The sequence below is a fragment of the Rattus norvegicus genome, chromosome Y (genome assembly GCF_036323735.1).
Source record: "Rattus norvegicus strain BN/NHsdMcwi chromosome Y, GRCr8, whole genome shotgun sequence".
Taxonomy (NCBI): Eukaryota; Metazoa; Chordata; class Mammalia; order Rodentia; family Muridae; genus Rattus; species Rattus norvegicus.
The window spans coordinates 27,648,915-27,721,003 of record NC_086040.1 but is presented as its reverse complement, the minus strand read 5'-3'; the positions used below and the strand labels follow the sequence as shown (position 1 = coordinate 27,721,003).

General features: G+C 37.0%; 2 long non-coding RNA genes across 8 annotated transcripts; one reads left to right on the top strand and one right to left on the bottom strand.

The window, feature by feature from the left end:
* Nucleotides 1–12,981: 12,981 nt before the first annotated feature.
* LOC134484381 (uncharacterized) lies at nt 12,982–59,931 on the bottom strand. Of its 7 annotated transcripts, none has more exons than XR_010061807.1 (6): nt 59,515–59,927; nt 38,469–38,533; nt 33,816–33,875; nt 32,301–32,431; nt 19,769–19,882; nt 12,982–13,145 (listed from the first exon to the last, which is right to left on the bottom strand). It is a non-coding gene; the product is annotated as an uncharacterized LOC134484381 (long non-coding RNA). The 7 variants fall into 7 exon arrangements; XR_010061804.1 differs by lacking the exon at nt 12,982–13,145 and adding an exon at nt 23,689–23,842 and having other exon boundaries at nt 15,454–19,882; nt 59,515–59,931; XR_010061806.1 differs by lacking the exons at nt 12,982–13,145; nt 59,515–59,927 and adding exons at nt 38,823–38,910; nt 48,200–48,780 and having other exon boundaries at nt 15,454–19,882.
* Nucleotides 32,968–43,520, top strand: LOC134484382 (uncharacterized). Its single transcript, XR_010061808.1, has 3 exons — nt 32,968–33,640; nt 35,563–35,633; nt 43,222–43,520. It is a non-coding gene; the product is annotated as an uncharacterized LOC134484382 (long non-coding RNA).
* Nucleotides 59,932–72,089: the final 12,158 nt, after the last annotated feature.

Below are 72,089 nucleotides of genomic sequence, written 5' to 3'. Positions count from 1 at the left end.
GCCTTCTCCTTTTCTGTGTCCTCTCTGCATTTGTAGATTGTAGATAGAATAACATTTATCTCACAGCTGATACCAATCATAGGTAAATGCCCGCCATGTTTGTGTCTCTAGGTCTCAGTTCACTCTTGGGATGGCTTTTTTTTTTTTTTCTAGTTTCATCTATTTTCCCTGAAGCTTCATGATATCATGATATCATGCCCCTATCCCTATGATATCATGCCCGCACCTCCATTAGGTCATGTCCCACTCTCATAATGTCATGTCCCACCCACACCATGTCATGACCAACACCCATGATGTCACACCCCGTCCCAGTGATGTCATGCCTGTGCCCCCTTGCAAGAATAGTTGCATCTATTCAACAGGTAACATTCTGAATGCTGCCCTGTCACCACACTCCTCCAGGGTCCCACCATTTACAGTCCCTCCTACTAGCCTCTCCCCTTTTTTCTCTGAGAGAGTGGAGGACCCCTCTGGGTACACCCAATCCCCTGGCACATCAAGTCTCTGCAGAACTAGATTCATCGTTTCCCACCAGGTCCTGGAAACGCCCGTGTGGGAAAACAGGATCCACAGACAGGCGACGGGTATAGTGAACCCACGTGAAGACCATTGTGCTCCTCTGCCTCTCTCAGTCCTTCCTTCAGCTCTTTGCTGAGAATCACTGTGCTCCGTCCGATATTTGTCCGTGCGCCTCTGCTTCTGTGTCAGTCGGCTGCTTGGTGGAGCCTTGCAGAGGACAATAACGCTACCATCCCGTCTGCAAACACAAGAAAGGACTATTAATGTCAGTGTTTGTCGTTTGCCATTAGGATAAGGCTCACATCCGGCCACTTATCCTTTGGCCATTCCCTCTTTTCCTGTTCCATTTCTGTCCCTGTGTTTCTTATGGTGGAGGCAATTTCTGGGTCAAAATTTTGGGGGTGGGTTTGGGTCCTTATCCTTCCACCTTGGTTCCTCTCTGGCTACAGAAAGTGACCATTTCAGTATCTGTATCCTCACTTTTAACAGTCTCAGCTAAAGTCACCCTCATGGACGCTGGGGTAGCCTCACACTTTCCAGATTGCAGGAAAATCATAGAGATAGCACCCATTCTGCACAGTCTTTGATTTCAGTTTATTCTCTTGGCCCTCTGTCCCTCTTGCCCGTCTCTCCCAAGAAATGATTCTCAAACCCCATTTCTCTTCCCATCCCCTTAGGCAGACAATCTTTTCCTGCCATCTGCCTCCTCTCATTAGTTTATTCCTCCTTCTGAGTGAAATTCAAGACTTTTTCTTGGCCCTTTCTACTTGTTTATCCTCTTTGGTTCCGTAGATCTTAGTGTGTGAGATCTGTACTTTATGGCTAAAACCCTCTTTTAAGTGAATATCTACATGTTACTTTGGGTCTCAGTAACCTCATTAGGACAATACTTTCTTATTCCATCTACTTGACCGCAGCTTCTCAATGTCCTTATTTTTCATATGTGTGTAGTATTCCATTGTGTAAATGAACCACATTATCTGTAGCCATTGTTTATTTGAGAGGCATCTGGCTTATTTCTATTTTCTGTTCATTGTGAAGAAATCCACTAGTAACATAATGGAGTATATGTCCTTGCCGTATGGCCGAGGTCTTTTCAGATATAAGACCAGGTGTAGTATAGCTGGGTCTTAAGGAAGAATATTCCCCATTTTCTCAGAATCCACTGGATAGATATGGAAAGCATTATAAGGATTTGCTCTTCCCCCAGCAAATGCAATTTGTATCCTGATATTTATCTGCTTCCTCAAAGGACGTTTCCCCCTGACTGGCCCTCTATCAAGAACTCAGGTGATTGTGCTCGCATATGAACCTTCTTCCCATTTTAACTGGTCAGTAGATGCTAGAGCCTATTACTGATAGCCGGAGGGGAAAGATGGTACTGGAGGTTTGACTGTGGGTTTAGGTAGAGAGGCAGAAGAGGGTAAGAGGGGAAGGGAGAGGAGTGAGGAAAAAGAGGATGAAGTAATGATGGAAAGAATCCATATTGCCTGGAGAAAGCACATGTAGCAAGGGGTTTTATGGTTGGGGAATTCATTATGATAGGGTTTGATCTACCCAATACACATTTATAGATTATAATCATACTAACCAGATTGTGTGTTTTCTTTATGGACACATTGGGTTCAGAAATTTCAACAAGCTTTCCTCAACAGTATTTCTGGATCAAATTTTCTGTTAATAGAGATCTCCCCTTGTAGTGGCTCTAACCATTTCTCAATAGTCCAGTAGACACAGCTGTTTCTTCCTCAGTCATGTCTGCTGTATTTTCTATGGATATCTGTCTTCAGTGACCAAGGCCCAGTGTTGCTTTTTCTCGAGGTCTTCAATGATCTCACCCAGAGGAGTTTCAGGTTTCTCAACTCGTTCATTCTAGTTGACCGCAGCTTCAGAATGTCCTTATTTTTCATACCTGCATAGTATTCCACTTCAAATATTTCCTGATAACAGTGAACTGTCGCGAGCAGGCTAAAATTTCCCAAGAAAACATTAAACATTCAGTCTCTAAATCTAGATCTCCTCATCCCATGATACTTGGGCTGACTGGAAGGCGTGGCATGAGCAGTTTGTTCTTACAGATATCAAAGCCATTTCCTTCTCCAGTAATGCCTGCCATCCCTCTGTCAGAGATTTTTACCCTGGTTATTTTTGGTGACTTATGTGATTTAGAAATTGTGACACAATCTGCATGCTAGAAAGCCGGAGATGTTTCAGGTTGACCCTGCTTCCTCAGCCAATGATGTCACATGTGCCCATTGGGCAACCATGTCACACCCAAACAGCAAGATGTCTTCTTTGACTCCACACAAGACTGTAAGATTGCCTTTAGTCCTGCATGCACCTTGGCAACCATGTCACACCTGACTGCAAGATAGCAACTTTGTATCTTCACCCAAAAGTAAGATTGCCTCTTTGATTCTCTTAATTCTACCCATCCGTGAGCAAGGGAGGTCTTTCTGTCTTCTGCTACCTTCCTCAGTTTCTCTCTTCAGAGACTTGGAGTTCACAACAGACATGTTTCTGATGTGCTAGGTTAGAGTTGTTTTATATTTCATATTTTATATTTTATATAAATAAAATATACCCATTGTGATTGGTGTTGCTTCCATAATTTCTTCTCAGCCTCTATGTCATTTGCATGACAGATTATTTTCATTTAATCTGTCCACTTGGCTGAAGGTGTTTTTCATATATAGGTCATTTCTGGTAAAACTTTGGGATCAAATGTGTTCACTATTATATGATGTGTGAATGGCGATACACTGAGTTCTCTATTTCCGATATCATCCCCTCGACTTCCTTTGATTGTCTTTTTGCTCTAGCTGGGAATTTAAGGAATTTACTGAAAGGATGCTGCGAGATTAGAAGTCTGTTCTCATTCTCCAATTTAGTTGAATTGCCTTTTGCTTTTCCCCCCTTATTTTGATATGAACAGTTGCCATGCTATATTGCATTTTGTGTAATATATTTTGGATTTATTTTAGTATTTTATTGCATTAGGTATGTGCCTGACATCCCTGGTCTCCCTGAGACCATAAATAGGGAAGGACGATGGATTCTTTCAAAGGCTTTTCAGCATCTAAAGAGATAGTCTTGCAATTTTTTCCTTGTTTCTTCATTCAGCTCCTTCACACCATTTTGTAATAGTGGATATTAATAATTCATATTAATATATTAATACTTACTATATTAATTTTGACATATTAATGTAATATATCAGTTACAATATTATATCACTATGTATTAATTTAATATAGTAACAATATAATAATATTAATTATATTTAACATATGAATATAATAATTTATGTATAAATACAATATGTTAATATTAATATAATATATTAATATTTGTTATAAATTATGTTAGGATATAACAATTTAATATGTTACTTTACTAAAATATATATGTACAAATTTATATATATACTTGTCATGATAAGCAACTACCACAAAGTTAAATTCAAGGGGCGCTCCCACATAAATGTGAAATGCTGTGGGCAGAATATTTTTTTTCAGTTCAGTTTGTTAATATGGTGGATCACTTTGATGGGTTTTCATAGATTGATCCACTCCTGCATCCTCAGGAAAAAGCCTAGTAGATGGCGCTGGATGGCACATTGATATGTCCTTGGATTTTGTTTTGGTGCATTTTACCTAGTATTTTTTCCACCGATGTTTGTAAGGGAAATTCGTCTGAAATTCTTTCTTTTTTGAGTCGTTTTGTGATATTGGTGTCCGGGCAACTGTGCTGTCATGGAATCAGTTTGGCGATTTTCCTTCTGTTTCTGTGTTTTGGAGTAGGTTGAGAATTCTTTGAAAATCTGGTAGGAGTCTGCACTCAATCAATCTGGTCCTGGGGATTTTTCAGTGAGGAAACTTTTAATTACTGTTTGTGTCTCTCTTGGGGTTGTAGAGCTATTTACATAGTTCATCTTACCTCAGATTACTTGTGGTCAGTGGTATTCATCTACACAATCATCCATTTAGTTCAGAGATTTTAATTTTGTAGACAGCAGGTTTTTGAGACCTAATGATTCTGTGCCTTCCATCAGTGTCAATAGGTTGACTCCCTGTTCATTTCTGATTTTGTTATTTGGATGCTGTCTTACCTTCTATTACATTATCTGTTTAAGGGTTTGTCTGTCTGGTTGATTTTCCCAAGGAATCAGTTATTGTTTTTGTTGATATTTGTATTCTCTTTGTTTCTGATGGATCACTCTCACCCCAAGTCTGATCATTTCTCTCTGTCCCCTCCTTTAATATGTATTTGATTCTTTTTATTCTAGAGCTTTCAGGTGTGCTGGGAAGTTGCTAGTATGGGGTCACTCCGGTTTCTTTATGAAAGTGCTCTCTGCTGCATGTGCACGTTCCTCTTAGCACTGCTTTCCTTATTTGCCTTAAGTTTGGAGACGTTATGCCATCATTTTCACTGAATTCTAAGAACACTTTTTTTTTCAAGTCTTCTCTGAACTGGTGGTGCTTCAGTTTCCAGCTATTGAATTTCCATGAGTTCATTGACTTTTTGTTATTGTTTTAATCCATGGTGTTCTGAGATGATTCAATGGTTAGCACAGTCTTTCTGTATCTGCTGTTGCTTGTTCTGTGAGGGAGAACATGTTCAGTTTAGGATAAGGTTCCGTGCAGTACTGAAAAGAAAGTGTGTACTTTTGTGTTCATGTGAAAAAATCTGTAGAAATCGGTGAGGTCAGATTAATTTAAACCCGTGTCAGTTATATCTTTATTTTTATTGTTTTCTTTTTTAGTTTCTGTCTCAATGACCTGCCCTTGTTGAGATGTCACATTGATGTCCCCCACTATTAATGTGTGAGGTTCGATGTGATATTCAGCTTCAGCAATATTTCTCTCACTAATGTTGCTACTTTTGTCTTTGGGATATAGACACCCAGATTTGAGATGCCATTTTGGTGGATTATTCCTCTGATGAATATGAAGTGTCCTTCCCCTTCTCTTTTGATTACTTTTGGTTGAAAGACTGATTTGCTGGATGTTAGAATGGCTAAACCATCTTGTTTCTTGTTTCAATTTCTTGGAAAACCTTTTCCAACACCTTAGTCTGAGGCTTTGTCTATCACAATTGCTGGAGTGTTTCTTGAATGCAACAGAATGACAGATCCTGTTTTTAAATCCATTGTGTTATCCTCTGTCCTTTTATTGTTTAATAGAGGACATTAATGGTTAAAGGTATTAGTGACGAGTGATGTTTACTTCATGCTATTTTGATGTTGGGGGTGTGGGGTTTTCTTGCTTGCATGTATTTTTGTTTTGTTTTTGTTTTTGTTTTTGTTTTTTTGTGGGATGCTTGAGTGTGTATGTTAGTATAAAATCTGTTCTGTAGGGTGCATGTTTTTTTTTTGTTTACATGCTGTTTTTGCTTTTTTGGGGGGGAGTGGTTTTAGAGTATGCAGGCGAGTATGTGCTCCCTTTCATAGGTTATGCTGTGTAATTTTTAATTTCTAGTGGGATGGTTCAATTTCTGAAAATCCATCAATATAATCTACTATAGAATGAAACTGAAAAAAAATCACATGATAATCTCACTAGATGCTGAAAAAGCAATTGCAATCCCTCTTTATGCTTAAAGCTTGAAAGTGATAAGGGAGACCAGTCCTATGGAGAAACATAGTAGAAGCAATGGACAGCAAGCCAGTAATGAACATCAAGCTAAATATAAAGAAACTTAAAGTAATTCCATTAAAGTGAAGGACAAGTTAAAGCTGCCCACTCTCCCTATTCAGTATATTATTTCAAATTCTATCCATGGTGAAAGCATTGTTTAAATTTGGTTCTGGCATGGAGTATGGCCAAGGCCTTTGAAGGAGGAATGGCACAGTGTTTTAGAAATCCTGGAGTATGGCCCACTGTTTAGCACTGACTCATTGCACCTTGGTGAGTCATATAACCAAGGACCAAGTGTACTGAGAACTTCATGAAGTGTTTCATTCGGTTTTTCCCCTCATATCTCTCTAATTCTAAGAAGTACATAAAAATCGTCCCGTAGCTTCCCACCACTCAGGGAGCAAAATCATTGGCATTTGCAATAATAGTGGTGGAGGTCTTTTAGGAGTTTCCTCTGTGGCAGACCAATGCTTCCACCATCACCCAAGGAAATGTAGAATAATGAGCAATGGCCATCACCCATAAAAAAATTTGGAAAAATAAAATTGTTCGTTAAGCTGGCTAACATGATTTAACTACTGGCTCTGATGTAAAAAAAAAAAAAAGAAAAGAAAAAAAAGAAAAAAAACAATTTAGGGGACAATTTGAAGTTCGGAAAAGCTGGGACTTTTTAAGATCTGGCATCAAGTACAATGGTGGCACCGGCTAATGGTGTGACTATCACAGAGGCTGGACTGCTGAGGACTGATTTCTGTCCCAGTTGTACCCTCAGCTTCCTGATAGGACTTAATAAGGTTTGACATTCACAGGTGTGCATTCTGATCATTTAAAGTAGATATGACATTTTTATAAAGATATTTAGATTTGTGCTTTTTAAAAGATTCTTATTAGAGTATATTTAAAGATAAATAATACAATATTAAACCATTTCTCTCAAAATTCAAATTGCTTACTTATGAAGTTACGCTGGCCTTGGGAGTAATTTGTTTTCTTTACGTGTACTATGTAATATTTGTTCTCATACACTATTGGGTATCACTTTTCTCAGCATCAAGGACAAGAAGAAACTAGAACCTGATCACATTTGCAATTTTACATAGATTTAAAGATATCTCTAGGATATCAAAGCTACTTGTGGTTTGCCATGAAGTTATCTGTATTTTGATGCTAATTCCACTACCCTAATGACAGCTGCCTACTCATGTACTCAGAACTCAGGTGACTTCTCCAGAACCACCTCCCATTGAATTTGTAAAGTACAGGTGAAGGTCAGGTACAGGATAGAAGGAGGCCTGCCATTGAAGGAGAAGGAAGGATGGGTGAGAGAGATGTTTGAAGGAGGAGGAGGAGACTAGAGGAAAAAGGAGATATAGGAAGAGAGGGTGAGAAGCCATGGCAGGTGAGGTTACTATTATGCTCTGTGTATTTACAGGTTGTTATTAATATTCCTAAGGGATGGATGGTAAAGTGCTTTGTATATTTAAGTGGGCAATTATATCTTATCAATTGGGTCAAAATGATTGTGTTATGTGTTCTTCTATGTGAGAGTTTGAATATAGAAAAGTGTGTGGCGGCAAGGGAAACTGGACGGACAGGGAGTAGGGATGTGTTTTCACCAAGATATGTACCAGATATATTGGGACACTCCGGTGCTAGTGATAGCAGGGTAAAAAAAAACAAGTTTTCTTTTTTCTTTTTACAACAACAGATGGCAAACCAAGGTGATGGGCAAGAATCCACTAGTAATCATAAAAATAAAATTTTTATTTTCTAAGTAAGAGGACTCTGGTGCCCTATTAATTCTTGATAACTTAAGAGCAGAAAATCAAACAAAGAAATGGGGAAACATCCTGGGCTGACAGGATGTTGGTACCATTCTGTGTAATAAGTAATGGCAGCTCAGAGAGTTAAGATATTAAAGCTGCTTTTTAAAAAAAGTTGTTTAGAATGTCTTTCAGGATACTCATTTTCTTTTTAACATGGGCTCCACATGGGAATTTTGGGTGGAAATCCTAGTTACACAAGGTATTTCTTCTTTTCAGGTATTATTAACAAGTGATTAAGTTTGTTTTTAGAAAGAAGAGAGTAGAGAGATTACCTGAATTAGGTGGGGATTTTCATCTACTGCTCAGAACTTAGGGAAAAAATTAGGCACTACCAAGTAGAGAGTTGTGATGAAATGTCTGTAACACCAGGGAAAGTGAATGCAGACATATATTGTAGAAGTTATTAAGGGTAAAGAAAAATCTGTGGCTTCCAGTTAGAGAGCTTAACAGATTGAGATATTTTGGGCAAAAGTCCTGGTTTAAAGTGTTCCTTATTGATATTAGAATTGATAGAAGGTATGAAGTACCCCACTATATGGCTCGTTGATGACGTCTAGCGATGGTTTTCGGTTACTTTTGATATTTACGACAATAGCAAGCTCAAATTCTCTTAACATGGGCTCCATGGGAATTTTGGGTTTATTTCCTGATATCACCAAGAACGGATTTATATCAGAATCATTTTTACATAAATTCCTTTTTTAAAAATTGTTTAATCTTTATGATGGGTGTGAATTTGAGTTTTATGCTTATATTATTACTCTGGGAGGGAGTGTAAGATACAAGCTTCTCTTGTTTCAGATTAAGTAACAGATTATTTTGGGAGAAAGATTTTGTCCTTGTGTTTTTAAAAATTTTGCTTAGGATTCTGGAAACCTCACAGAGTCATACTGATCAGGTTTGATAGTGGTAGACCGCCTGAAAAATGTATTCAGGAGAATCAAACAAAAAGATATCTCGATTCTAAACCTTTGTCTTGAGAGTTGTGTTTTGCAGACTGTGACTACTTGGAATCCTGGTCTCAATGACTTTCAGCTGGGACCAGTCAGGACATATCGGCTATTGCATTTGCTTCATTCTTCCTACCCCCTACCCCTAAGGATATCTCAACGCCCATGTACAACTCATTTCCCTGGAATATTTGGGGTGGGGCTGGAAGTGTTTATTCTAAAGTTGTTTTTTATGAAGAATTGAAAAATTGGTTGAAATTTAGCAAGGAGTAATAAGCTAGATTGAGTTATACAGTCATAATCGCCTTTGGTAACTAAGCTTAATCTTTTCTTTGTTTAGGTATAGAAATTATTGGACAGAAAAATTTAAAATTACAAGAGACAGTCCTATTATTGTTTTCATTACAGACTTCTGAGGTGCTTACACCTGTGAGTTAAGATTCAAATAGCGAAGTCATGGCTCTGGCTTTGTAAGAGTACTATCAAAACAAAATTAATATATAAAGACAACAGTCCAGATTGTCTTAGATAGATAGATGCTTTTCAAAAATGTCAGAAATCCACAAAATTTGAGATTTAAAGTTATTACTTATCTTTTGTTATTACTTATCTTCTCCTAACTGTTCCCCTTTGGCAGATTTAATGATGAATTTGAACATCTCTACCTCCAAGTGAGGCAATACTTTGTGGCTAGGCAGTCACTGGAAAAAATGCCTGTTTCATCTGCAGATTAATACTATCCAGAAAAGGACAAATTATCCAGAGGATTTGACTGATAAACCCTGCCAATACAGGATAGTGAGCCCTTCCAAGTCTACATTTCAGTAGGCTGTCAGTTGATCTTGTGTCAGAAGGCTGAAGACTTAAACTCACCTGTTGCTAACAGGGGATTGTGCTAGTGGAGATTTGTCTCTACAACCTCTCAGTTCTAGAAGTCCTCTTAGGCTTCCTATGTGTATAGATATTTGGTCATTCTCAGATTTCTGACAGGGTTGGATACTGATTATAGTCTCATTGTTTATCAGGCTGTATAACTCTGACTATACATATTTTATTGGATAGTTATCAGATAGTATACAAGCTAGCCAAGACATAATATAGATTTTAAGCCTTGATGAACCTGGAATGAAAAACTAAATGTACTTTCTAACTGGTATAGTTTTGGACTGGGTGTTGAGTATATCAAATGCTTTATAAATTGCAGAACGGTAATTATCTTACTCAATTGATATATAAATGAAAAGTCTGTTTAACTGGACAAAAAGGGAGAAACGTTGTTTACAGTGAAGTTATCTGTATTTTGATCCTGATCCACTGCTTCAAGGACAGCTGCCTTGTCCTGTACTCAGAACTCAGGTGAATTCCCCAGAACCACTTTCCCATTAAATTTGTGAAGTACAGGTGAGGGGCAGGTACAGGATAGAAGGAGGCCTATCATTGGAGGAAAAGGAAGGATGGGCAGGAAAGAAGTTTGAAGGAAATAGAAGAGACTAGAGGAAAAAGGAGAGACAGGAGGAGAGGTGAGAAGCCATGGCAGGTGAGGTTAGGATTCTGCTCTGGGTATTTACTGGTTGGAATTAATGTTCCTAAGGTTTGGATGGTACCAGGTTTTGTATGCTTAAGTAGGGTATTAAATCTTATCAATTGGATCAAAGTTTATTGTGTTGTGTGTTCTTTCATGTGAGGTTTTGAGTGTAAGATCATGTGTGGGACTATGAGACACTGGGCAGCTGAGGAGTGGGGATGTATTCAACCAAGATATTTAGCAGAGACTTGGGAAACTACAGTGCCAGAGATAGCGGAATATAAGACAATTTTTTTTATTTTTATATTTTTGCAACAACACATTCATTTCTGTATTTGACATGCTCTTGGTGTGTCCCTTAGGAAAGATCTATATCTGGTTCCTGACAGAATGTGCTTCTTAAGATCATCAATCTTATCTAGTTTTGGTGGCTGATTATGTCTAGCTACAGGAGGCAGACTCTAGTGGTTCTATCTCTTTGCTGCTTGGTATTTCAACTACCATCATCCCATTAGGTTTATCAGAACCTCTTGCATACCTGGCACCTGTGACTTTTCTGGGGATACCCAAGTTCACCCCCAACCACTTATGTTTATTGTCATTTATTCCACTTTTCCTACAGCTATGAGATTAGATGGAATTTAACATGGACTCTGAGCAGGTATATCAAGAATGTAGAATCCACAAATGGCAATGCCAAATAGACTCGCTCCTGTTCTTATGATACTAATAAAGTTGAGGTTTCATTGGAATTCAAATTCTTCCCTCCCTGGCAATCCTCCTGTATCTTATCTTTGGCCTGAAAAAAGAATCATCTTAAAACATCCAAAATCCTGAAATCTCACCCTTGGAACAAGGGAAGGTAGATTTTACAGAAATGATATCTAATGGGACTACATAGTCCACGCTGTCCTTTGATTTACTCAGGCAGTTATTTTTTTGCATAAAATAAAAATTTGGGAGTTTATCATTTTAAGTAGGTACACAATATTTACACTGTTAAATTCACTTCATAGTTTGGCCATGTTTGTTTCCAAAATCATTGCCAAAAAACTGGAATTTGAAAACAGTATATTTGAGTACACATTCAGGAAAATCTATAAAGTCCCCTTTCAAGGAATGAACAATTAGAAAATGAAATAAAAAATTCACTCAATTAAACATCTGTAGAGAAAAAATAGCCTGTGGGAAACAGGGAAAACCTAGGAAATTGAACTGTTTGTCACAGGAATGGACCTGGGAATAGAATTATTATCCAGAAGAATCTCCTACATCCCATGTTTCTAGATCTTTTCTACTCAATACAACCCGTAACTGACTTTCTCCATGTAGATCCTGTAACCACTGATGAAGCCAGAGAAGTTTCCAGCTGTAGAGAGGTGTAGTACATAAATGTTACCACTGTGTCACAGTAGACATTCCTGGAAAAGGCAAACTCGAACCTGGTGAATGTAAAGAAAGCTGTTTAGCAGGTAGGTCATGGCAGTTCTAAATGACATCATCATTTGGCCCTCCCTGAAAAATATCTTGTACCCTGGAGAGCCCTAGCTTTTGTGATGTCACAAAAAAAATGCATAACATATATTCCCGCAGTACCTCTAGGGATTACTAAATGGCCTCTATTTCAGTGCAAACAGCCATTTGGGAAAGAGAACAAAGACGATGTACATAACAAAATGAGTAGAAGAATGTTGGCCTTCTGTTTCAGTTTAAAAAAATGAAGAAATATGTGGAAATATTTGGGAAATACATGGGAAAGCGCAGTGAGTGCTGAGCAGGGTTTGTGAGGGTTCACTGAACACACAACCTTGATTTGAGCCTTTCACATATGGGATTGAGGAAGTGGTAGCCTTTTAGTAACATCTGGATTTCCTTGTTTGTTATGGTTCCTGGAAGTCAGAGATTTTATTATCATTAATTTCATTATTACAAAAGCCAGGTGTTGGGACGGGTACAGTTTTTTTTTTTTTTTTTTGGTTGTTTTTTTTTTTTTTTTGTTTTTGTTTTTGTTTTTTTGTTTTTTTTCTTTCTGAGAGTGCATGGGTTTTATTTTTTCTCCCAGAAGGAAAAAGTCCCAAGGAAAGAGGGAAAGACAAGTATTGTATCCTCAGCTCATAGTAAACTCCTCCATGTTTTTGATTCCTACATCGCAGTTTGTGTCTGACACAGATATCTGGGAGAGAGAAATACTTCTAGTTGAGAGTTCATCATCTCAGTCTTTCCACTAGTGTTATGCTGACTACCATTACCTGACAGTGTCCCTCTAGATTTATGAATCAATATGTCTGATTACCTTGCAGTTTTATTTACTTTTATTTCTTTCATTTTTTTTAATTTTAAGCTAATTTTAATACTTTTTAGATATTTCTATATCTATATTTAAATGTTATTTCCATTCCCAGTTTCCTCTCCGTAAGAGACCTAAATGTTTCCTTTCCTTTACACTTAAACCACCCTTACTACCCGTTGAAATTTCCTTGAACTGGGAGTGAAACCTATGGAGAACCAAAGGACTCTCCTTCCTTTGGTGTCCAACAATGCCATCCTCTGCCACACATGCAGTTGGAGCAATAGGTCTGTCCATGTACAGTCTTTGAATATCTTTATAGTACCAGAAGGTTCTTGTTCATTCGCATTATTCTTCTGATGGGGTTGATAATGTCTTCAGCTCTTGTAATCCTTTCTAAAAATTTAACAACAAGAGGTCCGTTACACTTCTCTGGTTTGCCACTAGCATTCACTTCTGTAATTGACATGCTCTAGCTGTGACTCTCAGGGAAGATATATAACCTGTTACTGGCAGCATGCACTTCTTAGCTTTATTAACCTTAATCGTATCTAGTTTTGGTGTCTGATCTATCTATCTATCTATCTATCTATCTATCTATCTATCTATCTATCTCTGTCTCTGTCTCTGTCTCTGTCTCTAGCTCTATCTCTTCTCTATCTCTATATCGATTTATCTATAATATATATATATATATATATATATATATATATATATATATATATATATATATATTTGGTGGCTTATACATCTATGAATTTAGTTGAAATTTTAACATAGATTCTGAGGTCCTAGGTCAAGAATGGAGAATCCACAAATGACAATATCAATCCTGGTCTTATGTGCCTATTGAAGTTTAGCTTTTACTGGACCGCAAGCCATTCCTTTCCCTTCCCATCATCCTGTATCTTTAGTATGGCTTGAAGAAAGAATCATGGTAAAACATCCAAAAGCTTGAAGTCTCACCCTTGGAACACAGGAAGGTAGATATTACTGAAATGATATCTAATGGGACTACATAACCGCATTGTATAGTCCATGCTGCCCTTTGATTTACTGATATCAGGTAATTTTTGCATAAAATAAAAATTTGGGAGTTTATCATTTGAAGTAGGTACACAATATTTACACTATTACATTCACTTTTTAGCTTGGCCAGCTTTTTTGCAAAAATCATTGCAAAAAACTAGAATTGCAAAACGGAATTTTTGAGGACACATTCAGGAATATCTATAAAGTCCGCTATCAAGGAATGAACAATTAGAAAATGAAATTCAAAATCCACTCAATTAAATATCTGTAGGGAAACAAAGGCCTTTGGGAAACAGATAGAACTTAGGAAATTGAACTGTTTGTCACAGGAATGGAAATGGGAATAAAATTATAATACAGAAGAATCTCCTACGTCCCATGTTCCTAGATATTTTCTACACATGCCATACCCTTTATAGCTTTCTTCATTCAGAGCATGTAACCACTAATAAAGCAAAGAGAACTCTCTAGCTTTAGAGAGATGTTCTACATAAAGTTTTCCACTGTGTCAAAGGACACACCTGGAACATCACCCTAGAATCTGGTCGATATAAAGAAAGCTCTTTAGGAGGTAGGCCATGCCAGTTCTCAGTGACATGATCATTAGGCCATCCCTGAATAATCTCTTGTATACTGGAGAGCCCTAGCTTCTCTTGTGATGTCACTAGTGTTTTCCTGACTGCAACTTCCTCTCAGACATTCATTCAGTACCTCTAGATTTTATTAATAGGCCTTTATTTCAGTGTAAACAGCTATTTGGGAGGGAGAACAAATAGAATGTAGATATCAGAAATGGGGAGAAGGAAGTTGGCCTAGGGTTTTAGTTTAAAAAACGAAAAATATATGGTACATGGAAAAGCACAGTGAGTGCTGTGTAGGGGTTGTGAGGGTTCACTGAACACATAGACTTGATCTGAGCCTTCCACATATGGGATACAGAAGGTGGGACCCTCTCAGTAACATCTGGATTTCCTTGCTTGTTATGGTTCCTGGAAGTCAGAGATTTTTTATCATTAATTTCTTTATTCCAAAAGTCAGGTATTAGGAAGTGTACAGTTGTTTTTCTGATAGCTCATGGCTTTCATTCTTTTTGCCCAGGATAAAAAGGTCCTAAGGAAGGAGGGATGACAAGTATTGTATCCTCAGCTCAATGTAAACTCCGCCTTGATTTGGATTCCTATACTGCACTTTGTTTCTGACACTGATATTTGGGACAGAGATGTGCATCTAGTTAATACATCGTCATCTCAGTCTTTCCACCTGTATTACTCTGATTACCATTCCCTGATACATACCCTATAAATTTCTGCATCAATATGTATGATTCATTGATAGTTTTCTTTTCTTTTACTTCCATCATTTTTTAGGAATTTTTAATGCTTTTTTAATTGGATACTTCTTTAATTACATTTCAAATGTAATTTCCTTGCCCAGTTTCCTGTCCATAAGAGCCCTAACCTGTCCCCTTCCCCTTTTTCTATAACCCATCTTACTGTCTCTTTACATTCCGTTGAACTGGGAATCAAACCTAGGGAGGATCAAGGGCCTCTTCTTTCATTGGTGCTCACGAAGGCCATCTTCTGCTTCATATGCAGTTGAAGCCATTGGTCTGTCCATGTGCAGTCTTTGAATATTGATTTAGTACCAGAAAGGTTTCATTCATCGGCATTGTCCTTGTGGGGATTAAAGCCCCATTCAGATCTTGTAATCATTTCCCAACATTTACCACAAGAAGTCCATTTTCATTCAGTTCATGGGTTTGTCACTATCATTTACCTCTGTATTTCACATATTCTAGCTGTGTCTCTCAGGAAATGTCTATATCCGGTTCCTGGCAGAATGCACTTCTTAGCTTCATCAATTTTATATCATTTTGGTGGCAGATGTATATATATACTTTTTGTGGCTCCTACAGCCAGGTGGTTAGTTGGAATGTTAACATAGAATCTGCCCAACTAGGTCAAGAATGTAGAATTCAGAAATGACAATGTCAAATAGACTCCCTCCTGTATTATGAACATATTGAATTTGAGGTTTGACTGATAACCATGCCGTTTTTCTCCCTGCCTATCCTCCGGTATCTAAGGTTTCTACTTAAGAAAGAATAATGATAAAACATCCAAAACCCTTAAGTCTGGCCATAGGGACACAGGAAGATAGGTAGTGCAGAATTGATATCAAATGGGACTATAGAACCGAATTCTGTACCCCATCTTGCCCTTTGCTTTGCTGATGCCTTGTAATTATTACATAAAAGAAGCATTTAGGAGTTTAATATTAGAAGTGAGTACACAGTATTCATACCGTTATGCTCACTCTAAAGATGGGCACACTTTGTTGTCAAAATCATTGCAGAAAATGGAATTGGAAAACAGAATTTTTGAGTACACCTTCAGGAATAATTATGAATTCCCCTGTCAAGGAATGTACAATAAGAAAGTGAAATACAATATTCATTTAATTAAAGGTCTGCACGGAAAATACTGGCCTTTGTGATACATAGATAACGAAGAAAATTGAACTCTATGTCTCAGGAATGAACCTGGGAATAAAAATATTATCTAGAATTATCTCCTACACTACATGTTCCTAAATCTTCTACCCATGGCAAGCCCCTGACATACTTTCTCCATCTCAAGTAACAGCTAATAAAGCAAAGAGAAGTCTCTACCTTTAGAGAGAGGGAGTACATAAAGGTTTCCCCTGTGTCACAGGAGACATATGTGGAATGGGCACCTTTGAATCTGGTCAATGTAAGGAAAGCTTTTTAACAGGTAACATCTCAATGACATAATCATGAAGCCCTCCCTGAAACATCTATTGTAACCTGGAGAGGACTAGCTTCTTCAGTGATGTCACAAGTGTTGTTGTTACTGCAACTCCATCCAGATATCCCTTCAGTACCTCTAGTATTTACTAATTAAACTCTAATTCAGAGTATCCATTGTGGAGTGAGAAGAAAGAGGATGAAGAGACCAGAGATGGGAAGGAGGAAGCTGGTCTTCTGTCTTGGTATAAAAAAAGGAAGAAATACACGGTCCTTGGGAAAGCTCAGTGAGTCCTTGGTAGGAGTTCAGTAGGATCACTGAAGAGATAGACTTGTTCTGAGCCTTCCACATATGGGAATCAAAAGCTGTGAGCCTCTCACAAACATCTGGACTTCGCAGTTCTTATGGCTCCTGGAAGTGAGAGATTTTATATCATTCATTTCTTTATTCCAAAGTTTTTGGAAGGTCACAGATGTTTTCCTGAGAGCTCATTGCATTTATTCTTTTTGTCAATTATAAAAATGTCCTAAGTAAGAAATGAAAGACAAGTATTGTGTTGTGTGCTCAGAGTAAACTCCTTCATTCTTTGGATACCAATAGTGCAGTTTCACTCTTACACTAATTTCCTGGAGAGAGAAGTGCTTCTAGTTGAAACATCATCATCTCAGACTTTCCACAATTATTTCCACTGAATAAAACTTTAGATTTCTGAGTCAATTGGTGAGATAAGCTTGCAGTTTTCCTTTATTTCTTTTCTTTCCTATTATTTCTTTCTTTTTTTAAATTTTTTAGCAAAACTCTCAAAACTCATCCTTGGTGATGATGTACATTAGACCCATCAGATGAAATGAATTGAAAAACTCTCTAGGGAATGAGAGTGGTAAGGAAATCACATTGATGTATCATAAATGCAGTGCTAAGAGCAATATTCAGACTAGTCTGTGGAGATGCTGCCTTCATCAGAGACCACAGACCTTTAGTGGAGAATGATTCAGAATTAAACTGGGAAGGGAAAATGATGGTTGATATTGTTCTAGTAGATCTCACAACATTAAATAAGTGTTTCTTCCAGATCACTGAATGATTACTGTAAAGCAAATCCCGGAATGAACTTATGAGACCCACCATCAGACTGTGAAATAATTTGTGAAAGAAGAAATCTGTGTCTCTCCAGGGACAAACTGTTGCTTTCAAACCAACAGTAAAGTGTCCATTCTATGAATGATACATAGATATATACATATTATAGCAGGATGGATACAGAGTTTCTTCAGGTCCATGAATGAAGTATTCAGCAATTGTCCTGGCTCAGCAATAAAGGTAATTTTTGCCAACTCTTGAGAACTGAGCTCCTTCACTAGGAGCCCCATGATTGAAGGAAAGAACAAACTTCAGACAACTTGTTTCAGATTTTTATGTAGTTCAGGTTTCCTGGTCTTGGTCCTCAGAAGGAAGGACATCTTGCTTTCCAATTCTTGTTTATCCTATAATCCTTCTCTCTGCTGCACTCATGCAAATAAATTACTGTGCATTTCTTTAATAGGATACAATGCTCTTTTAATTCGGTTGACAAGAACTATAGAATATAAGTAGGACTGTATCAAAGCAGCGTATGAATATCAGACTAAGGGTATGTGGCCATTGGAAATTTGTAACTGAGCTGAAACTCTTGCTAGACTCAAACTGCAGTAAAAGGTCTTCTCTAGATACCTGGTGTAGTAGTTCGTGTTCCCTAAGAGATAGTAAAGGATGAATCTCTCTGTACAGAGCTATCGAACTAGTCACAATTATCACACACTATGGACCACATACTTTAACACTGGCTGACTATTTTTAAAGTCCTAGAATCCATTATTTTATTAGTTCAAAAGGCTAGATGTCACATCTGGTCATTTGTATATGGATACATCTTCAGTATGCAGGTTCTAATGTCTGTGAGTGTTTGGTAGCATTGTTAGTGCAAAAATGAAAAAGTAAATGCTTCTTTCTTCCATGTTTTCTATAGGGATTCAACTAGAATGCATGGTTTAGAATACATTGGGTTTGCCACTCTCAAACAGACCAGTATCTTCAACTGAACATTCTATTCTGGGAAGCTGCACCCTGTCAGCATGACTCACGTGTATGTGAACTGCAAGATCTAGTCTGAGAAAGCGGTCCTGTTCATCGATCCCACCTGCCCCTATGAAAGAAATACCCAAGACTTCCTCAATCAACTCCTTTGCAAACATGGTCTTCTGGGATTTGAAGACATTACATCTACTAACAACACCAATGCGATTCAAAATTACTTTCAACAGCTGCCTGGAGTGAGATTTGTTCCTTGGGTCTTTATATGTAGAGAAAGACTGCATAGGCAGACACAGTGATCTAATCTACCTGCAACAGAATTAAGAGATGATGATGTGGCTGAAGCAGATTGGAGCTCTGCAGTTATAAAAGGGATGTCAGTAAAAGCCCATGCTGACAGCAGACATTCAGACATCCTGAAACCATGCTGAGAGTTGATGTTTGTCACAGATGATTTCAGTATTTTCTTATGATTGGGATTTTCAACAAATTGGCTTTTATTCTATTCCTCAGTGCAAAAAATCTGTTGCTGTTGGCCTCAAACCATGGGTTAGGGAAACTTAAGAGGCAACAGTGGTTTCATTATCCAGTCTTCATGTGCTGACATGTCTCTACCTCTAAGTCCATGTTTCACAATCCAGTGGATTTAAATCTCCAGGGAATCAGTTACTGTTTTTCTACCATGCTGGTCTGCTGAAGTCATTTTACAGAAGTCTACTTCCTAGTAATTATTAAAGTATTGAATATTGTGAAGTTGTTTATGATTTACACACAGGCCTTTCATGATCCAATCATGTACCATCCCACTTCTGCATTTGCAGCTCTCAGCCAGTGTTCTCAACCTATCCATCCAACGACCCACAGAAGTCCACAGTTGCATGAGGATGCTGTTTGAAAAACAGATGAATAGCTTTAGCATAGTTGCTCTTCACTGTAGCCATATTAACACATACCGCAGAGCACTGATTCATTCAGCTCTGTTTGTAGTATTTAATTGCCCATAAAGCCCCAAACAGTTGTGAGTTGATTTTGTCAGAGTACCAGCAAAGTCAAATATGAAATGCAAAATTTCAGAATTCTCCTTCCAAGGCTGTTTGTGAAAGAAGTTGTTTGCAAAACACTGTACTAATAAATTTATTCCATTCTCACTTTGATATTTTGATTTGATATCTTGAAGTGCCATTTAATTATCATTGAAGTGCAGGTTCCGTCTATTGTCTCCTGAGAAGGATTCATTCCTCAAAAGGTAGTATCTGCAGATGCCTGAAAAAATAAATATAAAGACGAGATATTGATGAAGTTCTAGGTTAAAGAAGCAACATCCCACCCCAAAGATCCATATAAGAAATACATTTTACATTGACCTTATATTATGCAGAAATTATTCACATATTCCCTCTATCTATGGGGTTTAATTAATCTCAGATGAATAGTTGACAACCAAGAGTAGCCTTTAGTATCATTTTACCCTCTTCACTAATAATTTTGAGCAAATGGAACACTAAAAGATCACAAAGAAGAAATGGTTATATCAAAAGATACATGTGGGTCAGCTTTAACTCTCATGGTCAAGGTGACTTTGGACACGGTCGTTATGGTCATGGATTGCTCTCATAAGACTCTGCAGAAATTGTTCCTACTGCCTCACTTTAAGCTCAAGGAAGTCCAAGCTCCCAGAGCTGATCAGGTTCCCTTATAATGCACTTGAAAGCCACATACGCTTAAGAACATTTGATGTGCTTTAGCTCTATTTTCAGGATTTTTAAGCCTCTACCAAATAGCAAACTGTCCTTTTTACTCCCTTCTCAACACCTCTAAATCTGCCCTATCTCAATTGCTCAGTTGTCATTAGTCATAGCGCAGCACCCCAAATATGAGCTTATCTTACTGTGTTTCTAACATCCTGCCTGCTACACCAATGGCCACTCCATACTAGATCTCACATGACTGGTAGCTCTTACTCCACCCTTAAATCCTTTCTCCACCCTTGTGTCTACTAGCCTGTTTGCAGGAATACTAGATATCCTCACAACTGGTTGGCCAAGAGCATCTTTATTGAACTATAGAGAATCAATTTGGGAACAGGACCTTCAGTGTTTGCAGGAAGATTCCCGATCTAAGAATCAAAACGTGACCAAACAAGACTCAATCCATGTCTCTGGTTTTGTGTGGGAGATAGAGGAGTTAGAATTTCAGAGTTGAAATTCAAATAATTGTAATATACATGTAGTATTAATTATGCCAGGATAAAAGGATCCAAAAAGTGGAAATGGGCAATATGAAAGGCAAGAGAAAAATCCCTAGTACAGCAAACAATGTGGAACTGTTAGAGAGACTGGGCTCTTTCCAGCCATCTGAATTTGTACTTGAAATTCTTCTGACCACTTCTTGATCTCTGCATGTAGAAAAGAACAAAAAGAAAAAGAAAACATAATAAAACAAAAAAAAATCACCAAAATGAAACTAAAAGCAAAAGCAAAAGCGAATCAACCCCAATCCTAAAAGAAGAGGACCAAGTGAAGATTGCTTGAGGTCCTCATTTTTAACTACAACTACAAGCGACCAATAGCTTTCAATTCAAATTTTTTTTCATTATTTTATTTGAAACTTCTCTGTGGGTCAAAGAAACAAGGTTTATAAGCTGCAAAAACAGGAAACAGAAACAAACCATACTATAGAGCTCACCACTGGTATTACTATGGTGACTGTGGGCAATGCGGAGAATACTGCTGTTTGACAATGGGTCTTTTGGTTTTATATATGCTGGCAATATCTATGATTCTGAAATGAATTAGAGTCATCACCGAATCATGACTAAATCAACTGTTCCTTTTCTTTGGATAACAAGATATGGCAAACTGTTGACTGACTATCATTTGTATTTTGGACCTAGCCTCTGTGGTAAAGCTAAGGTTTTTGATGGAAAATCCTCCACCAAAACACTGTTTTGTCAATGGTGCTGCCAGCCAAAAACCATTTCCTGAGGCTAATCTGCAATCTCCAGAAGAGGAGATTTTATTTCTAATAATAATCTTCTACCAGAGAAGCTTTCTTCAAATCCCAGACATACAAGAGAGAAAAATTTAAAGCAGGTCCACTACAAGCAGCAAGAAGACAAGAATATACACTGGTTTCACAACTATGTATTACAGTATTTGGAATTTTAGCTAGAGGAATATGACAACCGAAGATGATCCAGGGAATACAAATGAAAAATTAAGAAATCAAAATGTTCTCGTTTGCAGATGTCATGACACCATTTTAAAAACTCTAAAAATGTATCAGTCTCTTAAGACTGAAAAAATACGGTCATAAAATCAGAATATCATACGAACACACAAAATTCCTTAGCCTTCCTTTATTAATTAATCAAAAATTGACATTATTATACTATCTACTTATTCTTAAAACTATAAAAGTTTGATTTATTCAAGTCTTTAAGGTCCTTCAGAACATCAGCTGGAATGTTCTTATATGTTTTCTGGATGGATCATTGTTACTTCGTATGTCTTCTCATAGTATGCTTTATATCTATGCGAATTCAGGGTATTTTGTTATATATTTTAAGAGTGTTTCAAGTGGAATACTTCCCTTGTTTCTCTCCCATGGTTTGAAATTGGAAAACAAAAACGATAACGTGTTTTGAGTTTTCACTTTGAATTGTGAATATATTTTCAGCTTTAAGAAACTTAAACTTTTAAATAACAATTGTCTCTATTCAGGATCACGTCTAGCTAATTCATAGTGGTCTTTGCATTTTTAATATTTTCATCCACAATATTATATTTTATATATTCAGATTATTGTGAGGGGAATTTGACCCATATTTCCTCAAAGTATGGTTTGGATTGGCATAAAGGAAGGCTAAGGAATTTTGTGTGTTCGTATGATATTCTGCTTTTATGACCGTATTTTTCAGTCTTACGAGACTGATACATTTTTAGAGTTTTTAAAATGGTGTCATGACATCTGCAAACGAGAACATTTTGATTTCTTAATTTTTCATTTGTATTCCCTGGATCTTCTTCGGTTGTCATATTCCTCCAGCTAAAATTCCAAATACTGTAATACATAGTTGTGAAACGAGTGTATATTCTTGTCTTCTTGTTGCTTGTAGTGGACCTGTTTAAATTTTTCTCTCTTGTATGTCTGGGATTTGAAGAAAGCTTATCTGGTAGAAGATTATTTTTAATGTTGACTTGAATCTGTTCACAAGTATTTTATTGAGAATATGTGTGTATAGGTTTAAATTAGTGTGTAAAATACTCCCTCTTCCTCTCTTTGTGTCAGTGGTCCGTACCTCTTTCTCCGTCTCTCATTACCTTCCCTTTTGCCAGATTGTCCCCCTGTCTCACTCTCTCTCCTTATTTTCTCTATCATTGTTAGATAATACCAGATTCAAAATAGAATTTTAATGTATTAAATCCTTTTGTCTACTTTATGAAATAGTCCTAAAAACTTTAAATGCTATTTAAATGTATATTCATTTCTTTTCAACTGAATACATGTGAATCTATGATATTTGAGGTGGAAGAAATTAAATACCTGATTCTATGTAATTATTTAGTATAGAGCTGTTTTAATTATGCAAAGTGAGCTGATTTAATATTGCTATACCCAATACATCTAGTATATACTCTCACTTCCAACCCCGACCAGCAGGAAAGGAGCAACACCACACGTTCTTCTCAAAGCAGTTTATTCAGGAACCCTTTTGTCTGCAAGCAGGAACAATGCCTCCATCCAGCCCCCGAGGCCACTCCCTTATATCCTCCCTCAACCACCTCACCAGTCTGTGTAACCTCTGTTCATAGGTCCACGTCATATAATGTTATGGTGTGCCTGCGCAGTTCTCACAATGGGGCATGGGCTTAATTTCAGGTGCTATTCGTGAGACGTGGCAGCAGTCCCGGAATCCATCTTGGGATTGCCACTACGCCAGCTCCCCACAGTAAATCACGAATGCTTTAAAAAATATTCTAGATTTGGGACTGTAAATCTAAATAATCTGTGTTTTCTCCATGTTTCCTATATTCTCTATCATTTTATTAATTCAACCCTTTCATTACCTAACATGGCCAGAGGTTATGACGATCTTCTTAATACTTTCCAAGAGTGACCCCTTCCTTTCATTCATTATATAGTTGTCTACATTTTACTGATTTCAGCCATGATGAGTTGGATATACATGTTATACACCTTCCGCAAGGCCAAAAAGCCATTCTGAAACAAGGTGAAAAGAGACTTTAGGTGTAGAAAATTGTGGGAGGGATCAGACATAAAGCGTGTCTTCTGGATACAAGAAGTATTGCCCTCATGTCACATAGCAGCTGTTGTTTCCTGCACAGCTTCAAACCAGTCAACAGGGAAGAATGCAGGGAAAAGGCCTGAAAACTGCTATACCTATCTGACATACTATGGACAGTTAGTATCTTCAGTTGGAGGATTGAAAATTATTTGTAAGGGTTTATCATAGAGTTATTAAACAGTACTTTAATGTAGAAGATATACACAGGAAGGATTCAAAGAAATAGAGTGATGTGGAAAAAATAAATGGAAAATTATCATCAACATTCATTGGTGGAAATTCTCAAAGAGGAAAATATATAAACTATATTCCTCAGTATAATGTATGTAGAAATTGTTTTATTATATAGGGATATTTCATAAAGCGACCTTATGATTTCAGTTGGTTAAAACAGATCTGCCAATTCTGTGAGTTTAATGAGTGCATTATGTAATTTGATCTTAATGATTTTAAAGTGGCTATTTTCAAAAATAGTAAGCATTATTTCCATGTACATGTTCAAAAACGTGCTTCTATAAATAATATTAGAAAAACTAAAACACTATATATCAAGAAACTAAATTAAATTAGGCTACATATCTAAACAAAATATTCAAAAGTGAAGAAACTCAAGTGACTAAGAATCGAAAGTGAAATATTTATCATACTTATACAATACAGAAATGCAAAACAAAATTATTCTGAGAATTTTTTCCTCCCTTTCAGAAATTTTAGTTTTATAACACATGAGTCAACTTATGTTTGCTGTGTTATGGAGAGAGGGGAACATTACTATTCTCCTGGTTGGAATGCAAACTTCTACAGCACCTTTGGAAATCAGTATGATGTTTCTTCAGGAATCCGGAAATGGATGCGCCTAAAGATATAACTCGAGGAAAATATATCCAAATTTTGATTCATCCTAGTATAGAGACCCTTGAATAATTAGAAATATTCAAGTTGTTCCTTTACAAATGAATGCATAAAGAAAATGTGGTTCTTTTACAGATTGAAAAAGGAAAGCATGTAATTTTCAGGACAATGAATGGATCTTGTGAAAGTCATCATAGATGAGATAATCCAGATCAAAAAAGAAAAATGGGAGACATTTTCACTTTAATCTGAATATTAATTCTCCACACTATTTCGGTTTGATTAGTTTAGTGTAAATTCAAGGGATGCGGTCCAGACTGTCCTCACTTTGGGACGTACAAATGAACTTATGGATTGCAGAGGAACACTGTCAAGAACAGGAATGTCAAACGTGAAGAAAGAGGGAAGAGGATGACAATGGAGGGAATATAGAGATGTACAGTTCAGTTGGGAAACATTTGAGGCATGGAAAGGAATCCCAATGCAACAGAAATAAAAAATATTTTTTTTGTAGTGGTAACTAAAGATTTATAGCTATAAGGACAGGAGATAAAACATTGATTGGGTGTATCTATGTGATTTTCAGTAGTAAGAAACTCACGAAAATTATGGATTTCAACTCTCAACAAACCTATAGTACAGAAAATGAAATATATAGTCCTTAAGGAGACAGATGTGAATATCTCTGTTGTAAACATAAATGTGTTATATTATACACATTATATGTATAAAATAATATATTTATTTGTTTACATTTCAAATGTCATTTCCCAAACTGGTTTTTCTTTCTTAAATTCCCTAAGCTATTCCGATCCTCATTTTTCTAATATGGTGCTCCCCACTTCGACTTTTGCCCTCTAACATCCCCCTTCTCTTTGATATGACATCTCCACAGGACCAATTGCTTCCCTTCCCAGATATGGCAGTTGAGGCAGTTGTCTTCCCCATATGCTCTGGTATCTATGTAGCAGAAGTCTTGGACTGGCCAAAGCATATACTAGAAGGTGGAAAATTTCCTGAACCTCTGAAGGGTAAGCTTAATTGATACTGTTGTTCTTCATATTGGGTTCCAAATCCCTCCAGATCCTTAAGTCATTCCCCTATCTCTTCCTTTGTGGCTGTCAGGTGCTGTCAAATGCTTAGGTGTTTTTGCATCTGTCACGGTCAGGTGATGGCAGAGCCCCACGGAGGACAGACGTATTAGGCTCTTATCTGCGAGCACATCTTGACCTCAGGAATAGTCTGAGGATTTGGAGTCTCTGGAGGAAATTGTTATTCTGGTCGGGTGGTCTCTGGATTGCCTTTCCTTCAGTCTCTGCTCCATTTTTGTATTTACATTTTTTAGATTGGAGATTTATAGGTAAAAAAAAATGTGAGCTGTGTGGGCAGCACCACCCCTTCACTGGGGGGCATGTCTAGCTACAGGAGGAAGTCTCTAGTTGTTCTATCTATTTTCCTGCTCGGTATTTAAACTACCACCATCACAGTAAGTTTCTGGGATACACTTGCATCCCTGGCATCTGGGATTTTCCTGGGGATACCCAAGTTCACCACCCACCACTGACGCTTATTGTTATTTACTCCACGTTTCCTCTGAATTTCTCTCCTGTCTCTTTTAATTGGTGCAACTCTCACCACTTTATCCATCATTTTCCACATCTAGCTAGATTCTTCCACTCCACTGCATTCCATGATTATTTTGTTCTCCCTTCTAAGTGGGTTCCAAGTATCCGCCATTTGGCCTTCTCACATGTTACCCTTCATGTTATAAAAGATTTGTATAGTGGGTATTCTGTTAGCAGGGCTAACATCTACTAGTCACTAAGTCCATCCCATGTTATGTCCTTTTCGATTTCTGTTACTTCACTATTTTCATGTTCCATCATTTGTCTACAGAGTTCTTGGTGTCCTCATATTTAATACCTAAGTAATGTTCCATTGTTTACATATAGCAAACTTTCTGTATTTATTCCTGAGTGGAGATGAGGTATATCATGGTTCTTTCCAGCATTCGACTGTTATAAGTAAGACTGCTGTGAATATCTTCAACCACATGTCCACGTTATGTGTGGATCAAGTTTGAGTATATGTGTTGAAGTGAGTGGTAAAGCTGGGTTTTCAAGTAAAGCTATTTGCAATTTTCTCTGGACCTCCACACTGATGATATCCAAAGTGGCTATCAGCTACTAATCCCGCAAGCAGTGGAGGAGTATTCCACTTTCCCTACATCCTAGCCCACTCTGCTACTGCATTAGTTTTTTTGTCTTAGCCAATCTGATTGTTTTAAGGAAGACTCTTATGTTCATTTTGATTTGCCTTTATGTGAACTAAGGATGTTAAACATTTCTCGATATGTTTTTCACCTATTGAGATACCTCAGTTGAGAATTCTTGGTTAGCTCTCTAATCCAGTTTAAAAGTTGGGTTCTTTGTTGTGTGGGAGTTTACCTTTCTGAGTTCTTATATTTTTAATTTTGGCACTCTCTCAAATGTAGGGTTCGTAAAACTCTTTTCCAAATGTGTAGGTTGTTGTTTTCCTATTGGTAGTGTACTTGGCTTTAAAGAAAGTTTTCAGAATGATGGGATTTTGTAAATTGACTGGTGATCTTAGAGCCTTTGGTGTACTGTTCTGAAAATTTTCTCCTGTGCAAATGTGTTCTAGGCACTTTCTGACACTGCCCCTTCTATTGGCTTCTGCATATGTGATTGTGTGTGGATTTCCTTGATGTGATTTGACTTGAACTTTGAAGAAGGAGATAGAAATTGTTCAATTGGCACACAGCTATATACAGAACAACAGTTAGGGTAACATCATATCTTAGAACGATTTGGTTTATGTATAACCTACTTAGTCATAAAGGAAATGCAAATCAAAACAACCCTGTGATTCTATCTCACATCAGTCAGAATGGCTAAGATCAAAGACTCAGGTGACAGCAGAGGCTGGAAAGGATGTGGAGAAAGAGGAACACTCCTCCATTGTTGTTGGGATTGCAAACTGGTACAACCTCCCTGAAAATCAGACCTGAGTCTCCTCAAAAATTGGTCATTGCACTTGCTGAAGACCCAACTATACCTCCCCTGGGCATATACCCAAAAGATGCTCCAACATACAACAAAGACAAATGTTAAACTATGTTCATAGCAGCCTTATTCATAATATCCAGAAGCTGGAATTAACCCAGATGTGCTACACGAGAAGAATGGATACAGAAAATGGCCTATATTTACACAATGGACTAGTACTCATTTATCAAAAATAATGAGTTCATGAAATTCATAGGCAAATGGATGCACCTAGAAAATATCATCCAGAGGGTGGTTACTCAATTACAGAAAAACAAAGTATGCACTCATTTTTAATTGGATATCAGTGCAAATGCTCAAGTTAACTATGATACAAGGCACACACCACATGAAACTCAAGAAGGAGGACCAAAATGCAGATGATTTACTCCTTCCTTGAAAGAGTAAATAAAATATCCATAAGAGGGGTAGGGAGATATTGTTCTTTGGAGACTGAAGGAATGACCATTCAGAGTCTGCTGGACATGTGACACACACACACACACACACACACACACACACACACACACATATGCACCACAACTATTTTGGATAAAATAAGGCTTTCAGAGTTTATCATTTGAAGGAGGTACACAATATTTACACAGGGAACTAGGAGAATTCAGCTGAAGGACTTTTTTGTTTTCTGGCTGTACTGAGAGCTGAAAACCAGTTGGTAAGAGTGCCTACACACTTGAAGGCAGAGATAAGACCATCTTTTCTGCTCCAAGTTACCTGTTGTTTGGACTCAAGGACACAATGAGAAGATCGAGTGTTAGAATAAGAAGTATAAAAGAGAGTGAAGAATCCCAACTTATAGGGCCAGTAAATATCTTCAAAAAAATTTGAAGAAATCTTCCCCAACCTAAAGACAGAGATGCCGAAAAACATGCCAGAAGCCAAAAGAGCTCTAAGTAGATCTTACCAGAAAAGAAATTCCTCACATCGCATGATAGTCAAAACACTAAATGCACAAAATAAAGAAAGAAGTTTAAAGGCAATAAGGGAAAAAGGTCAAGTAACATATAAAGTCAGACCTATGAGAATTACACAATGTTTCTCACCAGATACTATGAAAGTCAGAAGATCCTGCAATGATATACTCTAGACCATAAAAGAACACAAAAGCCATTCCAGTCTACTATTGCCAGGAAAATTCTCAATTAACACATATGGAATAACGAAGATATTCCATGACAGAACGAAATTTATACAGTATCTTTCTACAAATCCAGCCCTACGAAAGATAATAGGTAGAAAACTCTAACACAAGGAGGGAGACTACACACTATAAAAAGCAACAAACTAATCTTGCTATGAAACCAAAAGAAAAGAGACACACAAACATGATTCTACCTCTAACAACAAAAATGACAGAAGCAACAATCACTATTCCTTAATATATTTTAACAACAATGGAGTGAATTCCCCAATAGAAAGACGTAGACTAAATGAATGGATACATAAAGAGTACCCAGCATTTTGTTGCATGTAAAAAGCACAACTTAGAGACAAAGACAGACACTACCTGAGAGTATTAGGCTAGAAAACAAATTTTGAAGCAAATGGTCTGATATTTGCCATTCTACCATGGAATATAATCGATTATCAACCAAAAGTTTTCCAAACAGGTGAGGAAGGAAATTTCATATTTATCAAAAGATTATCACAGCAATAGGAACTCTCACTCCTAAATATTTTTGCTCCAAATACATGGGCAACTGCATTCCTAAAGGATACCTTACTAAAGCTCAAAGCACCCAATGTTCCTCACATAATAAGAGTGGGAGATTCCAACACCACGTTCTCTTCAATGGACAGATCATGGAAATAGAAATTAAACAAAGATCTAGACAAACTAACAGAAGTTGTGAACAAAATGGACATTACAGATATTTATAGAATATTTCATCCTAAAACAAAATAATATGCCTTCTTCCCAGCATCTCATAGTATTTTTTCCAAAACTAATCATATAACAAGTCACAAAACAGGCCTCAACAGATCTAAGAAAACTGAAATATGTCCATTTATCCAATCAAACCGTGACAAACAAAGGCTGATCTTCAATATCCACAAAACATCAGCGAGCCCACACATACCTGTAAGTTGAACAGTGCTCCACTCAAAGATAACTTGTCAAGCAAGAAATAAAGAAAGATTAAAGACTTTTTAGAATTTAATAAAAGTGATGGCACAACATACATATGCTGTACTCAACAATAAAAGAACCTCTGGGAGAATCACCATTCCTTACCTCAAGCAGTATTACAGGGCAATAGTGATTAAAAAAAATCAATGACAAAAAAAAAGTTGTATTTGTACAGATCTAGGAATGTTGATAAGTGGAATAGAATTGAAGACCCCAAGACAAACACACACATCAATGGTCACTTGATATTTGACAAAGAGGCCAAAACCATCCAATGAAAAAAAAATTAGGATTTTCAACAAGTGGAGGGCAGCATGTAGAAGTATGCAAATCGATTCATTTTTATTGGTCTAATCAAACCTTAAGTCTGAGTGGATCAAAAACCTCTACATCAAACCCAATAAACTGAAACTATAAGTAGAGAAGAATCTTGATCACATGGGCACTGGGAAAAATTTCCTGAACTAAACACCACTGGTTTGTACTGTAAGATCAAGAATCAGAAATGAGACTTCATAAAACTGCAAAGATTCTGTAAGTCAAAGGACACTGTTATTAGGAGAAAACAGCAAACAAATGATTGGGAAAAGATCTTTATCAATCCTACACCTGATACAGATCTAATATCCAAAATATACAAATAACTCAAGAAGTTAGACACCAGAGAGCCAAATAATCCTATGAAAAATGGGGTGCAGAGCTAAACAGAGAATTCTCAACTAAGGAATAACAAATAGCTGAGAAGTGTGTCAGGAAATGTTCAACATCCTTAGTCATCAAGCAAATAAAAATAAAAATAGTCCCGAGGTTCCACCTCACGGCAGTCAGAATGGCTAAGATCAAAAACTCAGGTGACAACAGATGTTGGTGAGGTTATGGAGAAAGAGGAACACTGCTCCATTATTGGAGGGATTGCAAACCTGTATGATAACTCTGGAAATCATTCTGAAGTTTCCTGAGAAAATTGGATAATGCCCTAACTGAGGACCCAGCTCTACCTGTACTCTGCATAGACCCAAAAGATGGTGCAACATTCAACAAAGACACATGCTCCACTATGCTCACAGCATTGTTATTTATAATAGCCAGGAACTGGAAAGAATCAAGATGCTCTTCAACTGACGAATGGATACATAAAATGTGATACATCTGTACAATGTTCTACTACTCCACATTAAAATCAATGAATTCATGAAACTCATAAGAAAATGGATTGACCTAGAAAGCGTCACCCTTAGTGAGGTAACCCAATCACAGAAAAGGACACATAGTATGCACTCTCTGATAAGTGCATTTTAGCCCAAAAGTTCGAATTCGGCAAGATATAATCCACAGACCACATGATGTTCAAGAAGAATGATCAAATTATGCAAGCTTCACTCCTTCTTAAACGGCGGAACAAAAAACATTCACGGGAGTTTATGTGGAGGCAAAGGTAGAAGTAGAGACTGAAGGAATTCATGCCCCACCTGTGGGTCATATACATATATACAGTCACCAAAAGTATATAAGATTATTGACGCTAAGAAGTGCATGCTGACTGGAACTGGATATAGATGTCCCTGAGAGACACAGTGAGAGCAGGTCAAATTCATAGTTGAATGCTAGCAGCAAAACATTAATCTGAAAATGGAACACCTGTTGCAGGAATTAGAGAAGCGGTTGAAAGACCTGAAGGGGCTTGCAACCTCATAGGACAACAATGCCCAACAACGAAAGGCCCCAGGGAGTAAAGCATCACCCAAAGTATATACATGGATTGACTCATGGCTGTAGATGTATATGTAGCACAAGATGGCCTTTTTGGGCAACAAGGGGAGGAAAAGCTCTTAATCCTTCCAAATGTGGACTCTTAATATAAGGAAGGTGAGAAAGATTAGACGGGTGGATGATGTGGATGGGAACACCATTATCGAAGAAGGAGTGAGAGCAGATAGATGACGTATGAACAGGAAACCAGGAAATGGTATATTTGAAACTTAAATTAAAAAATCATATAAATGAAAAGAGGATCCTCAGACTCCTTTGAATAGGTGGAGGAATATCTAATTTCCCTGTGTGCAGAAGAGGAATTTTTGCTGTCCCTCCAGGAAAAGGTGATAGATTTTTGATGTTTTAAAGTATAAGGGTGAAATAGGATCTCCCCTGGACTGTATGGAATGTGCATAGCTTCTCTTCCTCTTATGTCTGGAGTACTATTGAGCAGAAGTTGAAGGTTGATTGATACCTTGGAAATTATAGAACATTCCAGCCACACACTACTTCAGCAACTCCAAACTGAAAATCACAGTAAAGAATACACACCTGAATATCCATGGTAGGCAGTCAACAGTCTTAGAAGTCTTGTATGAGGCTCTAATGCAGTAGTCTTAGGTTCAGTATCTTATTCAAATATATGTCCATCTACACATTCCTCTGCATGTGAAAGGACACCTCTGTGTAAGGGAACACAATGAAGATAGTAGTCTGATTTGTGCTGGCTTTTAGACTCTTGTTTGAGAACTCAGTCCAGATTTCTCTGAGATCTCTTCGTCAGAACAGTGTTTCTCAGGACAATAAACTTAGAAATTTTAGAGAGGAAATGGATTTGGCATATGGGGAATGTGTCGTAATTCCTTGGCTTTCTGGAGTCCTCTTAATTGTATAAGTCTAAATCTTACTCAGTAAGATGGTGGAGGTAGGGAACTTGCACAGAAGTAGGACTGTTGTGTCAGTCATCAAAAAGGTAATATACCAGACTTCATGGGAAAAAGTTGTTATTGCACCGTGGACATCACCGGGATTTCTGAGAAAATGTGCAAAGGAGATATTGTATACCGGTTTGTTAGAAGTTTAAAATCTCTGGCTACTTCTAAAATTATAAAAAAAAAAACATTTTATTCTGGAGAAAATGTTAGTACCTCGTGGAGCAGAGGAAGATCCAGTATTGCTTGATTAGCTTCCTATTCTTTATTAGTATTTAGAATGTCCATATATTTTCATGGCATTTGAAAGTCCAGGTAGCAATTCTTCCATCAGTCCTATAGGTTGCATTTCATTCCAGCAGTTGTCTTTGGGCTTTGAAGACTTTTGTCAGACAAGAAAAGATCAACACCCCTTCCTTCCATGGAGGAATGTCTCAGAATACATGTAGCAGAAATAAGTTTGTATGTAATCCTAAACAGTTGGGATATAGCAGGCTCACAAAATCAAGAGAAGAAGTGCTAATGATGGCCACAAGAGAGTGCAGGCATGAGTACGCCTTGGGCAAAAGAAGATATTTCAGGCCAATGTGGGCCTTTGGTGAAAGTGCTCTTGTCCACTATACAGAGAAAAAAGGTGAAATACTTGTGAGTAGATGTGGAGTGTTGATGCTCCCATAGGGAAAGGAGAGACACTGAAGTTCTTCTATGAAACGGTGACATTACAGACCCCATGGACAGAAGATGTGAATTTGAGAACAACTGGAGCAAAAGGTATCATTCTGATGTCCCTCCTAGAGGAAGTTTTGAATGTGAGACACAGTTAAGTGTTAATTTTGTGACATCTTTCATCAAAAGTAGCATGGTTCAGAATCATTCTTTGTCAAATAGGTTAGCTGCTGAGGACCTTTTTGAGTGGAAGTGGAGTTTGAGACCTGGGTGCCAGAGATGACTTCAGGAATTGTAAGTCTTATAAGACAGATATCGGACACTCTTATATACAGAATGTACATTTGATATATACTGGACATAAATCGATGATCTAAAGTAATGACGTTTAAGAGTAGAATATTAAAGAAACGTAGAATCTGCTTAAAGTGACAAAACTATTTAAGGATAATGGAGTGTTCAAGCCTACCTTGAGCAGGCAAGCTAGGGCTACTTCACATATCGTATCTTCAGTTACACCATGGGAGGCCTGTCAGGGATCCAAGCATTAGTATTATTCAGCAGTCATGATTTTCAGTCTCTAAATCCTCTTGAAGCTAATCATCGACGACGGTTATAAGCATGAAGGATGGTATATAGGACAAATAATGAAAGTTTCACGATTTACTAACATAGATCATAATTAAGTGAAGTGCCTTTGGTCACATCTGTATTTTCTTAGTGGCCATAATTAGATGGACATGATCTAAAACTCCCTATTAGAGGGTTACATTTGATCTAAACATCCGTATTAGAAGGTTGAGTATGCTCTAAGGACTCTTTAATCTTGGTCCTCTTGGGCAAAAAAAAAAAAAAATTCTGAGATCTCAATAGTAAACTATAGTCATTCTTATAACTGATCTTGGACAGAAGGGGATGGTGTAAGGTATTATTTGTCAAAGAATAAAAACCTGAAGGCTACCAATCAAAGTGAAGTGCTGATTTCCCTTCATCTAAAGTGGATGGTGTTGAGATGGCTTGGAAATAGGTGCAGTTTGAGTAACCTGTGTTCATAACTGCAACTTATGGGGTCATACTGAACTGTTTTGCTAAACAAGAAAGTGCCTGGCCATTTTTAACCAATTACCAAGATCCAGTCACCTAACTGTGAAGAATGAAAAATTCTAGCTCACCTTTGGTGGTGGGAAAACATATGGTATTGCATAATTCTTCCAATTATTCTTTCCAGCTTCCATTAGTCAGCATGCTCTTCTATCAGGGTGATTGTCTGAACTGTGATGCTCCATTGATACACACACACACACACACACACACACACACACACACACATACACACACACACACACACATGTGTGTGTGTGTATGTGTATCTGTACGTGTACGTATATGCATATGTATATGTATATGTATATATAAGATGTATACATGTATATATATATCATATATGTATGTATATGTGATGTATATATGTATACCTATGATGTATATATATATAATGTATATATACATATATACATATATGTGATGTATATATGTATATATGATGTATATATTTATAAGTGTACATGTGTTAACATCCATAAATGAGAGATGGAAAAATTGCATTTCTGAGAACCTTCTGTAGTAAGGTTGCATATATTTTAATTTTAGCTATCTGTACTCTGCCCTCTGATCTACACCAAGAATCATATGATGTCCGACTGGGAAATTGGAATTATGATTGCCTGGCAATCTTGGTCAAGTTTGGCAATTAAGAAAAATGAAGTTAAATCAGGTATAAGATGTCCTTGTAATTAAGTGATGCTCTTGGGGCATCCAGAGCTAGAGGCTACAACTGAAACTCCTCACAAATATAGATGGAATCAATGAGACTTGCCCATAGGAGCCAAACCTGAGATTTCTCTGTGAGCATCAATCCATACCAATACTCCCTTGGCCAGGAACTGGATGTCTATAGTTTTTGTGGATGAAGATCCCATTTTGTACTACATTGAACTGCATGTTATTGAATCTGATTCTGGCTTCTACAGAGGTATGCCATGAGACCATGGGGCCTCTTTAGTCAGAAGTGAAGTGAATTGAGCCCACTTTCAAATAATCAAAGTTTGGGGGTCTTTCCTTTATATGAGTACTTGAGAGGACATAAGGCAACCAGGGAATGTGTAGAGTAGGCTCAGTTGTAGGAGGGAGGTCTGACATTCTGTTCAATGACTTAGGTAATTGATGGAAAAAGGAAGATCTTGACGCCTTTAAGAAAGAGAAAACTTTGAGATCTGATTGTGCAAAGGTATGTGTTAGAAAACCCTTGGAGTTGGAGTTGGTAATATGAAACATCCTGTGAAACATGAATGTCATTATTACCTGATTTGGTAAAGGATTTTCCCCAACAATGCCGTTCAATTTCTATACTTCTTTAGTTGGTAGGAATTTTACATCTTGTATTTAATATGGGGAAGTGCAGGTAACATCCCAGGCCTTTTTTAAACAGCCTGCATGACTGTCTCTGGATCTTTTGCTCATTCAGTTTGTCTTAATATGTCCATATATTGGCAGCAACAAAGGGTGCTCTTGATTTCTAGTGATTGGATTGATTCCATCTATCAATGATTCTATATATAGGAACTGGGACCTCAAACCCGAGTGGAAGAACATATTTCTCTACCCACCATGGTAAAAGGTAAAAGCCTTGAATTTCTATTATTTAGAGTATATCCATGTGAGGTAATTCAAATTCGTGAGGGACTGCTTTAGAATACAAGTTATGGCATACTATTTTTTGGAAAAGCATGTCTCATGTCACCTTGTGAATAAAGGAATGTGTGAATTTCCTTTGGTCAAAGGAAGTGTACTCCATCAAGAGGTGAGAAAGATCCAAGGCCACACTGATGGGGAAGGAGTCACATCATCATTCAGGGTGGTTCTCATGGCCTCATCAAAGAGGAATGAGTCTAGGACGTATATCAGAACAGTAGAGTTCTGAGAAGAGATTCACAGAATGGGAAGTTCTGAGAAGATCTTTAGCAAAAGTGAAGTCCTGAATGTATTGGTTCAGAATGTGGAGGTCCCTAGTCATATTTTGAAGAAAAGAAGTATCCACTTCACCCATGGTCAGCAGGGGAAGGTTATCGGCTACACTGGGTCTTGGAGAAATGTTCTGCCTCTATCTCAGTAACTTCTAAGTATGTTCTCTATATGTATACCCTATATATCTTTTAGTCCAGGCAATGGTCACAACAACAGTATAAGTGGTTCAGGAAGCGGTGATGTTTCTTCATGGATGTGTTCAGCTACACACATATGTGAATAAAATATAGGAATGGTGTATATTTTGATGACCTACTTTAAGGCACATAGTATAAGAGTCAATTTAGCTTTGTGTCTTCTGAACTAGGATTTAGAAGCAGAGAAATATAAGATACCATTGTTTGCATATGTGTTGTATGAATACCTTGAATAAAGAGGTTAGTTTTAAGCAAACTTTCTTAATAGCTGTGTTCTGTGGCATAGGACGAAGGGCAGCTCTAGTGATTCTTTAGTTCCACAGGTACTCCAAAATTCCCATAGTACACAGGGAGGAGGTCTGAGACAATTGATGTGCACTGGGAATAATTTTTAGAGCCCTTTCAATAGAATTTGATTTCCCAAGCCCCCATTTGCAGAAGCTGAGGGTCTAAAATCTACTGGGTGGATTGAAGTAGAAAATTGACCCACAATCCTACTGGAAAGACAGGGAATGTTAGATGATCATTCATGTAGGATGCGTGGTATAACACTCCCTTGGTCTGGCAGCTCTTTAAGGAGAAAAGACAACACCACTTGATGGGAATAGGAATATAAAAGGGCCATGTAAGTCTTCAAGCAGGTTTTAAGCCTCTTTACCTAAAGGATCTAGGGCAATGCTGTACTTTGGCGAGTACTGACATGCTCTACAATATAAGAAGAAGGAGTAAGTTAACACTGGGTAAAGTGAACCCCATGTAAGAGAGGAAAACTCTAAAGCACTATTGAAAATGAAGAGAAATTTCTTCAGGCATAGTGTATATAGGTGCCATACACACTTCTGTCAACAGAAAAGGTCCCTGGTACCTTATACCAGGATAAAGTTTCCAGCAGTAATCATAAGTTTCAAATTCTCATTCAGAGTTTTATATATTCATAATTTCTGTTAATGCAAGAGAAAAGACAGGAACATATTTCTTCTGCCAAAGGCTTTGGATAATTGTTTCTGGCTAGGTTAATCCTTCTGGTTCGTTCAGCTGTTAAGATCTAAGCAGAAATGTTGAAATTATTACATTTCTATTGATTTGCCTGATTGCAGTTTGCAAGGGTTATATACTCTGATTCCAAACTTCGACTCTGGGACTTCAAAACGGAGTAGAGTCGAGTCCCTGGATTATAGAAGGAGTCACTTTTGAAAATATGTCTGATCAGTTAGGTATACAACTACTTTGTTGGAAATTCAAGGGCCCAATATTCAGAGAGAACATTTAGGAGGACTGGAAAGAGCGAAAAGGTCACAGAATCCTTCAGGCAAAGTTTTTCCTTGGGTACTGGAAGAAGAGAGTCAAGTGCAACTGTTTTCACAGTCCAGAATAACCATGTGTCTGGGGACTATGAGGCGTACTTGCCAGAAATTAGGGAATTTGCTCTTACATATTGGGTGGTAATCTCTGGATTTATCTTTTCCTCAAGCTGTTAAGCAGCAGGATAATCATGGACAATAAAGATGAAACTGCTCCATTTTATGTTACAAACCTTAAAGGCAGAACGTAGGTTAGGGCTCAGATTTGCACTGACATGTCTGAGGACATCATGTCCATGTGGTCTGCCATTCCTTCAAACATTTATGTATGCCTGGCCACCCAGGTCAGAAGGAAACATTAAGACCTCTTAGAAGAATAGAACTGAGATTCTCTGGATAGAGGTGGATTCTCGGAAGAAACCATTGTCAGGGGATATTAATTTAAAGTTTCCTTAAGAAAAAATAAACATCTGTATGATAATTCATTTCATTTGCTTCTCTGTATGTTCTTTATCAGAAGAATTTGTATTAAGCCACGTTCAACTTTAAGGGTATGTCTAGATTTTCTTATTCAAAGAAAGGGGAATATATTCATCTTACTTTGAAGAATATGCTTGTCAGGGGCTCTTCATTGCATCCCAAGTGAACCTCCAGTCTACCTTGAACTGACAGAGAAACCAGGGAAAAATTAGGAAACATATCTGTGGCACAGTCCATAATATCAAGAAATAGTGTGGGTTTCCTCACCCTAAATTAATATCTAAACTTCCTTTGGACAAACTAGAATGATATGAAGTAACCTTTCTTTCAGGGATAACATATGACACCTCCTTAATCAAAGAAAGAATAGATGAGTACCCCCAAGTAAAGAAGAGTTGCTGATGTCCCTGTGACAGGAAATTGTTTTGAGTATTCAAATTCCCCTAGTATTTGAGAAAAAATTAAATTGCTTACAATAGCTCAAGAGGTCCTACATTGCTTCATCTTCTAATGGTACTTCACAGTCTAGCATATACACATCTTTAGCTGAATCTGCAAGAGACTGAATATAGATTCCATGATTCAAGAAAAGTTGGGGGTGTCCTAAGCCTGATTGCCTCCTAAAAACTATATTCAACCAAAAAGAAATGAGCACCAGACTGATGACTTCACAACATATCATGTGACCTTACACAAGGAAGTAGCATGAGATTCCAGGATTTGCTCCCTCCTTTTGGATTTCAGTGAACCTTCAACAGAGGGATCAATGCTCCATGGTCTGAGGTAAAATATTCCATGGGCCCCAAGCAAAAGGGATGGTTCTGAGAGACCATTTGGTCAAATGAGTAACTCTAAGGCCTAATCATCCTGAGCAGAAAAAAATACCAATGTTTTTGAAAGGAGAAAGTTCTTAAACCAGTTTGAAAGTAAGGGACTATTCCTGATTACCTTCTATAGAAGACTATGGTCCCAGCACTCCAGGGCTCCATATTTTCAGAGAACTCAAGAAAATTCTTATCTCCAAGGCCTCCACTACAGACTTGACAGCAATCTGAGATTTATTCTGAAATCTTGTGTCAAAGTCACTGGATCTAAACCCTATTTAAACTTACTATAAGCCGCACAGGTATGGGTGTGAGGGATATTGGCCTTTCTGGTGAGAATCTTAGATAAGTGGCCTTGGATCCAGGCTGGAATTTTTATTCATTGGCCAAGGGACCTCAATCCATTGTTCTTGAAGATTTTTTGGTGGTCAGAGTTGTATTGGCTATGCAATAAGGTTTGAGGAACAAGTTCTGGTCAGCCACAAACAAAGTGAGGATCTTCTATGGATTCTTGTTCACAAGGATTCAGTTTCAGGTACACTACAGCAGAGGCTGAATGTTTGAGACACTCCTCAGTCACAAGGTCAATTCTAGATTTTGGTCCATCAGATGGCCAAGTCTCTGACCCCTCCATTGCAGACAGAGGAAGAATAAAGTGTTTTTATTCCAGGGCAGTTGACTTCTAGTGTTTGTCGTTTTATAGGTATTTGAGTCCTTTGATGTTTAATGATATCGGAAAATGATTGGTTTTGTCTATTATTTTTCTTGTTAAATGTCGAATTATGTTTCTGTGGCTACCTACTTTATCTCTTTTTTGTGTTTTTTAAAAGTAGATTGTGTTCTTTCTTTTTCTGGGTGTAGTTTCCTGCCTTGTACTGGAATTTTCCATCTATCATCTTTTGTAGGACTGGATTTGTGGAAAGATATTGTGTAAATTTGCTCATGACATGGCATATCTTGGAATCTCCATCTATGGTAGTTGAGAGGTTTTACAGTAGCCTGGGCTGACATTTTTTTTCATTTAGGATCTGTGTGATATATGCCCAGGATTGCTAGCTTTCACAGTCTATTTTAAGAAGTGTGGAATACTGATTGGTCTCCCTTTTTATGTTACTCGACCTTTTTCCCTTACTGCGTTTAACATTTTTTTCTTTGTTTTGTGCACTTTATATTTTAACTATTATGTGATGGAAGAAATTTCTTTTCTGCTCCAATTTTTTTGGAATTCTTTTTGCTTTTTGTACGTGCAAGGTTGTCTCTTTCTTTAGGATAGGGAAGATTTCTAGTATAATTTTGTAGAAGATATTTACTGACCCTTCAAAGTGGGAGTTTCATTCTCTTCTATACCTATTATCCTTAGGTTTTATCTTCTCATTTTGTCTATGATTTCCTGGATGTTTTGGGTTAGGAGTTTTTTGTTTTGTATTTTTGGACAATTGTGTAACTGTTTTCTATGGTATCTTCTGCCCCTGAGATTCTTTTCTATATTTTATATTCTGTTGGTTGATGCTTGCGTTTATGACTCCTAATATCTTTCCCAGGTTTTCTATATTCAGAGTGTTCATCTTTGTGTGGTTTGCTGTTGTTGTTGTTGTTTTTGTTGTTGTTGTTGTTGTTGTTTTCTGTTTCCATTTTTACTTCCTGATGGATTTTTCAATTCCTCCAGCAGCTTGTTATGTTGTAATGTAATTCGTTAAGGGATTTTTGGGTTTCCTCTATGAGGTCTTCTATCTCTTTACATCTGTTGTCTTGTATTTCTTTGATGGAGTTATTTATGTCCTTCTTAAAATCCTTTAACCTCATCATGTTCAGTGATTTGAACTACAAACTTTTCTATCTCTTTTCTGGTGTGTCAGGGGTATACTGGGCTAGCTTTGGTGGGAGAACTGGTTTCTGATGATGTCTAGTAACATCAGTTTATGTTCCTTAGGGAATTATACTTGCCCCTCACCATCTGGAGTTAGCTGGTTTTGCTGTCTCTGAAAGTGGCTTGAATTCTCTCTTAGCCTGTGTGTCAACAGTAATGGGACCGTTGTTCTCTCTTGAATTATCTTGTGTGCCAAGAACTGTGGATAAATTTCAGCTATATGGAATAGATAGAAACAAAAGTATGCTGTAACAGACTGCACCTCTTTTCGTGGGTTCTGAGCACTCCAGGAAGTTACCTCTGAGAAGAAAAAGTCTTTCCTGTGCTCTTGAGTGTGTCAGCACTCCTGGAAGTCCATCTATTTCCTCATTGGATCTGGGGACAGAGAGCTGAGGTACAGGTTCAGCTCTGGGAACACAGCTCTGGGTCCTCTTGGTTTTTAAACTTTCACTGGAACAGCTCACAAAAGAAATTTGACTCCCTGATAAGTAAGTGCCTAGGAATCATCATCTCTCTGTCTCTTCAGAGATGGGACCACAAACATATGGCAGCTGGCATTTTCACATGGATGCTGTGAATTAAACTTAGGAATCTCATTCTTTCATGTCAAATATATTCCCAGCTGAGATAATTGTTCAGTGAACAAAGTATTGTTTTGAATATGACAGAGACTATCTGTGACAAATTAAAATGTTTAGGCAATGTCAACTAGGTCATTGAATTGAAGAACTCACATAATTACTACATGATGGTCTAACCAATGCACGGGATGCATATTCATTAAAATGAAGAATAGTATAAAGTTTATTTATGCAACTTACTGAATCATGTAATAAATAATAAGTCTCCACTAATGTACCATGTCCATAATAGTGTATAGATTAGGAATGAATAGAAAGTATTATGAACTTTCTTCTATAAAGATTGCATTATAGTACAAGAAAAAAGAAAAAAATGAATGCACAAATCAGTGTGTTGGAGTTGATAGTATGCAAGTAGTTGAAGAATCTATTTTAGAAATAAGGTCATGGAGATTGTCATTAGGAAGTGACATTTAAGTTAAATTAGATGAAAAATAATTGATCTATATTTTGGGCAAAATTACAGTAAATATAAGGATGATAAGAGGACAAAGACCTTGACATATCCAAAAAAGTAAATATGAGAGTAGTTTGCATTGATTAAGAGATAGAAGTACGGTCCAAATAAAGCTGAATCTCAGGCAATGTCTCATATGGGAATATAGAAACAATGTTAGACATATAATTTTTATTTACTGAAAATGTCTTAGAAATCATTGAATAGTTTTAAATAAGTTTGTTTAACTCACAATGTATATAGTAAGGGACTGTGGTTACTTATGAATTATGATATGATACAGAGAATGATTTTAAGGATGTTTTTGAAGTCTATCTGGAAGTAGTGTCAATGATAATGAAAAAGAGTCATATCAGAGAGCTATGATGGAAATTGTTGTGTTTGGTAGTAGAATGAGGGTGGGTTGAGTAGGAAGAAAAGAAACCCAATGACTTTTTTTGAGAAAATGAAAAGATGTTGGTGTTATTTACTCTGATGTGGAATGTTTCATGATAAGTGGATTTAGGAGAATTATAAAGGAATTTATTTTAGACCCTTGAAGATGCTTGAAAGAACCTCTAACTCACTAGACATTCCTACTTACTGTTCATGGTTTGTTGATTTAAACCATTACTCAGACCATTATTAGCTGTTATATAAAAAAAAAACTTACATTACTATCTGTATTTTTTCAAGGTGTATCTGGGAGTACTTATTTAATTAAGAGCAAACCTATGATTATACTACATGCTTATTTAGTATATTCAGACAAATTATTTGCCCATTTACTTACTACAAACATTTTGTATTGCAATTAGAATTTAATCCAAGTTTATTGGTGCTGACACACTGTTTGATTAGAATATAATAGCTCATGAATGTGAATTTCACAGAAAGAAATCATTTGCTCAGATTTTGTAAACTTACAAACCCTAGAAGAGTAAAAACGTAATAAATTCTATCTCTTCTACTTTTAATCTTTAGTATTTTAGTGTGTTATGATATACATGCAAAAATTCCTAACCCAGATGATTTTAACTATAATATCCAGTACTATTAAACATATCAATAGTATTTTACAAATATGAATAATCTATGCTTTCAGAAAATTTTCATCAAAGGAGCAAGAAATTCTTCATAACTTCAACACAACATGGCCTTTGGGAACAGAATAAAACACAAATAAGGAAAGGCGGAAAATGATTGACACATGCACTGTTCTTGGTTTGAAATTTAACAATCATGCTAGTTATAGGATACAGCTTTGAAATTCGAGTCAATGAGAGGATGAAAAATACTGAGGAAGAGTAGGTAAATTGAATTCTTGCTACATGAACAAAAACACTGGATCTGAAGGTAAGGTACATTTTATATAATGACCCTCGTCTTCTGACACTATTTATTCAATGCTTTGGTATTTTTTCGTATATTATGTTCCAAAAACATATCAATGATTCTGGTTATTCTTAATTAATGAACATGCATTTCAGCTGATTTAATATTCCACATTATCTTAATATTCTTCTGTATTTTTCAGTATGAAAATATAGATAATTATTTTGATTAGAGTAAAATTTTATTTTTTTATCTTATGAGAGAAGAAATTATTAATCAAGAATGGATATTTGATATTTTCTAAAAGATGTTAATAGAGGTTGAAACCGTATATATAAGATCAACCATTTATACCTTTTCCAAATGAAACTCATTGAAATGTCAGTACACATGTAGTACATAAATGGAATGATACATAGGAATAAAAACATCCCCTATGTATCCAGAATCATCTATTATCACCATGATGAAAGCCAATATTAGGAAGAGAAGATGGTACAGCCACTTTGCAGGAAAATCAGCTTCATTCAAAATGAAGATTGAGCTGGGAAGTGATTTGACTAAGTGTAGTTAAGAATAATGTAAATGCCCAAAAATTGCAATCTCACTAAGTGGTATTTCCTCGTTTCAGGAGGTATGTTGTTAGGGGTAGGCTTTGAGGTTTCAAAAGACTGAAGCTATTTCAATCTAGTTTTCTCCACCTTCTGCTTATGGTCTGAGATGTAATCTTTCAGCAACCTCTGCCTGTTTATCTTTACTCTGATATCATCCATCACTGACTCTGATATTCTGGATTATAAGCCCAAATAAAGTATTTCTTTTTTAAAGGAAAGAATAATATAAATGAGTTTAATGTTATGAGAAGCAGACCTTGTTTACCTGATATGGTTGCCTTTTCCTTTCTTAGCTTGGGCCATCAAACTTCTGCTATGTTGAATGAGAAATTTCCATATTCTCTACTCTCACATATTGCAGTTTGTCACTTGGCCCTCAGGACCCCCTTATACCTGGGGCTGTATTTTTGTTCTTGGAAGTTAGAAAGTTTGGACTTCCTGACTTTGGAGGCAGGGTTAAAAGTAAATGGGAAGTGAGTGATATACATACCACAACTCTTCTATTTTAGTATGTAAATGGGGGTTATTAGAGGATGGGATTACTGAGGTGAGCATAAAGGAAAGGTGCTGCTTTATTTGAAATGTTTTCTTACCTCATTCTGTTCCCTTGTAAAGGACCAGCCTTATCTCTCAGGCCTGGCCATGTTCCTGTCACTGCTCACCTCCCTATCTCTTGCAGCTCTTAATTCTAGTTCCTACTTCTCACTCTAGGTTTCATCTTGACCAGATTTAGTTCATTTTTCAGTGCTCCTGCTCTGAAACGTACACAAGTTCTTTTTCTTTTGTTTTATTTTCAAACTTTCAATGTTTATATTCGTTTTTGTTTTACCTCTTTTATGGAAGCCTTAGAGGAGAATCATTCATGGATGTCTCTTTTGATTGGAATGAAAAAATAATGAAAAAAATCTTTTTTTTCAATTACAGGACATTTTCATGTCTAAGTTTTTCTCTTACATACACCTGCCATGCTAGTTTATCTCCCTGTCTTGTCCTTAGTCCTTTCCTCCCCTTGGTACTTGGATACTGCCTCTTAGGACTTACTGCAGAACCATAAATGCTGGCATACACAAGGGAGGTGTTGATTCTTCATCACTTTTCTAACTTTTTTTCTCCCTTCTCTCTTGATCTGTTTGAATAAATTTGGATCTCTGTACTCAATAGTATATTGCTATAGTGCTTGGGCCATGAAAATATCTGTTATTGTTGCCTTGTCATAGTTTTACAGCTCAGGTTTGGCCTAGTTACACTTTGGGATCTAAGTCCAAGAAGTTTGAGGACTTTAATAAAAACTTGTCAGGAGCTAAAAATACTTTTAAATGATTTCTTAATACATGACGCCTAGAAAACCCTTTCATAAATCATGGATAAAGCAATCTGAGATTCTTGTTTCTGTAAAGTACTTAAAAATATGAAAGGGAGAAAGGCCATGGCTTGCTCACTCTTGTCATTAGATAGGGCGCTCAGATATGAGTTTTCCTGCGATTTCTGGTTAGAACATAAAGATGTCTTTGGTAGTTTGCATTACCAGATTGCTTATATTAATTCCCCTTTTGCTATTGTTTTGGTTTTCTGTCTTCATTGTTTCCAATAGGACCATAGCTCCCCACTTTGTGTAGATAAAAGGTGGGTCCAGTACAGCTGTTATTGTTCTGGCACACAAACTACTTTTTGGGAACAAATGTTCACCATTGTATAGTTGACAGTGGTTTGAAATTCTTTCCTTGTCCTCAGTTTCTTGTAACAACATATTCTTTACATCTTCTTTAATTAATTGTATTGACCTCCCTGTAATCGTATTATGTATCTGTGTGTATGGAAGAAAGATTTTCTTTAAATATTCTGTGGTTTGTGGGTTTATTCTTCCATAAAGTATTTCCCAACACCACATGACCTCAGGCCATTACTAGGAATTACTGTATGCTGGGAACATTGGGGGAGGATAGTGTGAAATTAATCACTGTCCTTTGTTTCAGAGATTTTTATTTTTTAATAAGTAACCAATACTATACAAATAGCTAACTAACTCTTGTGTTCCCCTTCCTGTATGGCTGCTGGTGTAAATAAAATGCATTTTTTCATTGATAAACAATAATAAAATCTCATAAAGGCACAAACATACTTAAAGACAGAAAATATTCACAAAGGAAAATCCATTTAAAATGGAGATAAAATATAAACAAAATGAGATCAAAAGACCCATTCAGAAACATGATATTAAAAATGTCATTGTCAAGTTACAAATTTTTAAGATGAGATAATAATAATATATACTTAAGAAGAGATGAAAACCATTAAATGCACTGTGTGCCCAAAATGTTCACTCAAAATATAGTATATACCAAAGAATGGAATGGAGCTCTCATTCTTGCTACTATAGAGGCAAAATGGAAGAATTACTATTAGGCTAAACCCAACCTAGATTTCATAGTGCCAAACTATCAAGAAAGCTAGTGTTTCAAAAATACCACATTAAGCAAATATCGATAATAAAAACAAATATAAAAATAAGAAAGTATTGAAGACCAGCACTAGTCCATGATAATCTGATAGGGTGCATGGGATTATTTCAGTATTCTGGTATCTATATGGACCTGTTTAGTGACACAGTATATGGTAAGTTTGGAGAAGTTACTTTTAGGTGCAAAGAAAAAAGGTATATTCTCTAGTTTTAGGATGAAATGTTATTTAAATATCTGCTAAATCCATTTGGATGATTATTTCTGTTATTTTTAATGTGTCAGTTTAGTTTCAGTTGCCACAAACGGTCAATTGATTAACTTGGGTATTGAAATCTCCTACTATTATCGTGTTGGCGCCAATATACTCTTTGAGGCTTAGTGATTTTCTTTTGGTGAATTTAGGTGCCCTAGCATTTGAAACACAGTTGTTCATAATTGATAGTTCATCTTAGTATTATTTTTTCTTTTACAATTATTTTGTCCTTCCTTATCATTTTTGATATCTTTGGTTGAAAGTCAATTGTATTCAATGTAAGAAAGGCTATTTCCGTTTTATTTCTTGGGACCATTTGCTTGGAATTTCTCTCCAGCCTTTTACCTTGAGATAGTGACTGTCTATATAATTAAGGTATATTTCCTGTATGCAGCAAAATGTTCGGTCCACTTTATTTATTCAATCCCTTAGTTTATATATTCTTATTGGAGAATTAAGTCCATTGATGATAAGAGATATTAAATAAAATTTATTGTTCTTTCCTGCTATTTTTATTGTTAGAAATGGAATTACTTTTGTGTGGCTATCATCTTTTGGGTTTGTTGAAAGATTAATTCCCAAATTTTTCCTAGGGTGTAGTTCCTTTCTTGTGTTGGAAGTGTCCATCTACTATCCCATGTAGGGCTAGATTTGTTGAAAGATGTTTTGTAAATTTGGCTTTGTCATGGAGTATCTTGGTTTCTGCATTCATGGTAAGTGAAAAATTTACCAGATATCCAAGCCTGGAGATCCAGAAATAAATGCAAACACCTACGGTCACTTTATCTTTGACAAATGTTCTAAAACCATTTAATGGAAAAAAGACAGAATTTTCAAAAAATGGTGATGGTTCAATGTGAGGTCAGCATATAGAAAAATCAATTATTTAAACAAACTCACAGGGTGGGGGAACAAATTATCACATTGTTAGATGGTGACAAAAAATGAAAACAATCAATACCTCTTCATGTTAAAAGATTTGGTACATATTATAAATTCAAGGTCCATACATAAACTTAGTAAAAACAATATTACAAAAAGAGTACCCAACATCAACATAAATGGAGAGAACCTTGAAGCAATTCAACAAATATCTGGGAATAGAAAAGGTTGCCCAATCTCCACTTACTTCTTTAATATAGCACTAGAAATCTTATTCACAGAAATTAGACAACCAAAGGAGATAAAGGGAATTCAAGAAGTCAAAATATCATGATTTGTATATGATATGATAGTATATTTTAGTGACCCCAAAAATTCAACCAGAGAACTCCTTCAGCCAATAAACAACTTCTGTAAAATGGCTGGATATAAAATTAACTCAAACAAATCATTACGCTTCCTCTACTTCAAGGATAAACAGGTTGAGAAGAAATTAGGGATATGACAATTTTCACATTAGTCACAAATAATAAAAAATACCTCAGTGTGACTCTAACCAAGCAAGTAAAAGGTCTTTATGACAAGAACTTCAACTCTGTGAAGAAAAAAAAATGAAGAAAATCTCAGATGGAAAGATTTTCCATGCTTATGGATTGGTAGAGTTAATATTGCAAAAATGGCAAACTTGGCAAAAGCAATCAACATATTCAAGGCAATCGCTATCACAATTCCAACTCACTGCTTCATAGAGTTAGAAAGAGCAATTTGAAAATTCATTTGAAATAACAAAAACCCCATGACAGAGAAAACTCTCCTCAACAAGAAAAGAACTTCTTTACTTTTTCTTTTTTTTCTGCTTGTAAAGTTTATTCACCACAAGGGCACCCCTAAAGGAAGAAGCAGGAGCTGATATCTGATCTGTGTTCTTCTTGAAAGCCTTGCATCGTAACACAGCATAAGGTTAGCAAAAGGATGGGAAGGTTTGCTTTTCATTTGTGGAACATTCCGTACATGTAATACAATGTGCTCTGATCAAGTGCACCCACAATCCCTCCTGCTCCTCCTAGACCTGTCCGCATCTCATCTCCCTTCCAAATTTCTGTAGTCTTTCGCTTAATTTTTTTTGCATATTTCTAACACTGGATCCTTTCATTTCTTTTTTTTAATTAACTTGAGTATTTCTTATTTACATTTTGAGTATTATTCCCTTTCCCGGTTTCCAGGCCAACATTCCCCAAACCCTCCACCTCCCCTTCTTTATGGGTATTCCCCTTCCCATCCTCCCCCCATTGCCGCCCTCCCCCCAACAAACATGTTCACTAGGGGTTCAGTCTTAGCAGGACCAAAGACTTCCCCTTACATGAGTGATCTTACTAGCATGTTCAATGCTACTATGAGGTCAGAGTTCAGGGTCAGTCCATGCATAGTCTTTAGGTACTGGGTTAGTCACTGGAAGCTCTGGTTGCTTGATATTGTTGTTCATATGGGGTCTAGAGCCCCTGCAAGTTCTTCCAGTTATTTCTCTGATTCCTTCAACGGGTTTCCTGTTCTCAGTTCAGTGCTTTGCTGCTGGCATTTGCCTCAGTATTTGCCATATTCTGGCTGTGTCTCTCAGCAGATATCTACAACTGACTCCTGTCTGCCTGATCTTCTTTGCTTCATCCATCTTGTCTAATTGGGTGGCTGTATATGTATGGGACACACGTAGGGTAGGCTCTGAATGGATGTTCCTTCTGTCTCTGTTTTAATCTTAGCCTCTCTATTCCGTGCCAAGGGTATTCTTATTCCCCTTTTAAAGAAGGAGTGAAGCATTTACATTTTGATCATCCATCTTGAATTTCATGTGTTCTAGGCATTTAGGGTAATTCAAGCATTTGGGTTAATAGCAACATATTAATGAGTGCATACCATATGTGTTTTTCTGGGATTGGGATACATCACTCAGGTTGATATTTTCCAGTTCCATCAATTTGCCTATGAATTTCATAAAGGCATTGTTTTTGATAGCTGAGTAACATTCCATTGTGTAGATGTACCACATTTTATGTATCCATTCCTCTGTTGAAGGGCATCTGGGTTCTTTCCAGCTTCTGGCTATTATAAATAAGGCTGCTATAAACATACTGGAGCACGTGTCTTTTTTATATGCTGGGGCATCTTTTGGGTATATGCCCAAGAGAGTTATAGCTGGATCCTCAGGCAGTTCAATGTCCAATTTTCTGAGGAACCTCCAAACTGATTTCGAGAATGGTTGTACATTCCCACCAACAATGGAGGAGTGATCCTCTTTCTCCACATCCTCGCCAGCATTTGCTGTCACCTGAGTTTTTGGTCTTAGCCATTCTCACTGGTGTGAAGTGAAATCTCAGGGTTGGTTTGATTGGCATTTCCCTTATGACTAAAGATGTTGAACATTTCCTTAGGTGTTTCTTAGTCATTTGGCATTCCTCAGCTGTGAATTCTTTGTTTAGCTCTGAACCTCACTTTTAATAGGGCTATTTGTCTCCCTGCGGTCTAACTTCTTGAGTTATTAGTACATTTTGGATATAAGGCCTCTATCTGTTGCATGATTGGTAAAGATCTTTTCCTTCTTTGGGAATCACTATCCCTTACCTCAAACTGTATAACAGAAAAATAATGATAAAAATTTAATGGTTATGGTACAGAGACAGATACCCACATCAATGGAATAGAATTGAAGACCCAGAAATGAAGGCACATCCCAGGCACTTGATATTTGACAAAGGAGCCAAAACCATCCAATGGAATAAACATAGCATTTTCAACAAATAATGCTGGTTTGACTGGAAATTAGCATGCAGAAGAAGGGAAATCAATCAATTCTTATCACCGCATACAAAGCTCAAGTCAAAGTGGATCAAGGGTCTCCACATAAAATCATATAACCTAACACTAATAGAAGAAAAAATGTGAAAGAATCTTGGACACTTGGGCACTGGGGAAATTTCCTGAATATAAAACCAATGGCTTATGCTCTAAGATCAAGATTTGACAAATGGAACTTCATAAAATTGTAAAGCTTTTGTAAGGAAAAAGGCACTGTCATTAGGAAAAAGGAGCAACCAATCGATTAAGAAAAGATCTTTACCAATCCTACATATGATAGAGGGCTAAATTCAATCTAAACAAAAACTCAAGGAATTATGTTACAGGGAATCAAATAGGCCTTTCAAAATGGTGTATAGAGCTAAACAATGAATTCTTAACTAAGGTGTATCAACATCCTTACCCATCGGGTAAATGTAAACCAAAAAAAAAAAAAAAAAAAAAAAAAAAAAAAAACCTGAGGTTCCACAGCACACCAATCAGAATGGCTAAGATAAAAACAAATTCAGATGACAAATGATAATTAAAAGGAGGTAGAGAAAGAGGAACACTCCTCCAATGTTGGTGGGATTGCAAGCTGGTATAACCACTCTGGAAATCAGTCTGGAATTTTCTAACACAATTGGTAATACATGAGGATCCTGCAATACCACTTCTTGGTTATTTACCCAAAAGATGCTCCAACATGTAACAAGGACACATGATGCTATATGTGTATAGCAACAATATATATATATATATATATATATATATATATATAATTATGTGTGCATACATACATATATATTGTATTATAAACACACACACACACACACACACACACACACACACAAACATATTCATAAGAAAGAATCCACAGGTCATATGAAGCCCAAGCATAAAGAAGACCAAAATGTGGATGCTACATTGTTTCTAAGAAAAAGGAACTAAATATTCATGGGAAGAAATACAATGATAAAGAGTCAAGCAGGGACTGAAGAAGGGTTAACCAGAGACTGCCCCACGTGGGGATCCATCCACTATGCCGCCACCCAATCCATACTTTATTGCTGATGCCAACAAATCCTTACTGATAGAAATCAGATATGGATGTCTCATGAGAGGCTCTGACAGATCCCTACTGATATAAATGAGGATGGTTGCAGCTAACCTTGGATTAAACAAGGGGGTTTCAATGGAAGTTTTAGAGAAAATACTTAATGATCTGACGGGATTTGCAAAACCCCAAGAAAAACAACACCACCAACCAACAAGATCCCACTATAAATTCGGGGGATTAAACAACCCACTAGTGAGTACAGATTGAGGAACCCACGATACCAGCCACATGTGTGGCAGAGAAATGCACTTTCCAGCATGATTGGAAGGAAAAGCCTTTAATACTGTGAAGACTTATATCCCCAGTGTAGGGTAATGCCAGAGGATTGAGGTTGAGGTGGGTGGGTGGGAATGGGAACATCCTCAAAGAAGCTGAAGTGGGGGTTTATGGGAAAGGTAGGAAAGGATATACCATTTGAACTGAAAATACATAAAATATTCAGGAAAAATTATTAAATAAAAATGACACTATGTCTCATTAAATTAATAGTAAAATATCATTTCCCATTTCTGATATTGGCTCAAATATTAGAGTTTAGCATTAATTTCTTTGGTCTCTTTTGCTGTCTATAGCCAATATGTCCCTTTTTTCTATGCCTTATTTTAAAAGAACTGTATTTTACAATTTAAATAAATATAGAATGGAAAAAATACTGACATCATTTGTGATTCAAAGATAATAACAATTTTACTATATTTCCCTTAGGTAAAAGTTAGACATCTCCGTGAAGACACTTTGATGGATAATATCAAAATATGTTTATAGGAATGGTACATCAAGTACTTTTTGTTAATAGCGTCAGTCAGGAAATGGTTCTAATATTTATGCATTATGGTAGCTGATTATGGAAGAAACTAAATGTTCTTAGATTTTGTAATAATGCATATAAATAATTAATTCTTAATGTTTGTTGACAGAAGGAAGTTATCAATGAATATATATATATATGGCACACGTTTCTAATATAAATAGAGCAAATTAAATATATAATTTATGAACTAAAGGTGAGTAAAAGTAAGATCTATCATTGATTCTACCTACAGTTGGAGTTAAGACATGATTCATGGATCCATGTATTTCTTTCTAGACATCCAATGAGATAAAATTAGTGTGGAAAAAAATAAAAATGCAATTAGCATGTGTGATCTAGTGTACATATTTAAAAATTGCTTTTGAAAAATACTCAGAAAATATTTTCAAGGTTATATATACATCATATACAAAAATTAACTGTGTCCATAAATTATCAATATCACTCAAGCTACTTTCTCTGGTCTTATTATATTTGAATTATCAAATGAACATGTATATGTATGTATGTATACTCAAACAGGCACACTCACACACACACACACACACACAAAATACTTCTAAAAATTTAAAACAAATTAGTAAATAATAGTCTTTCAGAGAAAATAATGAAAAAGGATGAACTAAATTCCAGTACTCCCAAAAGTGTACATTCTAGCATATAAAACTTTGCCTTATAAGTTTTAGAAAAATACATATGTGGCCAGTATATGTAATCAGATCCCATTTAGACTTATTACTCAGAGTTAAAGTAGATAATAAAATGGAGTGGGAAAAATATTAAATAACAAGATTTAGCTATACTTTTTCAATTATACAAAAAAATCTGAGAAACAGTTAAATGACACAACATTTAAAATTGCTTTCTATTAAGCATTGATATCTACGTTTAGTCTTCATAGTCTAAATAATAGAGAGAACTAAGTCTCACAAGTTGTTTCCTGGCTTAAATACAATTTTCTTTGCTTGTGAATGTACACAGAACCAATTAATATAATAAAAATGGATAGATGTTGTGTTACAAAAAGTAAAAGACCTTTTGTTTATTTATTCGGTATGAATTTATTTTTGTAGAATGTCTTCCCATGTTTCTGTTGGATATTTTATAAATCCTTACTTTGGTGCGGTTGGTGCTTAAATTTAACTGAACATGGCTGCATATGTCAATATAGTAGAAATGGATTCTTGGGGCAGAGATTACCTTTGTGTTAAACCTGATTAAAATGAATGGTGGTCACAGTGTGCACAACCAAATAGAAGGTAATAAACTGTGGCTTCGGGTACCCATCTTTTTATGAGATTTCACTTTGTAGTGTTGAAAGAATTGTTCTGTGATATCATGAGATTGTGCAGTAAACAGTCCTTTTCTTTATTCCTGTAATGAAAGCAAACATTTATTGTTTTCAGTTCCTTCAGAGAGCTTGCTAGGAGACTAGATCAAGGAGGAACTTGGGAAGAGGGACTTAGATATGCAAAATATATTTTTGGTATTGGATTTCTTCTAGGTACTTTAGGGAACTAACTTCATAAGATTTGGAATATAATACAGAAAAGAGCTTGTTAAAGATGTAGAAAAGCACGTGGTGTGGTTGCACAGGCCTTCAATCTTAGTACTAGGGAGCAGAAGCAGGCAGAACTCTACGTTCAAGGCCAGCTTGGTCTACAGAGAGAGAAAGAGAGAAAAGGTGAGAGAGAGAGAGAGAGAGAGAGAGTTTTCTGGTACTGCCAGGGATATAAAAGAAACACTGTCAAAAAAATGTTCAAGAATAAGTTCCGTATTATACAGAGAAAAAAATTCTCATTTTATTTTAGTAAGATGTTAATAATTTTTTCTTCATTCTAATGAAATGACTTAGCTATAAAATAATCTGAAGGCACCGAAAATGTAAGAAAAGGTGCTTTACATCACTATTCCCCTTAAACTATAAGTTGAATTTTTATTAAATAAACCTATGTAAATACACTTTGAAGGCTTTTCTGTGATTAGCTAAAGGGCTTTTACATTGTGAATTAAGAATGGTGAATTTCAGGCCAATCTTGAAAGGTCATCACTAAGGTGTAGAAGCATATTAAGCATACAAAATCAAATATAAAATTTTGCACAATAAAGAATGAGAACCTTTAATTGGTTTTCCTCTAATGTAAACACTTTCTTTTTGTTGAGTGAAGATTTTATGATTTGAACTAATTTTATGAGAAATACCACCTGCTTTCAGAAGATAAGAAACAGAGAAAGATGAGGAAAAACATATGCTAAGGAACAATGAACTGGGATAGAGTATTCTAGGTAATATATAGATCAATAAATTTGACACATCTGTTACTGGTAAGGTGGGGACTTCATTACGCATATTTATGTACTTAAAAATGTTTTCTTTTCTTCTTAAGTTTGTATGGTTGCTCTGAAAACACTGGGTTTTGTGTTAAGTTCTTTGCATATTTAATGATAGTTTTGAAATATTATGTTATAATCAAAAGCCGTGCTTTGTACAAACTTTTTAAGCAACAAAAAAGAGAATTGTCCGCTTGAGTTTTATGAAGAAAGTTAGTATGTTAAACATGAATAAATTTTTCTGATATATGCCTTCTCTTCATATACCATGCTTATTGATGAATCCTTAGCACATAGGAATGAATAGTAACCATCTTAATATAGTTTCAGGATTTTATAGTATATTGTTTGACACGTGCATTTCTATTAAAATGCTATCACTTTTCTAATTCTCTTAATTTAACTGAAGAGGTTTTCCATAACTTCTAGTCCGTTTTCAATTAATTTAACAGGTCTTTGGTGTTATTATTGAATTTTATGACAGTATCTTCTTAATGTTCTTTATTTTTAAGGTAAATAGGTAAATATATATATATATATAACAAAAATATTTTATAAAAAATTAAATTATTAGTGGAAAATCACTTAGTGATGGACAATTTTATAAACATTCTCTAAAGTATGAATATTCTACAATTTTAATTAGTATTAAAACATTATATATACCACAACCTTTATTAACGTTAGCATACACTGATCTAGTTAACATAACCACAAATTTTTATCTGTAAAATTTTTTTCTTAGTTTGTCAGTAATTAATCTTGACTTCTCTATCTGAGCTTTCTCATCATTATTCACAAAAAAATCTATTGTTGTTTTATTGAGAATAGTAAGGAATGTTCATTGATATGTAGATACATAAGAATATGACAATATACGAAATGGTATTTCATTAAGCCCTAGGAAAACTAAACTATCATGGTTTCAGGAAAATAAACGTAACTAGAAAATATACCGAGTAAGGTAGCAAAGACTCAGAAAGGCAAATACCATGTGTTCTTCCTCATATAGATCATAGAATCTCCTTCTAATATACTTGTATTTATGTGAAGCTGTGGATGGTTTGAGTTTATTTAACTGATATAGGTCGCAGACATTAGAAAGTTGGGTTTTAAACAGTGTGCCATGGAAGATATTGAACATGTGGGATATGGATGTAGATGTAAGAATAATGAAGTGAGACTAGTATAAGTGGTGAGGGACATAGGACAGGAAGGAATAAAGAACTGAAAAAGCGAGGATGAGGTTGAATGTCAACAAGAATAAAATAAGACAACCTGTTACTTTATAGGTTAGGTTAAAATAAATATTAAAATTTAAATCTAATACCATTATGTTTAATGCTATATACATCATGTTTGAGGAAAAGTGCCAGCAAGTGATATCAAAATGGAAATAATATATTTATCTTATTTGATCTTAGTCAAATTATCCATAATTATTTGGTAAAAACATCATTTGTCTGCCAAATTTATTGTACCACTTAAAAAATTGCCTGTGATATAATCAAACTTTATGATAGTAGACAATTTTATTATTAGGTCAACTTTTAAAATCTGTGATTTGATCTATGTTTTAAGTTTTTTTTTACTTAAATTTGTTCCTCCAGACATTCACACATATTAAATTATCATTTTCAAAGTTGAATACTAATATAAAAATATGATCCAGCAGGGTTTTTGAAATTGCTCAATTATACGTAATATTATCCGTAAACTACAGGACATTCTCCACTAAGCTCATAGATACAAAGAAGATACACAAGAAGAATGCCCCAAGTGCATATGATTGAGTCTCATGTAGAATGGGCATAAAATTGTCTAGGAGGCCGATTGAGGGAAGGAACTAGATGGGAGATGGAAGGAAGAGGAAAATGGATCCTGTGTGGGAAGGGACAGGAGATATGACCCGATAGTCAGGAGAAGGAAAGGAAATCTTGAACTTTTAGAGATGAGGAGGTAGGGGAAATCTCCAGGAAGAGAAAGAGTCCGGGATAATGAAGGTACGCACGAATCAATGGGGTTTACCGAAGCTGTGACTTACATTGGTGATATGGAACATTAAGAGGCCAACTCCTGTAGCCCGGAAGGACACCAGTGGAGGGATAAAGACACAAATACAACTACAAAACTTTCTAGGCAAAATTTTTCAAGCCTAAAAGAAATTTAGAACCGTATTCTAGGGTCTATGTTCTCCTTTGCTTTATTGATGGCTGGTAATTTTTGTATAAAATAAGGATTTGGGACATTATCATTAGAAGTAGGTATACAATATTTATATTGTTATATTCATGCTTTAGCTGGGCCCACTTTGTTGCCAATATCATTACAAAAATATAAAATTATAATTAATAATTTTTATAATTATAATTTTATAATTATAATTATAAAATTAGAAAACAGAATTTTTGAGTACACATTCAGGAATATATATAAAGTCCTCTTTCAAAGAATGTACAATAAGAAAATGTAATACAATATTCATTCAGTTTAACGTCTGGAGGGAAAATATTGGACTTTAGGAAACAGAGAAAACCTAGGAACTTGAATTGTATGTCACAGGAATGGACGTGGAAGTGAAATTATTATCCAGAATATTCTCCTCCACACCATGTTCCTAGATCTTTTTTACCCATGCCAAGCCCCTGACCAACATTCTCTATTCCGAACATGTAAGTACTAATGAAGCAAAGAGAAGTCTCTAGCTTTAAAGATATATAATATGTAAAGGTTTCCAGTATGTCACAGGAGACACTCTTGGAAAGGGCACCCTCAAATCTGGTCCATGGGAAAGTTCAGTGAGTCTTGGGTACGTATTGAGTGGGATTGCAGAAGTAGTAGCCTTTATCTGAGCCTTCCACACATGGGAATCAGGTGCTGCGATCTTCTTAGAATCATCTGGACTTCCCTGCTTGATATGGTTCCTGGAAGTCAGAGCGTTTATGTAATCAATTTCTTCAATACAAAAGCCAGTTGTTGGGAAGGGCACATTTGTTCTTCTCAGAGCTCGTGGCTTTTACTCTTTTTGCTCTGAAGAAAAAGGTTCAAAGAAACAAAGGAAAGAAAAGTATGGTCTACTCAGCAGTGTAAACACCTCCATGCTTTGGATTCCTATTGTGTAATTTGTTTATAACACTGATATCTGGAGGAGAAGAGCTTCTAGTTGAGACTTCATCATCTCAGTCTTTCCACTTGTATTACTCTGAATACCATTCTCTGACAGTGACTCTTTAGATTTCTGAGTCAATAGGTTTGATTAGCTGGCAGATTTCTTTTCTTTCTTTCATTGTTTTTATTTTTTATAAAATTTTATTGCTTTTTTAACTGGATATTTCTACATTTGAATTTCAAATGTTATTTCCTTTCCCAGTTTCTTTTCCATAATTAGCCTATACAATTCTGCTCCCCTTCTTCTATAACCCACCTTACTGCCCCCTGACATTGCCTTGAACTTGGAGTCAAACCCAATGACTTCTCCTTCCATTGGTGACCCCAAGGCCATCCTTTGCAACATATGCAGTTGGAGCCATAGTTCTTTCCATGTACAGTCTTTGAATATTGGTTTATTACCAGAAATCTCTGTTGCATTTGCATTGTTGTTCTTATGGTGTTGAAAGCACCTTTAGCTCTTTTAATCCTTTTTCAAACCCTACCAACAAGATGTCAATTTTCAGTTCACTGGCAGCATAGACTCCTTAGCTTCATCACTCTTATCTACATCTGGTTGCTGAATGTGTGTGTGTGTGCGTGTGTGTGTGTGTGTGTGTGTGTGTGTGTGTGTGCGTGTGTGTGTGTGTGTGTGTGTTTCTGTGTCTGTAGAGCTAAACAATGAATTCTCAAATGAGGAATATCAACATCCTTTGCCATCAGGTAAATGGAAATAAAGAAAAAAAATCCTGAGTTTCCACAGCACACCAATCAGAATGACGAGGATATATTTGGTCCCTTGTACAGCTATGGTGTTTGGTGGATTTTTAACATGGATTCTGCACTACTAGGTTAAGATTTTAGAATCCACAAATGACAAAGCCATATAGATTCCTTCCTATTCTTATGAACCTACTGAAGTAGAAGATTCACTGGACTTCAAGCCACTCCTCTCCCAGCCCATGTCATGAACTTTATGTTTGGACTGAATAAAGAATCATGGTAAAACATCCAAAACCCTCAAATCTGGCCATGGAAACACTGGAAGGTAGATATTAGAGAACTGCTATCTAATGCCACTGCAGAACCACATGATATAGTCTATGTTGTCCTTTCCTTTACTAATGTCAGGTAATTTTTGGATAAAATAAGGATTTAGGAGTTTATCATTTAAGTAGATACAGAATATTTACACTATTATATTCACTTTAGAACTGGGCCCCCTTTTTTCTAAAATCAGAGCAAAAAAATGGAATAGGATAATAGAACATTGGAGTACACATTCAGCAATATATATAAAGTCCACTATCAAGGAATGTACAATAAGAAAATGTAATAAAATATTCACTCAATTAAAGGTCTGTAGGGAAAATATTGGCCTTTAGAAAAGAGAGATATCTGAGGAAATTGAACTATAGGCCAGAGGAATGGAACTGGGAATAAAATTATTATCCAGTAGAATCTCCTGCACTCCATATTCCTAGATCTTAGAGACCCAAGCCATGCCTCTGGCTAACTTTCCCCATTCAGAGCATGTGACCATTAGTGGAGCAGAGATAAGTCTCTACCTTAAGAGAGATTGAGTACATAAAGGTTTCCAGTGTGTCACAGGAGACATACCTGGAAAGGACACCTTCGAATCTGGTAAATGTAAGGAAAGCTGTTTAGCATGTAGGAGATGGCCGTTCTCAGTGACATCATAAATAGGACCTCCATGACAAATTTGTTGTAACTAGGAGAGCCCTAGCTTCTTCTGTGATGTAACAATTACTGTCCTGACAGGAACTGCCTCTCACATATTCCCTCAGTAACTCTCCGGTTTGCTAATTGGCCACTAATTCAGAGTAAACAGCCATTTGGGAGTGAGAACAAAAAGGATAAAGAGATCAGAGATGGGGAGAAAGAAGCTGACCTTCTGTCTTTGTATGAAAAAAAAAAAGGAAAAATAAGTGGTACTTTGAAAAGTTCAGGGAGCCCTTGGAAGGGTTGGAGTGGTATCGCTGAAGAGATAGACTTGATCTGAGACTTACACATATGGGAATCAAGAGTTGGAAGCTTCACAGAAGCATCTGGACTTCCCTGTTCTTATGGTACCTGGATGTCAAAGGTTTTATATCATTCATTTCCTAATTACAAAGCAAAATTTTGAGAGGGCACAGTTGTTTTTCTGAGATCTATGGCCTTTTTTTCTTTTTGCCCAAAAGAAAAAGGTCCTAAGGAAGGAGGTAAAGACAAGTATTGGGTCCTCAGGTCAGAGTAAACTCCTCCAAGCTTTGGATACCTATAGTGCATTTTGTGTCTGACACGGATATCTCGGAGAAAGAAGTGCTTCTAGTTGAGACTTCATCATCTTTGTCTTGCTACAAGTATTACTCTGAATACCAATTTAGATTTCTGAGTAAATAACTGTGATTAGTTGGAAGTTTTCTTTACTTTTATTTCTTTCTTTTTTTAATTTTTTATCAATTTAAGTGATTTTTAAACTGGATGAGGCTATATTTACGTTTAAAATATTATTTCCTTTCTCAGTTTCCTGCCCATTAAATCACCACCTGTTCACAATCCCTTCTTCTCTAACCATAATTCTGCCCTTTGACATTCCCTTAAACTGGGAGACAAACCAAGGTAGAACCAAGGGCTTCTCCTTCCATTGGTGCCAAAAAAGCAATCCTCTGCCACATATGCATTTGGAGCCATATTTCTGTCTATGTTCATTCTTTGAATATTGGTCTAGTACCAGAAAGCTCTGGGTCATTGAGAATGTTGTTCTTTTGTAGTTAACAGCACCTTCAACAATTGTAATACTGTCTCAAAATCTACCAACAAGATGTCCGTTTTCAGTTCACTGGTTTGCCACTAACATTCACTTCTGTATTAGACATTCTCTAACTGTGTCTCTCAGGAAATATCTATATCCAGTTCCTGGTAGAATGCACTTCTTAGCTTCATAAATCTTATCTAATTTTGGTGGCTGATCACCATATATATATATATATATATATATATATATATGTGTGTGTGTGTGTGTGTGTGATATACGTATGATATATATATATATGTATATGTATATATATACATATACATATATATATAATGATATATATGAATATACTTTTGGTGGCTCCAACAGTTATGAAGTTAGGGGGAATTTTAACATGGATTCAGTGCAACTAGGTCAAGAATGTAGAATCCACAAATTGCATTGGCAAATAGATTCCCTCCTGTTCTTATGAAACTATTGAAGATGAGGTCTCCCTGGTCCTGAAGCCATTCTTATCACTTCCTATCCTTCTCTATCTTATGTTTGGCCTCAAGAAAGAATCATGGTAAAACATCCAAAAACCTCAAATCTAGCCCTGAGACACTGGAACAGAAGAACCGAGATCAAAACGGACCTGAGAACCAAATTCTATACTACATGTGGTCTTATGCTTTACTTATATGAGGAAATGTTAGGATTTAATAGTAATTTGGTGTTTACCACTTGAAGTAGGTACACCCAATTTACAGTGTTATAATCACTCTAGAGCTGGGTGCCTTTGTTGCGAAAATCATTGAAGAAAATAGAAGTGGAAAAAAGAATTTTCAGTACACATTCAGGAATATGTATAAAGTCACCTATCAAGGAATATACAATAAAAATTGAAATACACATGCATTCAATTAAAGGTCTGTAGGGAATAACTGGCCTTTGGGAAAATAGAAAACGAAGAAAATTGAACTGTGTCACAGAAATGAACCTGAGAATGAAAATATTATCTAGAAGAATCTTCTACACTCCTGTTCCTAAATCTCATCGACCCATGCCAAGACCCTGAATAACTTTGTCCATTCAGAGCATGTAACCACTAATGAAGCAAAGAGAAGTCACTAGCTTTAGAGAGATGGAGTATGTAAACATTTCCACTGTGTCACAGAAGACATACCTGGAAAGGGCACCCTCAAATCTAGTCAATGTAAGGAAAGCTCTTTAGCAGATAGGCCATGGCAGGTCTTAGAGACATCATCATTAGTTCATTCATGAAAAATCTCTGGTATCCTTGAGAGCCAAAGCTTCTTCTGTGATGTCACAAGTATTGCTGTGACTGCAACTGATCTTCAGATGTTCCTTCATTACCTCTAGGGTTTACTAATTGGCCTCTAATTCAGAGTAAACAGTTATTTGGACGTGAGAAAAAAGAAGATGAAGAGATATGAGAAGGGGAATAGCTGGCTTTCTGTCTTGTTTTTTTTTAAAAAAAGAAAGGCATATGGGGTCCTTGGAAAGCTTAGTGAGTCCAAGGTAGGATTTGTGTGGGATCGCTAAAGAGATAGCCTTTTTTGAACCTTCCACATATGGGAATCATGAGCTGCAAGTCTCTTAGAAGCATCTGAACTTCCCTGTTCTTATGGTTCCTAAAATTCAAATAGTTTATATCATTCATTTCTTTATTACAAAACCCAAGTATTGTGAAGAGCACAATTGTTTTCCAGAGCTCATGACCTTTACTGTTTTTGTCAAGAAGAAAGGTACTAACGAAGAAGGGAAGTACAAATATTGTGTTGCTATCTCGAAGTAAACAACATGCTTTGGACACCAATAGTGATTTTTTTGTCTGCCACTAATATTAACGTGACAGAAGTGCTTCTAGTTGAGACTTCATCATCTCAGTCTTTCCACTAGTATTACTCTGCCACTTCACATTTACGAGTCAATATGTGTGATTACTTGACAGCTTTTACTTTCTTTTATATCTTTCTTTTTTATTTTTAGCAAATTTTATTGTTTTTTTTAACGGGATGTTTCTATATTTAAATTTCAAATATTATTTCCTTTCTGAGTTTCCTGAGCATAAGATCCCTACACATTCCCATTTCCTTTTTCTCTAACCAGCCTTTCTCCCGCATGACATTCCCTTGAACTGAAAGATGTACAAGGGAGGACAAGGGCTTCTCTTTCCAATGTTGATCAAAAATTACATCCATTGCCATATATGAATTTGGAGCCATTCCTCAGTCCATGTACTTTCTTTGTGTATTCGTACAGTAAGAGAAAGCCCTGGTTCATTGGCATTGTTGTTCTTATCGGGTTGAAAGTACCTTAAGCTCTTCTAATCCTTTTTTTAAGTTTACCAAGAGCAGGTCCGTTTTTAGTTCACTGGTTTTTTACTAGCATTCACTTCTGTATTTGACATGCTGTATCATTGTCTCTCAGGAAAAATCTTTTTACGATTCCTGGCAGAATGCAATTCTTACCTTCACCTATCTTATCTAGTTAGGTTGGCTGATATATATATAAATGCTATGATTTTGGTGGCTCCTACACCTATGTGGTTAAGGGGAAAGTTAACATGGGTTCTGCCCAACTATGTCAAGAATCTAGAATTCACAAATGACAGTTTCAAATAGTCCTCTTGTGTTTACCTATTGAAGTAGATAATTTACTGTTCCTCAAGCCATGTTTCTCCCTTCACATCATCCAATATCTTAGGATTGGCCTGAAGAAAGAATCATGGTGAAACATCCTAAACCCTCAAGTCTGCCCATGGGAAAACTGGAAGCTATGTAGTCTAGTACTGATATCAAATGGGAGTAGAGAACTGAATTCAACAGTGAAAAATGTCCTTTGCTTTCCTGATGTCTGGAAATTTTTTGATAAAATAAGGATTTGGGAGTTTATCATTTGTAGTAGGTTCACAGTATTTACACTTTTATAATCACTCTATAGCTGGAGTCACTTGTGACCAAATTCATTGAAGAAAATGGAATTGGCCAACAAAATTTTTGAGTACACATTGAAGAATATTTACAAAGTCCCTTATCAAACAATATACAGTAAGAAATTGAAATACAATATTCATTCTATTCAAGGTCTGTAGGTAAATGCTGACCTTTGAGAAACGGAGAAACCCTCAAATATTGAACTGTATGTCACAAGAATGAACCTATGATATATAGAATAAAAATATTATCTAGAAGAATCTCCTACACTCCATTTTCCTAAAACTTTTTTACCCATGCCATGCCCCTTAATAACTTTCTGCATTCAGAACATGTAACCACTAGTGAAGCAGAGAGAAGTCTCTCCTTTAGATAGATGGAGTACATAAAGGTTTCCTCCGTGTCAAAGTAGACACACCAGGAAAGGGCACCCTCGAATCTTGTCAATGTAAAGAAAGATGTTCAGGATGTAGGACATGGCATTTCTCAGTGACATGACCATTAGGCCCTCCCTGAAAACTCTCTTGTAACCTGGAGAGCCCTGGCTTATTCTGTGATGTCATAACTGTTGCCATGACTGCAACTGTCTCTCAGATATCCTTCAATACCTCTAGGGTTTACTAATTGGCCTCTAATTCAGAGAAAATTGGAGAGTGATAACAAAGTGGATGATGAGATAGGATGGGGGGAAGGAAGCTGGCCTTCTGTCTTGGTATAAAAAACAAGGAAGAAATATGTGGTCCTTTGGAAAGCTCAGTGAGTCCTTGGTAGGAATTGAGTGGGGTCTCTGAAGAGATAGCCTTGATGTGAGCCTTCCACATAAGGGAAATAGGAGTTGGGAGACTGTCAGAAGCTTCTGGACTTCCCTGATCTTATGGTTGCTGGATGTCAGAGGGTTTATATCATTTATTTCTTTATTCCAAAACCAAGTGTTATGAAGGACACAGTTGATTTCCTGAGAGCTCATGACTGTACTGTTTTTGTCAAGAAGAAAAGGTCCTAAGGAAGAAGGGAAAAACAAGTATTGTGTCCCTAACTCAAGTTAAACTCCTCAATGCTTTGGAAACCTATAGGGCACTTTGTGTCTGACACTGATATCTGGGAGAGAGAACTGCTTCTAGTTGAGACTTCATCATCTCAGTCTTTATACTAGTATTAACCTGACTACCACTTCAGATTTCTGAGTCAATATGTGAGATTGCTTGGCAGCTTTCTTTTCTTTTATATCATTCATTTTTTTTATATTTTAACAATTTTTTCTTCTTTAAGTAGATGTTTCTACATATACATTTAAAATATTTCCTTTCTCCATTTCCTTTCCATAAGATCCCTACCAATTCCATTACCTTCTTCTCTAACCAGCCTTTCTGCCGCATGAAATTCCCTTGAACTGTCAGACAAACTGTGGAGGACAAGGCCTCTCTTTCCAATGTTGCCCAAAAAGGCCATCTCAGCCACATGTGCATTTGGAGCCATAGGTCAGTCCATGTACTTTTTTTGTATGTTGGGCTAGTACGAGAAAGCTCTGGTCATTGGTATTGTTGTTAGTATGGGTTTGAAAACACCCTCAGCTCCTCTATCTTTATTCAAAATTTACCAAAAAGAGGTCCATATTCAGTTCACTGGCTTACTACAAGCATTAACTTATGTATTTGACATGCTATATCTGTGTCTTTCAAGAAATATTTATATCTGGTTCTTGGAAGAATGCACTTTTTACTTTCGTCAATCATATCTAGTTTTTTTGACTGATGTGTTTGTGTATATATATATATATATATATATATATATATATATATATTTGATGGCTCCAACACCTAAGTGTTTAAGTGGAATGTTAACATGGATTCTGCCCACCTATGTCAAGAACATAGAATTCACAAATGACCATTTCAAAAATACTCCTTCCTGTTTTTATAAACCTATTTAAGTAAATGTTTAACTGTTCCTCAAGCCATTCTTCTCCCTGCCCATCATCTGGTATCTTATGTTTTGCCTTAAGATAGAATCATGTTAAAACATCCTAAAACCTCAAGTCTGGCCATAGGAATTCTGGAAGCTCAATAGTGTAGTACTGATATCAAATGGGACAAGAAACCAAATTCATTAGTCCATGTTGTCCTTTGCTTTCCTGATGTCTGGTAATTTTTTTTATAAAATAAGGATTTGGGAATTCATCATTTGAAATAGGTACACCATATTTACAATGTTATACTCACACATTACCTGGGTCCCCTTTGTGACCAAAATCATTGCAGAGAATGGAATTTGAAAACAATATTTTTGAGTACACATGGAGGAATATTTACAAAGTCCCTTATCATGCCCAACCTCGACTAACAAGGAAGACATGACCAATGAAGATCTTCTTCAAGCAGTTTTACTCAGGAACCTTGATACAATTTTCAGACACTAGGGAACCCCCGGAGCACACTTAAATAGCTAGTGCTGGCCAATCCCAGCAAGCAACGTGGGCCATGCCGGTAGGCTGTCACTATGCAGAAGCTAGCAGACCAGGCAGGGATAGACAAATAAGAACCTGCTTACTACAAGGAGAGCGCACCATTGGGAGGGTGGAAGGTGGAAACCAGTGCCATGTTTGAGGCGGACCAAACACTGCTGCCTATAGTTCCCCCTTTTATTTAATTAACCAAGCAGGCAAAGGAACCACTGAGCATGGTGACCCCCCCCCAACCACGTGTCTTAGGATCATCTCTTCATTAAACCAGTCTTAGGACAACTCATCGTCCACAAGTTTCCATGCCATAGATAGAAGGTAGGTTGCCCATCACTGTGCACAGTCACTCACACATACTCGGGCGTGAGGTACAACAAGGTCTTCTGAATGACCCTTAGACAGGCTTGAGGGGACTGTCCTGCTTCAATGGCTGCAAACTGTGTGCCACCTCTGAACAAACCTCATTCTAAAATAGAAACCACAGGCACACTAGGGAGACCAGCAGCAAGAGTCCAGCTAGGGTTTCCATACCCACCCATACCCTCAGATGATTCATAGCATTAACAATCCAAGATGACAATCTTGTAGCCAGTCTAGCATCTGCACGTGTGGAGTTCATCTTCAGGATGGCTACATGTAGCTGATCCATTTAGGAGTCGAATTCTCCTGCCCAATTGCCTTGAAGATAACGTGACAACTGTTTAACCAAATTAGAGGAGTGGCCTTAAAAGTCATGACGTATCGGCATGAGTCTTGGGAACACCGGTAGTATCCCCCACCAGGGCTCTGTTTGAACCAGCATTTGGGTCACACCGAGGAGTGTCAGCAACAGCAGGATCACCATTCTTGTAGCACCTCCTGGTCAATCTTTCAGGGACCTACAAAGGATCTTGCAGATCCGGAGGAAACACACAAACAGACCCTCTTGCCCATGCCAACATGGGATCTGGTCCATGCTATAAGCCAGTGATCACATCTTTCCCTTTCACATAACTTTCAATGTGCCCGCCCGACACTGATGTCGGTCAGCAGCAGAAAGGCCATCATCATTCAAAATTAAAAAAAAATTAAGAATAAAAGGGGCTAAGGATATCTGTTCCTTGCGGCTTCTACCATGGCCTATTCCCCTTTTTTGTTTAATTATGCATTCCTTCAAGGTACGATGTGCTTGCTCAACAACACATTGATGTTGGGGATTATAAGGCAGGTCATGGCACATTCATCTGTTTATAAAAGGATTTGAAAGATTTGGCAGTTTATGCTGGGCCACGATCAGTTTTTAAGTGTTGAGGGTTTCCCCAAGCAGCCCAGGCTTAGAGGCAGTGTCCAACAACATTGGGTCCATTTTCTCCACTCGTAGGGGTAGCATGAATGACACCTCAACAAGTATCCACAGAAACATGAATGTATTTTAGGCTCCCAAATCCAGATATGTGAGTTACATCCATTTGCCAAACCTTTAGGGGCAAAAGCCCTCTAGGATTAACCCCTACACTAAGGGGATGGTGAAAAGTGATACACTGTTGACATCCTAAAACTATCTGTCAAGCATCTGCTCAAGACAAGTGAAACTTCTGCTCTAAGGTCTTAGTAAGCACATTAAATTGTTTATGAAACTGTTGGGCTTCATCCAATGATGAGCTTAGGAATATGAACTCCATTCGGGTACATCTATCCACAAGATCATTTCACTCACTGAGAGGAGCAGGCAAACCTTTATGTGCTCTAATATTTTGGACAAAAAACTTGTGACCTCTTTCTCAGATCAATTCCTGAAGTTCCCTCAGCAGCTGGCATACCGTGCTGCTAATTTTAATAGGGCCAGCCACTTCTAATATCTTAACTGCATTAACATATATGACGAATCAGAGAGAAAATTAAAGCAAAGGAACAATTTTGTACACTTCCTGCACAATCTTGAATTCAATTATTTGTGGAGAGCCGGGTTGATATTGGCACAAAATTGTCTCTTGATGGTTAATCACATAAGCTCCACAGCCATTTTTGGATCCATCTGTAAAAATGTTTGGCGCCCCCTATATAGTAACACTGAAAGATCACGGGATGTTCTTTAAAGAAGGATAGCAAAGAGTGTTTTGGATAATGATTATCTATCTCTCCATGGAATCCACAGCATGATATAGCCCAATCATCCACAGTGCCACACAAGATCTTCATCTGCTGACCTGTATAGGGCACGATGATTGAGGTTGGGTAAACAACAAATTATTGTACGCACTGTTGGATCGCATTCAGGGCTAATCATGCAACTGCTGTATGGTAATACTCTACTGATCTAGCTGGAGAAGCCTTGGGATAAACCCAAAGCAGAGGACCATCTTGCCACAACAATACTGTGTGCTGCCTGTGGGTGGCTAGAATGCATAGCACCCTCCTTCCATCGATGTAAAATTGTGCCTTGTAACACTTTTTCAACCTTCTCTAAAGCTTCCTTTGCTTCATCAGTCAATTGTCTTGGAGATTACAAGGCCGAATCCACAACTAAAGTATTATACAATGGTTTTAATTCATAATTTGGTAATTTTAAATGACATCTGACCCAATTAATATCTCCTAGTAATTTTTCAAAATCATTAAGAGTCTTAAGATTATCTTACCTCAATTCAACCTTCTGGGGGATAAAGGTATAAGAACTTAGTTTTGTTCTTAAATAATTTACAAAATTGCCCTTTTGTGCCTTTTCTGGGGCAGTAATCAAATCCCCTACCTTCTAGCAATTTAACTAAATTTCCATATACTAAATCTAAAATCTCTTCATACTTTGCAGTTAAAAGTATATCATCTGTAAAATTGGGTGCAGGAAACTTCTGTCTTATTGGGGCAATGGCATTGCCCACAAAAAGTTGACACACAGAAGGGCTATTGGCCATACCCTGTGGTAAAACTACCCATTGTAGTCGTTGATCAAGTTCTTCATGATTGCATGATGGAACAGTAAAAGCAAATCTTTCACTATCTCTTGGACAAAGAGGTATGGAGAAAAAGCAATCTTTTATATCAATCACTACAACAGGCCAACAGTCTGGCAGAGAGGATAAAAGAGGAAGCCCGAGTTGCACTGGGGCCCATGATTTGCATCTGTTCATTAATAACTTGTAAATCATGCAACAGTCTCCATTTCCCTGACTTCTTTTTAAACACAAAAATTGGGGTATTCCAAGGTAATACTGATGGTTTTATAAGCTTGGCACCCAGCTTTAGTTGTAGCAAACTTCTCAGAAGAAAGCAGCCACTGAGGAACCCAAACCGGCTCCTCTGTTTTCCAGGTAATGGGAACCCTTCTTCAGTGGCCCCATGGAAAAACCCAGGACCTGATTCCTTTCCCTCTGTTGGGCAGTTATAGGGTTAGTCGTACCCTGCAGGTGTTTCCCTATTCCAATACCAGGAAAATAGCCAATATGTTTCATAATCTTTAGTGAAGTTTCAGAATACTCAGTGGTCAATTTGAAACCCATATCTTTCAGCAAATATCTCCCCCAAAGGGAAATGGGCAAATCCAACCCATAGGGTTGCATAACTCCTGAATGCCCTTCCTGATCTTTCCAACTCAGTTGTCTTGCCCTCATATCAGGAGCTTTTGTCTAATGGAGACCTTGTAATGTTTGAGATGAGGCCTGTACTGGTCTTCCAGAGGGCCAATCTTTCTTAGCTATTATACTTCTATCGGCCCCTTTATCCAACACTCCTAGGATCCTTTTACCATCTACCCTTAGCTCCATTACTGGGCGTTGGTTTAAACCCAAGGCTAAAAATGTAAGGTCGGGGACTGTGGAATGGAAACCATTCTCTCCTCTCCCTCTAGAGTGGGCTACAAATCTTTCATGAAGTCTAGGCAAAAGTAATATTTGGGGTATTCTGTCCCCAGGGGAAATGGTACCAATACCTTTCAGTGATTCTACCATGATCTTGACTACCCCAGTTTAATCTGGGTAAATAACTCCTGGATGGACATGTAGTCCTTTTAAATATGTAGATGATCTCCCTATAAGTAACCCTACTGGCCCAGGTTCAAGGGGTCCTTTAAAATCAGATTCTATCAACTAGACCCCCATTCAAGGCGTTAGTACAGGTCTGCTGGTGGAGCAGAGGTCCAGTCCTGTGGAGCACTTAGTGGCTCACCTTGTCCTCTCGGATGGCGAAGGGACGGCCATATCTCGTGACTCTGTTATACATCCTGATTCTCCACTGGCCCATATATTTGTAGGTCCTGGTGTCCTGGAACCGGCTGTCCATTTTTTGGACCTGCTCCACCAAAACCCGAGCTAAGAGGCTGCCCATTGATGTCTTTTACCGAGTGGCACTCATGAGCCCAATGGTTCCCCTTTTTGGACTTGTGGCACAGACCTTGTTGCCTTGGGCGTTGGCCAATTCCTGTACTGAATAGACTTCTCCTTTCTCAACATTGCCTTTTTAGGTGCACCTGTTGATCACACTTAACACACACTCCTGAACTTCCTCCTTTTCTCTGTGTCTTCTGCATAACAGCATCCACAAGTCCAGCATTAGACAAGGTCACCCTATTTCTCTACAGACCTTCATCCAAGCTTCAAGTCCCTTATTCTTGTAAGGAATGATAGCAGCTCGACATTCCTTTGTGCACTGTTCATAGGCCAACTGTTTAATCAACGCCATAGCCGTATCGGGGTCGCCAAAGACTCTCCCCGCTGCTTCCACTAATCAGGCTACAAAGTCAGAGAATGGCTCCATAGGTCGTTGAAGGATCTTGATTAGGTTTCCACTCACTTCTCCCTTATTAGGTAAGGATTTCCATGCCTTTGTTGTAACTTCTTAATCTGCTGGTAAACCTGTCCTGGATACCCTGTCTGAGCATTGGCAAAGCGTCCCTGACCCAGCAGCATATCTCTATCCCAGACAGACTGGCTGCCCCTCGCCCTGCTGCCAAGTTAGAGTCAGCATGTTCATTGGGAAACTCAATAAGACAAGTTCTCCAATACAAATACTGTCCCAGTCTAAGACAGGCCCTAGTAAGTTTAATCCAATCACTAGGAGTCATGCAAAATCTGTGTCAGACCTCAACCTAAGCTATGGTAAATGAGGCCATAATGCCATAAGTGTTACTGATTCCTTCAGGGACTTGATCACCTTAAAGTCTAAAGGCTCATGATACCTTTGTTGATTAGCATCCACATAAACAGGATAGGCCAGATTCACTTCTGTGCGGACTGGCTCCCACACTTCTGGACAGAATGGACTACCTGGTTGTTGCATGCCCAATGTCTCGCAAGAAGAAGCCGTGGCAACAGGATTCCTCTGCGAACAAGCCTTTATTGTACAGCTCTCTTGAACAGGGACAGTGGGACCTCAAGCAGCAAGAGTGCTCACCTTATATAGACAGCAGCAGAGGCTATGCTAATTGTCCTTCAGGGATTGGTGGAGCATGAATTACCTCATTAGCATTGTGCTGCTCCCTCATTAGCATATTACTAGCCAATTGATGCCGGGTGAAAACCCTGCACATGTACAGTGCCGTTTTTAACCACAGGAGGACCCCCTGCACCTGAAACTTTATTTTCTCCCTCTACAACTTTGCAGGGAGGAGGAGCTAAGGGGACCCTCCTACGGAGTTCGTCCACCATTTTAGACTTTTTCCTTTTTTTCTTCTTAATCTGTTTCATCTGTTTCTTCCTCTATATCTGTCTTTTCTGAGTCTGTCTCCTTTGTACTTCCCTGGTTTTCTGTACTTTCCTCTTGAAGCATTTCATGGGCAGCTTTCCCCTTCTCTATAGTTGCCTGACAACATTTTTGATCCTCAGGACAACTATGCAGTAAATGCCACACTGGATGGACCCCAGGTCTTAGAGTCCCCTGTTCCAATGCAAAATCAAGGTCTTTCCCTATTTTTTCCCAACTTGCCACAGTAAGGTTACCAGAGTCTGAGAACCAGGGAGCAAAGACATGGCATTCACACAAAAATCTCTCTATGGTGCTCCTTTTTATTTTTAGTTCCTTATGTTCAAACAGCTCTTGAAGAGCCAGAAAAATTGGATGAGACTGT